We start from the raw sequence: 71,446 nt of genomic DNA, 5'->3' as shown, positions 1-71,446 counted from the left end.
GGAAGCTATTGCAAATATTTTACTAGTAAGTTGCCAATATCTTTCAAACTTTTTCATCATATTCACTGCCATTTTTGAGATTAATGCATCATCGGAATCACACCACTCACGAAGTTCTAAATACAAAGAACAAGCAGTATCAAAATAACGATTAACTGTCACGTATGACGTACCTGAAAAGAGAATGGTGACTTCATAAAAGACCTTCAAGCAGATTGAAAGACTACTTGCATTATTCCAGTCTTCACTCGTTGGAGCAACATTAAGAAAATCAGGTTCAATCTTCCCGAACCGGTTAAATGCTTCCCGAAATAGAAGTGCTGTTTCAAGCATCAGATAGGTAGAATTCCACCTTGTATCAACGTCTTGAATCAACTTTTTATCAGGAGCATTGACTTGCAAGCAAACTTCTTTAAATTTTTGTTGTCTTTGTGGTGAACCTCTAATAAATTTCACTGAATTTCTAATTTTATGTATTTCTTCTTTAATTTGCAGCATCCCATGATCAACAATAATGGCAACTACATGAGCAGAACATCGAACATGGAATAATTCTCCATCCAAAAGTAATCCATTATCTGGTTTTAGCTGAGCAAGAAGTTCACTTACCACGACTTTGTTAGTTGAAGCATTATCCAGCGTAATTGAAGCTATCTTCCTATCTATATTCCACTTGTACAACTGCTCCATCAGTACCTTTGCAATGTTAACTCCTGTGTGTTGCACATCCACAACGTTAAAAGATAAAATTCTCTTCTGAATCTTCCATTCTTCATCAACATAGTGAGCTGTCAAAGCCATATAACCTCTATTCTGAGTGGTACAAGTCCACATATCAGTAGTAAGGCTTATGCGACTCTGTACCTTACTAAAAATATCGTACAAATGCTTCTTTTCCATTTGATAAATCCTTATGCAGTCTGACTTCGTAGTGTTCCGCTTCACAAGTTTAATATTGGGTTGTAATGAAGTCAGCACCCTTCTAAAACCAATGTACTCTACAAATGAGAAAGGGAGTTCATGCAAGATAATCATTCTTGCAATACAATCACGAGTTACTTCTTGGTTAAACTTAAAGTTGTAAGCAACTACTGACCCATCTTGTGTTTCACTAGCTTTCAAGAACATTTGGTTAATTTGCTGTTGTGCTCTTTTGTACGCCATACAACTATTTAGATGTTTCCTCAAACTGCTTGTCCCATTTTTGCTCTCCGCACCAATATTCCTCTTGCAGTGCTTGCATTCTCCATGTGTTTTCCCTTTTATCAATACCTCTTGAAATTCAGCCCAATACTTTGAGGTTCTTTTGCGTTTACGTGTAGGTGACGGAACCACATCTGTTGTTGCCGCTTCTATATGATCAGAATCAGAATCACCAGTATCACTTGACTCACTGGCTACAGTTTCTACTTCTTTCGGCTCTGCTGAGTTTACAACTTTACTCTTCTTTGCAGCCTTCGAAACGGCAGCTTTAGGAGGCGGCATACACGGGGATTTCGAAACGGTAACTTTAGTCTTCTTTACAGGAACACAATGATCACCAACACTACTTCCTGTTTGACTTTTCATGTTGCCTCTGCAAGGAAAACCCAACAAACATCTGTATCAGCCTATCAGGTGTCATAAAGTAATCCATAACAAATTTTCAGAATCATAAAAAATTTCCCATTCACCAGTAATTCAAAATCACTAAAGTAACACCCAATACTGCAAATTAAAAAATTCTTTCCTCTTGAGTAAGAAGAAACGAAAGGGGTAAATTCAAAACATCCATTCACCATTCACAGATTCAATAATAACATAAACAAACAAATTAAAACCTAAAATATCCAATTTCATAGACAAAATGTTACCATAATCATCGTCATAATAATCCATGTTTTCAAAATCCCCAAATTCATGAAACCCTAAAACGAAAACATAACTCATAACAAAGAAACCCTAAAAACAATACAATAATAACCTGAAGAGAGGATCGATGAACCACCAATCAATTAATCAACGTTCTGCATAACATCATCAGTAGTAAACTTGGTACCCTTATCTTTATCAGCAGCAGCTCTACCTTTGGCCTTACGAGTTACGATCCAAGAGCGACTTCCTATCCTTATCAAGTCTGAGCTTAGTAATAACAGTATAACACACTTTGAATCTTTGATGGATTAAGTGATTAACGCCAACATTAACAGTAGATCGGATTCATCGGAACGGGTGGTGAAAGCTCTAACTACTTCTGCAGGCAGAGGCAGGAGAAGAAAGTAGATCGGAATGGGGGCGAGCTTATCATCCTTTCCTTATATATGACCTAATTTCGCTGGGGATTTTACAAAATTAACCTTTATGAAATACCTGAATACCCGCGGGTACCCGACGAGTAGGATCCGGATGGACCCGTTCATAAACGGGTATATATGAGTAATTACCCGCCGGGTCCAAAATGGTTAATGGGTCCAATTTAAGGACCCGGAACCGGACCCGGGTAATGGGTACCCAATGACAGCCCTAATTTTGATCTCCCACACTACATGCATGGGTTCAAATCCCACCCCATAGATTTCCACTAGGGTATATATAATATATACTATATACTTATACTAGTATATATAATATACTAGTATATATAATGTATACTATATATATAATATATACTATATACTATACTAGGTATATATACTATATATATATATACTTATACTAGTATATATACTATATATATATACTTATACTAGTATATATAATATATAATATATACTATATATATATACTTATACTAGTATATATAATATATACTATATACTTATACTAGGTCTTAACCCGTGCCGTAACAGCACGGGCCTATATTGTTACAGAAGGCCAAGGAAATTAAGAAATACTACAATAATCTACTCCCTTTGTTGATAGAAAATAAGCTAGTTTCGTTATTTGGAATTTTGTTTTCATAAATGAAAGTCAAATGTTATGGGTTTACTAATCTACTCATTGATGGACCACTTCTCCCGTTTTTTATTATTTATCTTAACATAAAAAAGGGACCACTTATATATACATTCTTTTTTTCTAATATCAAATGAATGGGACCAAAGACTAATTAGGAAAAATATGAAAAAATGGCTACAATGGTTAGCTTTCTTAATCCTGCGCAATATGAGTTTTACATACTACAACCTAGAATATTCAACCAAAAGCTAATACCATGCACAATAATTTAAAAGTGCTCAAATCATTATATCTATTGAGGATAGTAGTCCCACATAGACCAAACCCCTAGATAGGATCCTCCATATAGTTGTATGTGTCACTCCACTCATTTCTAATTGGTTTTAAATTGGATGCCCATTATTTTATCAGTTATCAGAGTTAGATCATATGTGAGTAAGCCCAACGTCTACCCATACTTTGCCCGCGACGTAGGCCCAAACTCTCCCTACCGTAGAGGGAGTTACCCACATGAATTAGAAGCTCCAAACTCTGCCCTGCCTTGATGGGAGCTACCTGTGCAAAGAGTCAACGTTGTAGAGGCTCCAAACTCAGCCCTACACGTTGAGGGGGCATGGTGAGGATAATCCACATGGACCAAACATCTGTATCAGCCTATCAGGTGTCATAAAGTAATCCATAACAAATTTTCAGAATCATAAAAAATTGCCCATTCACCAGTAATTCAAAATCACTAAAGTAACACCCAATACTGCAAATTAAAAAATTCTTTCCTCTTGAGTAAGAAGAAACGAAAGGGGTAAATTCAAAACATCCATTCACCATTCACAGATTCAATAATAACATAAACAAACAAATTAAAACCTAAAATATCCAATTTCATAGACAAAATGTTACCATAATCATCGTCATAATAATCCATGTTTTCAAAATCCCCAAATTCATGAAACCCTAAAACGAAAACATAACTCATAACAAAGAAACCCTAAAAACAATACAATAATAACCTGAAGAGAGGATCGATGAACCACCAATCAATTAATCAACGTTCTGCATAACATCATCAGTAGTAAACTTGGTACCCTTATCTTTATCAGCAGCAGCTCTACCTTTGGCCTTACGAGTTACGATCCAAGAGCGACTTCCTATCCTTATCAAGTCTGAGCTTAGTAATAACAGTATAACACACTTTGAATCTTTGATGGATTAAGTGATTAACGCCAACATTAACAGTAGATCGGATTCATCGGAACGGGTGGTGAAAGCTCTAACTACTTCTGCAGGCAGAGGCAGGAGAAGAAAGTAGATCGGAATGGGGGCGAGCTTATCATCCTTTCCTTATATATGACCTAATTTCGCTGGGGATTTTACAAAATTAACCTTTATGAAATACCCGAATACCCGCGGGTACCCGACGGGTAGGATCCGGATGGACCCGTTCATAAACGGGTATATATGAGTAATTACCCGCCGGGTCCAAAATGGTTAATGGGTCCAATTTAAGGACCCGGAACCGGACCCGGGTAATGGGTACCCATTGACAGCCCTAATTTTGATCTCCCACACTACATGCATGGGTTCAAATCCCACCCCATAGATTTCCACTAGGGTATATATAATATATACTATATACTTATACTAGTATATATAATATACTAGTATATATAATATATACTATATATATAATATATACTATATACTATACTAGGTATATATACTATATATATATATATACTTATATATAATATATAATATATACTATATATATATACTTATACTAGTATATATAATATATACTATATACTTATACTAGGTCTTAACCCGTGCCGTAACAGCACGGGCCTATATTGTTACAGAAGGCCAAGGAAATTAAGAAATACTACAATAATCTACTCCCTTTGTTGATAGAAAATAAGCTAGTTTCGTTATTTGGAATTTTGTTTTCATAAATGAAAGTCAAATGTTATGGGTTTACTAATCTACTCATTGATGGACCACTTCTCCCGTTTTTTATTATTTATCTTAACATAAAAAGGGACCACTATATACATTCTTTTTTTCTATATCAAATGAATGGGACCAAAGACTAATTAGGAAAATATGAAAAAATGGCTACAATGGTTAGCTTTCTTAATCCTGCGCAATATGAGTTTTACATACTACAACCTAGAATATTCAACCAAAGCTAATACCATGCACAATAATTTAAAAGTGCTCAAATCATTATATCTATTGAGGATAGTAGTCCCACATAGACCAAACCCCTAGATAGGATCCTCCATATAGTTGTATGTGTCACTCCACTCATTTCTAATTGGTTTTAAATTGGATGCCCATTATTTTATCAGTTATCAGAGTTAGATCATATGTGAGTAAGCCCAACGTCTACCCATACTTTGCCCGCGACGTAGGCCCAAACTCTCCCTACCGTAGAGGGAGTTACCCACATGAATTAGAAGCTCCAAACTCTGCCCTGCCTTGATGGGAGCTACCTGTGCAAAGAGTCAACGTTGTAGAGGCTCCAAACTCAGCCCTACACGTTGAGGGGGCATGGTGAGGATAATCCACATGGACCAAACCTTTAGCTAGAATCCTCCATATAGTTATATAGGGCACTCCACCCATTACCAATTGATTTAGAGTTGGATACCCACACTCCTATCGATATCAACCCACTCAATTTTTCAAAACTAAAATAATTGAAGGAGCTAAAAGTAAACTAATAACTTTTTAATGAAACAACAAAATCAAAATTTTGCAATTCTCAAAAATAAAATAATTGAAGGAGCTAAAAATAAACTCGTCACTTTTTTATGAAACAACAGAATCAAAATTGAGTAAAAGATGTAAGGTAACTAAAAATATTCATGTAGAGTATATTAAACCTACATATAAGTACGTGGTTGCAATAACTGTAACGGGGAGATGTTCATTAATTTGATATGTTGGCCGGTCATTTTCATCTTGTCTTGTTAGTTCGAATGCGCCATTTTCAGTGGCGACTTTGAGTCAACCTTGTCGTTGCAGTGGTTGGATTTCATTTCCAGGATTCACGCCTCAGCTCTCCTCCAAGAGTGCTTCATAGCTCTCCCATATCCATAGGAAACTTTGAATTTTAGGAGCCTAATCATAATCCTTTTTATGCACAATCACTTCAAACCTTTGCAGTAAGATCCCAATTGACAAAAATGATCCATATTTTCTTCCCATTTATTTAAAAAGATAAACAAAGGCAGCATTGACTTTTTTTTTTTTTTTGATGATACAGCGACGAGAATTGAACCCCTAACCTATAATTTGGGAGTTCAACCCCTAACCAATTGGGCTAATTCCAATTGGTTAAGGCAGCAATGACTTACCTAGCACGTATTCATATAACACAATACAACTTATGTGATACAACTTACATGTCGATTTAGCTTAACAAAACTAAAAAGGTGCATGACTGGTTGGTACCTAACTTGCAAAATACTTCAGATGTTTCCTTGCCATTTCCGTGACTTTGGAGCGATAATTTGGTGGGAAAAATGCAAGAATCTATACAAAATAAACAATAATCGATCAAAAATATATTTGTCGAGGAGGGTGTGAAATTTAAACAATTTTAAGTACTAAAGAATGCGAATACTTACAAGCATATCCACCTGTGGCCATCCAACGGAACCATTGGCAGCATTGGCACTTCCTATCGCCAGTCATCCCTTGCCAAATATCATAGGATGCAAATTATATATTCAAAACCCAGTCCAAGGAATATCAAATATGCTAACTGACATTAGCAAAACAAACATAACTTACCCAATAAAGCATATGTAGGAATTACCTATAGGTACTATTATGGTGTTCTTAATTAGTGGCAGGTCCACCCACTAAAGCCCAGTAACTGGAGGTCCATAATAAAAAGAAAACAATAAAATTGGACCCAAATTTTTAGTCCCTGGTCCATACACGTGCGGGACCTTTTCTGTGCATTTTTAAAATCACCGAAATACCCCTTCTCTATGAGGTTTATAACCAGTTTCATATTTCTACTCGCTCATTTTTTCAGATCCATTTTTTTCTCTCTTTTTTCTCGATGCAGCTTCAAAATCCCGACATCGTTTTTGAAGATTGTTTGTTCCAGGTATGTTTTCTAATCATCTTATTTGATTCTTTGTTAGTTTTCTTTTTTTTTTTGATTTGTTTTTTTGACCGAATCATGAGAATCAAATCGATTTTCATGATGTTTTATATTTTTTTCCTTTTTGGTAATCGTTATAGATGTATTCCCAACTGATTTTGATGATTTACAGTTTTTTTATTAATTTATTAGTGTTTTAGATCGGCTTTGGTTTTGTTTTACTCATGGATTCATCACTTAATTTGTATGATTCAGCAGTACATATATGTCGTACTGAAAACTGTTGAATCAATTTTGTTATTAGTTATATTTTCATCACTTTTTGGTAATCGTTATAGATGTATTCCCAACTGATTTTGATGATTTACAGTTTTTTATTAATTTATTAGGTTTTAGATCGGCTTTTGATTTTGTTTTACTCATGGATTCATCACTTAAGTTAGATTTACTTATACCACTTCCATTTTGTTGGTTTTAGATGTGTTTCAGTTTGTTTTTGTATATGAAGCAACAGTACGTATATCCCGTACTGACAGAAACTCAATTTATTAAGAAGAAGAAGATGATGATGATGATGATGCATCGTTATGATTTACGACGAGAAGATTTGTTTGTGTTTCCGAGTATGTTTTTTAATCATCTTTTTTGATTATTTTGTTCGTTTTTCTTCATTTGATTTTTTTTCCGATTGTATTATGAAGATCAAATCGATTTTCATGATGTCATTACGTTTTTAGGTTTGATACAGTTTGCTTTTGTGTATGAATTGACAGTACATATACGACGTACTGATACAAAATTCTTATGATTCGGTTATATTCAAAATTTTGCCATTTTTTTTGGTTCGATCTATGAGTACGTATGTGTAGTACTGAAATATGTTCTTTGATTCGGTTATATTCAGAGTTTTTCCATTGTTTTTGGGTTCGATCCATGAGTACGTATGTGTAATACTGAAGTATGTGCTTTGATTCGGTTATATTCAAAAGTTTTCCACTGTTTTTGGGTTCGATCCATGAGTAAGTATGTGTAATACTGAAATATGTGCTTTGATTCGTTTATATTTCTGAGTTTTGCTATTGTTTTTGGGTTTGATCCATGAGTACATATGTGTAATACTGAAGTATGTGCTTTGACTCAGTTATATGCATGGATTCATCACTTCTTCATGACATGCAATTGATTTTTTAGTTCATGAATATGCAGTACATATATGACGTACTGTTACAAACTTCTCTCTTACATCAAATAATTTTGACAGAAGCCATTCTGGTTTTTCCTTTTCATGGCATTCTGGTGCATGTATAATGAACTGGAATACTAAATAAGAAAAAGACTATTCTTGTCTCATATTAGTTATTTAGATAAGAAATTGTTGTATTAGCTTGGATTCAAGATTATGTCCACATAGCCAATCCTTAAGTTAAGGATTTAGTTGCAACAAAGCTAATCATTTCTTATTTCAGGTTCAAAGTGATCATTTTGATGAGTTTTTCGCCCCTGAGTTGGACAAACATGGTTATCAAGCTCTCTACAAGAAGAAGACAACAGAGGTTTGCTTGCGAACATTTTTGATTTAATGGTCATAAACTCCAAATATTCAGTTTTGTGATAATGAATCTGTTCACTGTAGGTTTACTCCGGGACTTATGCTATCGATGGTTGTGCAACATTTTTCCGAAGGGACAGATTTTCACATGTGAAGAAATACGAGGTTTGGAGATGACAGACTTTCTTTTGAATTTATTGTTACTCTGTTGGTTCACATGTTAAACATTTTACTTTTGTATGTAGGTCGAATTCAACAAGGCTGCTCAGTCACTGACAGATGTTGTGGTCCCAATCACTCAGAAGAAAGCTGCTTTGTCTCGACTTCTTAAGGTGATTTTTCTTTTTTGGGAGTCTCTTATGCAGTTAGTTGGTGCTTAGATTCTTTCCCAGAATCTTACTCCCTGTATTATTCTATTTGTCCATTCAATTTTGTATAGGATAATGTTGCGCTAATAGCGGTTCTGGAAGCAAAATTTAGCAACCACGGTGCCGATCCTCCTGGAAAGCGGCAACTTCTTTGTGTGGTAAGAAAATTGAAATGTTGTCTGTTACATTTTCATTTGTGCAAAGCATCCTAATATGTTACTCTAGTTTTCTATGTATCACTCGATCCTTGATAATCACTTTCAGGGTTTGCTGTAGATATTCAGTAGCTTCTTATGGACATTAATTTTTTTGGTTAGTTTTTTAGTGGTTATGTCACCCTGTTCAATCATGCAAAATTGTACCTCTTTTGTATTAAAGAAATACTAGAGATTAATGGTATGATCCTACAATATATGTGATGTAAAACGTATATTGTAGTGCAGCAAATATGTACTCGAATTTGTAAGCATTCATATATATAATCGGATTTGTAAGCAGTACGACAGATATGTATCATTAATTCTAATTTATTTATCATTGATTCTTACAGATTTGTACTCTACTTGGAAGCAGTGCAGCAAATATGTACTCGAATTTGTAAGCATTCAGATATATAATCGGATTTGTAAGCAGTACGACAGATATGTACTCAGACAGATATGTACTCAAATTTGTAAGCAGTGTAGCAAATATGTACTCGAATTTTTAAGCAGTGTACCAGATATGTACTCAAATTTGTAAGCAGTGTAGACACACACGTTTGGTAGTAATGGGCATTATGGACATTTCCATGTTTTAATTAATTTTGGACCTCCGGATAAAAAAAAATTCAGGTAGGACCCTACTATAAATAACTATATGGGCCTAGGACCAAACAAGAAATTTTCCAAAGCATATTTGTCGCGTTCAAACTAACCAACCTGACGCAGCAAAACTATGTACAATAGCTCGAAAACATGTTCCAAGCTTAATTTGCACTAAGGTCTTGAACGTAGATTGGGAAGGGATTTTGTGAATTTCAGTTTTGGGATGATACTTACGATCCACAAAACAAAGCTTCAATTTTGCAAAGAAATGTGATGGTCTGATGCAAACCCAGCGACTTAGTTTCCAACATTAAAAAGAAGAGGGATGATATAAAACCAAGTGCAGCCAATTGTAGACCACCGAAACCAATAATTAATGACTAAATAAATCTGCAGCAAATTATGAGAAACGGCTAAAGCCTAGAATCCACCACCCCACACTCACTTTAATATTGTTGGAATATACGGTGCATTGTAGATCAAGAAGACCAAGTCGGTAACAATACCTTTTAGATTATAGGATCAAGTCAGCTAGTAAATCTTCTAATGTGGATAGATAAGTTTCACCTAGTCAAAGATATGGTTTGTTTCTTTATCTTCTAGGTCCATATCCTATCAACTATAAATAGGATCAATCTTGTAAATGTAAAACATCTCGGAACACTAAGTCTGGAGACCAATCTAATTCATCCTGCGGGTTTCTGTCAGTGGACGTAAGTGTTAGTGCCGAACCACTTTAATTTCTTGTCTTCTATGTTTAGGGCTGCACATGGGCGGGTATGGGCGGGTATAAGCTAAAACCAACCTCGCACCCGCAGACTGCGGGTTTTTTTTCATAACCAACCCCGCACCCACAAACAGCGGGCGGGTTTTGTTACCCGCCCGCTACGGGTTGGGAGGGTATGGGTTTAAAGTTTAAACGGGTTTAAACCCGCTTTATATTCAAGTATTTAGAGTAACTTCTATTCTCCTTGATTAAGTGAGAAAAAAAACAAAACTCCCAAAATATTCATACCTAGGAAGTTCACATATGAAGATTAAGTGTTGAATCTGTTGATTTTTCGATTGTTGTCGATTTCTGGTGAAGATTCGAAGTTGTTGTTGTCGATTTCTGGTGAAGATTTCTGGTAATTGTCGTTCGTAGGTGAAGAAGAAGAACTGAGGAGGAAGAAGAGGAGAGGCCGAACAGAGAGAAGAGTGTAGAAAGTGAACGAGGGTTATCAGTTATCCTATCTACTAGTATTAGGGTTTCATAATGGACGATTAGGATTAGTTTTATCTAATGGTATATAATCTGCGGGTTTTTTGGGTGAGTATGGGCGGGTATTAGCTTAAACCAACCTCGCACCCACAGACAGCGGGTTTTTTTTTTCATAACCAACCCCGCACCCACAACGGGCGGGTATGGATTAAAAACCCACGGATTTGGCGGGTACGGGTGGGTTTGGGTATCGTGGGCCGATCTTGTGCAGCCCTATCTATGTTTGATTGATTTAGTTTTCGTGATCAATGATCCCTCGATACCCATAATTTATTATGGTATCAGAGCGGGAAGATCCGCTCGATTACTTCCACTTTCTACTTTTTCAATTTTAAAAATCTCCGATATTTCGATTTGATATCTCAAAGACAAGTTTGTGTCATCAAACTTTTTGGTCTTTATATAAATCTTTCTCGCATATAAAGAAATCAAGTTTTTGCTCATTGTTGATTTGTTGGAGCGACATACGACAGTTCTCGTATCAACAGGTATCTTTTTACTTCGAGATGTCTTATTTCTTTCCATGTTGTTTACTGCAAGTCTGCATCTTAATCTTCAACGTTCTATGGGGGAGATACGTTCAATCCTCAATCATTTCTCTCACATTAAACAATAATTTTATCAAAGTAATTTGTTGGTGTCAGGATTATTGTCAGACTGATTGATTTCAAATCAGTCATTTTTAATCAAATTCAATCTTTTATTTTAACATCTGTTTTTGTTATTCTTCATAAATTATTTATGCCATGCCGGTCAGCCTCATCATCGCAGCTAAGCTTGTATATGGGAGTGAATCGAACCCTCCTAAGTCCATCTGTAATGGCCCGAGGCCATACTGTGGTATTTCTACCATCATATCAGTTGATCGTACAGACTAGTACCTTTAACAATATGTTTCCATTTTGGAATCAATTATGTTTGAGATTACCTCATCATCAGTTGTCAAACTGATTTGGTTCTAGCACTACAGATATTTTTCATCAAGTTAATATTTTAGTGTTGTCTTATTCACAAATCTACGATTGCATCAATGTATGCTTTCACGTCAATGCAATACTATCTTAATCAATTGATGTTTGTTGGTTGCTATTCCAACAATTGGTTTCCATCAAAGTGATGTGGATGATCAAAAATGCATTCACTGAAATACGTTTATTGAACTCTACGTGTGGTGTTACAAATTATTCATCCGCACATCAATACTGGTTCTCATCTGTAGCCGTCACTAATAGGAATTCATTAAGTCAAAGAGGATATGCACAATCTTTTTGGTTAATTTCTTCAAGATTTCCCCCCCTAAAGTCTTCCTTTTATCAAGATTATTCGGATACAAATTTCAATTCATTCTAAATATATTGTATTTCTTTGCCAAGAAGAATTCAATCCCGAAATATTTGTATGTCGAAATTCTTGCGAAAATCTGGCAATCAATCCTTTATTTATTGCATATTTCCCATCTTTCGAGATATCCTCATTTATTTCTGAATATTTATGAAAAATATAATCCCTTTTCAGATTTGGGATCATTTTGTTACAATGATATTCTCTTTTCTTGTTTTTTGAAAACTAAGTTTCATACAGTACTTGAAACTCATAGCCATCATGTTTTTGGTGTTTCTTCGCAAGAAAACAAAATCAACGCTCGTTCTCACATCGGATGACATACTGTGTGAATATGATGTCATTTTAAATCCTCACTTTTGTGAAGGTATCCATAAACTCTTTATTCTTTTAATGGCAAGTTGCGCACATGAAGAGTATATTGCGCACTTTGTTTGTTATTCTACACAGCGATCTTACCTGTCGAGAAAACAAACCGTTTTATCTATTGAAAACTTTTCGAATATAGTTTTCATTGTTTGAAAACTTCTTAGACGACCATCATTCATCCAAAGTTTTGTTTGTCAATCATGTCTTTCTTGGTTAGTATCAACTTACCAAGCTAATTAAAAGTCATTTCAGTCGGCTAAGCCCTTTGAGCCACTAGGCAGTCGAGACTCCATGATGATTGAGAAGTTTTATTTGCTGCTGCTGTTGTTCATTTTAAATTCTAGTCAGATGAGGAACAGAAAGAAATCAAGTGACCGTGAAATGATGACTCCGAAGGATCTTACTCGTCTAGCACTATTCTAGTGATCCAAGTATGGTGGAGTTTTAATGGCTCAAGTTAAAAAAAAAAAAAAAAAAAAAAAAACAAACTCTGGTGCTGTCAATAGTATCAGAACATGAAGTCTATGCAATAGTATCTAAATCAATTGACTTATTGGTTCTAATCAATTTCCATGACTAATGGGAATTCAGTAACTCATTAAACCAGATGAGTCATACAACCTTTTTGGTTGTTCTTCGAGAAGTCAATTTTTTTTAAACTTTCGTTATGGGTCATCGTTGTTATCAACTATACGACTCTGTCCTGCTCATGTTCCATATTTTTGGGAATATATTCATCACAATCATAATCCATTCTCTATGGATTTTCTCAGAACCTTTCCGAAAATCAGTTTTCATTCAAGAAAACTCTCCTAAACAGTTACAATATATCTCAGTGACTAACTGTTATTTTTTTTGTAATCAAACTCATTATCTGAGTTTCTGGGTATCGAACATAACCTAAGGTTGTTTCGCTTTCTATCAACACCTAATTCAGGGTTTAGTTCCTCCACTGTTCGGAGTTATTAGCAGATGTTTCATGTTTAGCAATAATCATTGAGTGCAAAGCTTGCCAGTACTTGCAATTTCAATTCCGAACTGCTCCAATCATTACTGGTACAAAGCTAAAGTGATGTACGTTGTTGTTGATTGTTCATGTATCAGAACATGAAGTCTTCGTACCTTATAAGTTTGTTGATTGATTAATCAAATCATTAACTCGCAACACCATTTTCGATTGAGAATCCTCCTCTGTCATCTTTGATGATCTCATGTCAATATGACCATATCCCATCTTGCTCCTGTGAGATATTTAATCTATCTTTTGATCTCTATATGATCATTTTATGTCTGTTTTATTCTTCATGTGGTTATAAAAAATATAAATATATATATATTAATCATGTGCATTGGCAGTCATCAACTCTGCATCGTTTCTGTGAAACTAAACTGTTGTTTCCTTTTAATCAAATCTGATTTTTTAATCAAAATCCGTTTTACATCTCATCCAAACTGATTTTATTCCAATAATTGTTTATAATCATCCTTGTTGGTATAATCTCTCATTTCTTTTTTAACTACAATCATAAGTAGTTTCTCATGGTTGATCCCATGATCACAGCAAACCTTATTCAAAAGGAATAAGTTCTCATATCATACGTCTGTTAGTTGACGAAACCATTTTTGGATTTGTTTACATTTGCAGTCAAGCCAACTCAATGACTTACCCTATATCTTTTTCAAGCCCAACCAAGCCATTTAACTGCAAAGATATTTTGAGTGTATTTGTCACTCGAGGAAAATTTCAAAATCAAGTCAAGACCTGTTTCAGCAGTTCGATGCTCGTTTTGCCTCATTATTGTGTGTCTTAATTGAAGATCTAGTTCGTCTCAAGCGTGATCTTCGAAGTCCAAGTACAAGATATGGAGGAAGATATTGAAGAAGAACAATCAAATTGCAGGCTTTAATTACATGAGAAATCCGGCTCATAAAGTTCAACCGCCAAGGTCCGTGAAAGAAGATCATATACCATTATCGAAGTACTTTATACAAAGTTTCTTCACAAGGTTTCTTTTCAAGATGTTGTCCAAGTTGCACACTTCAATTCTCTCCGTGTCCAACTTGTGGGGGGGTGTTGGAATATACGGTGCATTATAGATCAAGAAGACCAAGTCTATAAAAATACCTTCTAGATTATAGGATCAAGTCAGCTAGTAAATCCTCTAATGTAGATAGATAAGTTTCACCTAGTCAAAGATATGGTTTGTTTCTTTATCTTCTAGGTCCATATCCTATCAACTATAAATAGGATCAATCTTGTAAATGTAAAACATCCCAGAACACTAAGTCTGGAGATCAATCTAATTCATACTGCGGGTTTCTGTCAGTGGACGTAGGTGTTAGTGCCGAACCACTTTAATCTCTTGTCTTCTATGTTTGATTGATTTAGTTTTCGTGATCAATGATCTCTCGATACCCATAATTTATTAAATACGTACAACAAAGCAATGACATCTACATATATGTCATAGGACTAGATGAGATTGAGAACGTGATTGATAATAGACAATAGCATATTGGCAGGACCATAAGAAAGCATGAAGCATGTGAGTAAAGTATTCTAAATTTACCATGTTTCCATAAAAAGGTTCAAAACTTAATAATTCCACCTTCCCAATCTTACCATCTCTTTGAGATCGAAACTCGACAACATGGCGTACCTGAGATGAACCTAATAGCTAAGGCTTTTTGGAAAACCACAATTGATTTATTTCCCCCATACACAAATTTGGGCAGCAACTTTACCTCATATCCACGACCTCTGCATCAACAATTACCAACAATTAACACATAACCTGAAACATTACTCATTAAAATGTTAAAACTAACCAAGAAAATAATTAAACTTTAAGCAACTTCTACAACCATGGTCAACCAAAAATCAATAAATAAAACAGGACGTATTCCCTCTCCTAAGCACATGAAACATTAATCAAAGATAATGTAGAGTAATTAAAATTCTTTTTTTTAATCGTTTGTATTAAAAATCCTTACCGGGTGTGGGTGGGTTTCTATCAATCACTGGGTCTTTTCATTGGGGTTAAGTGGCAAAATGCCCCAAAATGAACTCCAAGGTTGTGAAAATGTCCCGGACATTAGTGAAAATATTAAAATGCCCAATTCCGTTAGTTTTGGGACATTTTGATCAAAATTGAGCATCTTGACCGGTCAACGGAGTTTTGAAATTCCATTTTTATCCATCTTAATCAAAACCCCCCAATCTGCCACTACCAACGCCACAGCCAAACGAACAACCACAACCACCGTCGCTGCCACCACTGCCACCACTACCACCACCATCCCTACCACCGCCACCACCACTACCACTAGAACAACCACCACCAACACCACCGCCACCGCTATCGCCATCGCATCCTCCACCACCACCATCACCGCCACCACCACCGCCATTATCACCATCGTTGCCACCACCACCACCTGAATTCTAAATCCTGAATCCCAAACTCTAAACCCTAATCCATGAACCCTGAATTTTAAACACTGAACCCTGAATTATGAACACCCTGAAGGGAAATTTCGACTACCTAACTCTCTCTAACGGAAAATTTAACGAAATAGGACATTTTAATCTTTTCCCTAAAGTTCAGGGCCTTTTCACAACCTTGGGGTCCATTTTGGGACATTTTTCCATTTAACATGGTGCCATATTTGTGTTCATCTTTCATTCTCTGTGATCGTAATCAGAAACTTTTGATGGTAAGATAAAGCGTAAATATTTACTTGAAATGCAGAGATGAGTAGTAATCCTTTGTGGTATTGAAGCACCGATAGATAAAAATAGAAATGATTCAAGTACCCCTTTTTTATTATGAGTCGGGATAATAGTCAGATTTCATGAATCAACCACAACAATGGATTTATCTATTCAATCATATAATTGGGAAGAAAAAACACCTTTCGTGAGATGTTCAAGACTTCATCAGAACATAATTAAATCTAAAGCAGCGTTTGGATATCTATGTGATTGTTATAATTAGATGATGTAGAGCGACAATAAGCCATGAATTTATTTCAAAACTTAAATATCAAAATTTTACAATACTAAAAACCCTAGAATGTTAGAAAGCTTACCAAAAAACATGAAATTTTGCACTTGCACATAGTTGATTAAAACGAATTGGTCAACTATTCAAAGGACTTTAGAAATGAAAACCATGCTTTTTACTGATTCCATTATTTGATTTTGATTACTCTCAGACTTGCGGACTTAAGGTTTGGGTTTGGAAGAAGAGATGAATGAATTTACAATATCGGCAAGGTAGGAGTGACCATTGATTCGGCATTTCGTTTCAGATATGTACATGAGAAGAGAAACTGAACGGTTTTGGACAAACACGATTTTTTGGAATGAGTAACATCTGCAAAATTCACCCTAGATAAGTTAGTCAAACTGTGCAACGATATCAAATATCAAAATCACGGAGAACTTATTTATCTTCCCTAGTAAAGAAATCAAAGATCAAAATCAGGGAAAACATCCCCAAGATTAACAGGAGGACCAAAATACACTCCAAAAAGAAACTTGCATGTTCCATGTGTAACAATGAAAGGCAAGAAAACTAAACGATGGATCATCTATTTTTTTCGCAGCAGCGGTGCTTTTTGGATCTGAGCAGTGGGAGAGAACGATGGGGTGAGACCGTGAGAGAGAACGATGAGATGCACAGTGGGGTGCATTCTTGAATTCTCATTCATATACCTAGAAGCATAGCCACACGTGCGAGTAATAGGGTGTGGTCCGGAAAACATCATTCATTGATTTATCTTTTTGAGGACAAATCTGGACTACCAATAACATAGGCAAACTTAGCCTAGCTTTGTTTTGTACTCATGATTACATTAGTCCGGGAGCGGGGTCTTGAGGTCTTGGGAGGTCTGCTGATCCATAAACTTATTTTTGTCGTTTTTAACTTAGATTTTCAAAACGTATTTTAAGTAATTACTATTATCAATTAATTTTAATTAATTTAGTAATTATATTCTGACCTTTGTCTTTGTAACCGGTGCGAGTATTTTATGTGTGCATTAAAGCCTGATTTATTATAATTAAAAACGTATTGATTATTTTCTGAGTTATAAAAAGACAGTTTTTGGAGAAGATGAAAAAAATAGACTTTGACATCTATTGAGTCCTGAGAAAGTGTTAGAAAGAGTTATAGTTGGTTCGATTTCTCAAAGTGCAGAGAAATCTAACAAGAGAGTATCAGCTGTTTTATCCCATAGGATTTTCGACAAGTTTTGACTGCTAGCACAATCAAGAGGCAGAGTCGCGAAACACCTGAAAGATAGCGACCTAGTCTGCGACTCAGCTGTTTCAGATTCGTTTTGAGTTTTGTATATTGTTTCCGACAATTTAAGGTGTTTTATTTTGCTATGGAGGTTGAAAAGAAGCTCCTTGAGGATACCAACAAGCCTTTCAAATTTGAAGGGCTGCATTTTAGAAGATGGAAGATGAAGATGTTCTTTTATCTCAAACTCATGAAGCTGCATATAATTGTGTCGAGTGTTCATCTTGGAACCCTAGAACCTGTTGCTGATAAGACAAGCACCCCTGCTGATGCTGCTGCTACTGCTACTGATCCACCTCCTACCGGTGGTGCCAAAGAAGCTGTTTCTCAAACTCTTGAGGAGAAACAAAAAGCTATTGACAAGTGGGTTGATGATGACTTTGATGGAAAAAATTACATTCTTAATGCATTATCTAACGATTTATATGAGTATTATTCAACTTTTGAAACTGCTAAAGATGTATGGGATGCATTACAGCAAAAATATGATATTAAGGAAGCTGGTTCAAAGAAGTATGTTGTGAGCCGGTATTTAAGATACCAAATGGTGGATGATAGATCAGTTGTTGCACATGCTCATGAACTTCAAAAAAATTCCCATGAAATTCTGACCGAAGGTATGAAAACTGATAAACAATTGCAAGTTTCTGTAATGATTGACAAGTTACCACCTAGCTAGAAAGATTTTTGTAATTCTTTGCGTCATAAGACTAAAGAATTTTCTCTTGAAAATTTGACTGTTAAGCTCAAGCTTAAGGAAGAAGCTCGGAAACAAGATAAGAAGGAAGAGATCCTCATTGTTTTTAACAATAAGACTCATCCGAGTTTGAAACCTAAGAAAGGGTGATAAACATGGAAATGCTAAAATTTATACCCATATTTATATTAGCTAGGACTCAATATTTTGGCTAATAATACTATTTTAGTGCTTTTGTAGAAAGTACAAGTGAATTCGATCATCCAGCGAATAAACAGCAAAACGTGAGACTTAATGGTGTTTACGACAAAAATGGCAAAATGTGGTTGGCCTGGTATTTCTATATATCAGCAACCACAATGATGAAATGGGGTTGGCCTGGTATTTCTATGTATCAGCAACCATAATGATGAAATAGGTTTGGCCTGGTATTTCCATGTATCAGTAACCACAATGATAAAATGGGTTGGCCTGGTATTTCCATGCATCAGCAACCACAATGACAAAATGTAGCTGGCCTGGTATTTTCTATATATCAGCAGCACATAAACCAGTCACCACCCGATTTAATGGAATAGAGAAATGTGTTTGGTTGCCAAAACATGAGCTACACAAGGTGTTGAAGGAGTGGGACATGTCCAAATGATTACCACAGCTTCTTTTTGTGATTCGTGGTGAATATCAAGGCAGATTAGGAGATGAGATACAAGTAGGTGAAAGAAAGTAAATCCACCAAGAATTAAAAGGAAGAGTACAAGCCAGCTGATGGCAACCTCCTGAAACCATTTATGTGTCAGTTTGACCAAAAGAAGTACATGCAACTTGGATGTACAGAAAGTCTCTTATTATTTCAAGACTTCGACTATGGGGTATATGTATTACCAAAGAATCAACTGGCTGAAATGAGAGCTACAAGTGATGGACTTAGGAGGTTCTTATGTGATCTGAGATGTTGGGATTAAGTGATTTCTCTGTTGAGAAATGAGCACAACAACAAGAGAGAGTTGTTGCAGCCGATGGTCCAAATCAAGGGGATTTTCATGGTTTTATATTCTCAACTGGTGTTAATTTTGATGGTTGTATCATGCTTGCACTACTCATGACAGTGGTGGTCATTCTTGGTCTCTACAACAGCAACTATGAGTTCAATGGACATGGGTTAGATGGTTGAGTTGGTTTTGCCGGTAAAGGAAGGTGATGGATAGAAGTTGAGAAGACATAAAGTGAAGTGAAGACAGGTTGGCTGGATTAATCGTGACTGGCTGTATACGATGAGAAAGATGGGTTGTTCTTGGACTGAATTTCATGCCATATGTGATGGAATTTGGGAGTATTATGTCGTCCAATTTTATGCTCGATGGTTATTATACAGCAGCAACGGAATTGTTGGAGCAGATGCTGATAAGCGGAGATGGTGTTGTAGTTGGGTTTCGAAGAGAGGAATATTGAGTGAGCTGATTGAAATCGACAAAGAAGTAATGCTCCAGCCGAGATGGACAGAAGAAGGACTGTTGTTACTGTGGCTGAAGTTTGATAGACGGAAACAGGCAGTGAACGAAGAAGTTGTTTGGAGAATGGTTGCAGGTGACAAATAGTTGCGTTTTGAGATGGCCATCATTGCAGAAGCTACAGCGAATTGGTGATGATGCTGATGATGTGCCTGCAAACAAAGATGAGGAATGGAGATGATTGAAGTTATTTGTTCATTTTGTCCAAGCTGCTGGTATCAGATGGAGACTCCAGAGATGAACTGCTTGTTGACTGATTCGAATTCGTAGTGGAGGTGCTGTTTTGATTCAAGGCACGGACGTTCAGATGGCAGAAATTAGTTGGCAGACGTGAGATGGAGATTACTCGTGAAAGGATACAGAAGTGATGCTTAGTTTGGCAGCAACAAGTTGAGTGTGCTGTCGAAATGGAGATGCATGTGATGATTGAATAGGTTTTGCTGCAAAAGAGTCAGCGAGAAAAGCAAGTAATAACAGTTGTTGCTGGTGTTGGCTCGAATGTGGAAGAGATTTGGGAAATCTGTGTTGGTGGTGGACTGGATTCTGGTGAATGAATTGGAGGTCCAGTGCGAAGTTGTGCAATCAAGGAACGGGAGACATGAATGAAGACGAGTTTTGCATGTAGCTGGTAGAGCTGTTTGTTCGGTAGGATTGGCAGTGGTAGAAGAGAGCTGGTGTTGTCGCAATCGGCAGAAGGTCAGACAAGATGCTCTGTTCAGTCCAGGGAGGAGTTGGATTCGGATCTTGGTGGGTATTGCATTGGGCCCATTGGGCAGTTTAATTACCAGGTCTTATTTTGGAACTCTTCGCAGCACCTAGGGGGAAGTATAAACTGAACAGAGACGAGCAAAGAAAGGGAGAGGCGCGGCTACAGCCGTTCACAAAGAATATGGTTTTATTGTTTTGATTTCCTTTTCTCCATGATTTGCTAGATTGTTTGTTAGGGTTTAGGTAGAAACCAATTAATTGTGAAAACTCTACATTGATACGTTTAATAATGATTTGATTGATTAATAGTTTTTCTTCATAGCTTGGTATTTAATTGCTCATGTGATTTTCTTGATTATTTATGCTTTTCAATTGATATTTAGTACTTTGGTTAAATCCCTTGACGTGATATGTTTTATGATTGATACATAATGCTTTAGAATCACTACCCACGAAGCGAAGAAAACTATAGCGGAGAAACAATATTTGAAAATACATGAAATATATTTTTAAAGATTAGTAGAGAGTTTGCATAATTAACTGGTGGAAACCAAAAACCCTAATAACCCGTTCTCATTTGTTTATCATTAGAATTATTATTATTTCATTTTGTTCCAAATTTTTGAAAAATCGCTTAAACGTCATCTTGTCGATTAGTTACTTTTGATATTAGTTAGTAGTAGTATTTCACACTCCTCGTGGGAACGACCTGCGTTTGCTATCTATACTACAATTGACCTGTGCGCTTGCGGATATAATTAGGTTTCACTTAATCATTATTTTGGTTATATAAAATCTACATTAAAAGGGATATGAAACCTAACCCGAACCAGAAGAAAGGAGGAAGGCCTACTCAAAACAAGAACCAACACCCATCAAAAAATGGACAGAATTCTAATTCTGAGTTTCTTTGTTATACCTGTGGTAAACCAAACCACATGGATAGGAATTGCAGGTTTAACAAGGCAAAGAATAACGCACAAGCTAATGTTGTGGGTGACGTTATAATTTCCATGGTCTCTGATCCAGAGTTCTACATGGCTGGAGGATCTGATGGGTGGTGGATAGACAATGGTGTTTCGCGTCATTGTTGTTTTGATAGGTCCATGTTTAAGACTTATGCTGAAACCATGGATAAGAAAGTGTTGTTGGAGACTCATAGCACTATGGTGAAAGGTTCTGGTACGGTAGAGTTGAAGTTTACTTATGGGAAGACACTCATACTGAAAGATGTCCTTCACACTCCAGAAATGAGAAAGAACCTTGTTTCTAGCTATTTTCTCAGCAAGGCTGGGCTGTTTCAAACTATTGGGTCTAATATTTATACTATAACTAAGAATAAAAGTTTTGTAGGAAAGGGTTATGCTACTGATGGAATGTTTAAGTTTAATGTTGATGCTATGAATAAAATTGATTCTTCTGCTTATATGGTTTGCAATTTTAATGTTTGGCATGATAGACTTTGTCATGTGGGTAAAAAGTTAGTGAATAACATGAGCAAGTTAGGTGTCCTCCCTAATTTTTCTGAAAATGAATTTGAAAAATGTGAATATTGTAGTCAAGCAAAAATAACTTAGAGTTCACATAAATCTGTTGTAAGAGAATCCAAACCACTAGACTTAATACATTCTGATTTGTGCGAATATGAAGGTATTCTAACTAGAAATGGCAAGAGGTATACCATGACGTTCATTGATGATTATTCTAATTATACTTATGTTTATTTGTTGAGCCATAAGAATGAAGCTATTGAAAAGTTTAAGATTTTTATTGCTGAAATTGAAAATCAATTTGGTAGGAAAATTAAGAGATTTCGTAGTGATAGAGGCACTGAATATGATTCTGCTCCTTTTACTGAAATTTATCAAACTAATAGCATTACACATGAAATAAATGCTTCATATAATCCTCAAATGAATGGGAAAGATGAAAGAAAGAACCGTACACTTACTGAACTTATTGTTGCTTGTTTGCTTAGTTCTGGTGATGCTTATCATTGGTGGGGTGAATGTTTGTTGACTGTTTGCCATGTTTTGAATCGCATTCCCAATAATAAAACTAAGATATCCCCTTATGAACTTTGAAGGAACAGGAAACCTAATGTACCTTATTTTAGAGTATGGGGTTGTTTGGCTTTTGTTAGGAAACCTGATCCTAAAAGACATAAGTTAGAAAGTAGAGCTTATGCATGTGTTTTTATTGGTTATGCTCAAAATAGTAAATCTTATAGGTTTTTTGACATTAATAATAAGGTTATCATTGAATCTATTGATGATGATTTCTTTGAAGAGAGATTTCCTTTTAAATCTAGAAATAGTGGGGGTAATAGTGGGGGTTCTTTACCTAGTGCTGATTCTGAACCTAGATTAGAAGAACCTAAAAGTCCAGAAACTAGGATCACTGAAGTTGAACCTAGACGAAGTAAAAGGGATAGGACTGACACAAGAGATCCTGATTTTGAATTTTATGTCGTAGAGGAAGAACCTTCTAATTTACAAGAGGCGTTTAGTTCAGCAGAGTATAGTTTCTGGCAAGAAGTGTAGATAATGAATGGGATTCTCATATGTCTAATGGAACTTGGTGTATAGTAGATTTACCTTCTGGTTGTAAGACTATAGGTTGTAAATGGGTTTTGAAAAGGAAACTGAAACCTGATGGAACAGTAGATAAGCACAAGGATAGACTGGTTGCTAAAGGATTTAGGCAACGAGAGAACGTATACTTTTTTTCACTTATTCTCATGTTACTAGATTAACATCTATACGTGTTTTGATTGTTGTTGCTGCTGCTCATAATCTTGTTATTTACCAAATGGTTGTTAAAACTGCTTTTTTGAATGGTGAACTAGAAGAGGAAATTCACATGGAACAACCTGAATGTTTTGTAATTCCTGGACAAGAACAGAAAGCATGTAAGCTATAAAAGTCCCTTTACTGTTTGAAACAAGCTCCTAAACAATGTCATGAGAAATTTGATAATTTAATGATTTCAAATAACTTCAGGATAAATGAGGGTGACAAATGCATCTACTATAAATCTGAAAATGACGTGTGTATGATTGTATGCTTGTATGTTGATGATTTGCTGATATTTGGTTCCAATTTATCTGTTGTCAATGAAACTAAAAGCATGCTTAGTTCATTTTGACATGAAATATTTGGGTGAAGCTAGTGTAATCTTGGGAATCAAAATAACTAGAACTAGTAATGGTATTACTTTAGATTAATCTCACTACATTGAAAAAATTATGAAGAAGTATGATTATTTTGATTGTATTCCTGTTTGTACTCCTTTTGGTCCTAGTGTGAAATTGTTTAAGAATACTGTAGAAATTGTTAGACAATCTGAATATGCTAGTATAATTGGAAGTCTACGTTATGCAACTGATTGTACTAGACCAGACATTGCATATGCAGTGGGAGTTTTGTGCAGGTTTACCAGTAATCTTAGTTTGGAACACTGGGATGCTATTGAGAGGTTATGCAGTATCTGAAAAGAACCACAAACCTAGAATTACATTATCATAGGTATCCCGCAGTCCTTGAAGGATTTAGCGATGCTAATTGGAACATTCTTTAAAATGATTCCAAGGCCACCAATGGATATGGTTTTACTATTGCTGGGGGCGGTGTATCTTGGAGATCAAAGAAACAGACAATTATAGCCAAATCTACGATGGAGGCTGAATTGATGGCACTAGCAATAGCTAGTGAAGAGGCAGGATGGCTGAAGAGTCTATTGTCCGACATTCCAGTATGGGAAAAACCGATACCAGTCACTTTGATCCACTGCGATAGTACCGCGACTATCGAAGTAGTAGAGAATTGTTATAATAACAATAAGAATCGGCAGATACGTCAAAAAAACGATACAGTTAGAGAATTTCTCACAACTGGTGTTGTTAGAGTAGATCATGTAAGGTCTGAAGGAAATATAGCTGATACTTTGACGAAAGGATTAGCAAGAGAAAAGGTATGGAATATCTCTAAAAGTATGGGACTTTTGCCCGTGAGAAGTTGAGTCATTTGTAATGGATACCCAACCTAGAAATAGGTTCAAAGGGACTAGAAGAAGTTACAAATGATATGATAGAGTCATGCATTCCCATAGCATGATATCCTGAAATGGGAAACACCTTGAGTGTTTAAACTCTTAATGATGTCTATAGCTCTTAAGTTAGAGTGGGATACACAGGATTATCCTTGATAGACTCACCTATACGAATGTGAAGGTGTGGCCGCCTTCTATGAGAACTTGGGCACTTCTCTATATCATTCGTTAAGAAAGGGATAAGCACATGGCCTGAATGTGCGAACTTAAGGACTTTGCTCTAGATATATTTATGTATGTTAAATAATCTAGTATTAGTTAGAGTTCAAGACGTGAGTCACTCTAGTCACCTGGTACATAGAAAATTTAACACTATGCAGAGGTTCAAGTCGAAAAGCACCTTTGCAGATGCACAACTATACAACACTTGCTCAATGTTTTTGAAATATAAGTGAGGGATTGTTGGGGTATATATTTAAAAACATAATTATGTAATTTTATGCCAAAGTTAGGGAGATAGTGTAGTGGCATTATTTTGATCTCCCACACTATAGGCATGGGTTCAAATTCCACCCCATAAATTCCCACTAGGGTATATATAATGTATATTATATACTTATATTACATTAGTCCGTGAGCGGGTCCTTGGGGTCTTGGGAGGTCTGCTGATCCAGAAACTTATTTTTGCCGTTTTTAACTTAGATTTTCAAACCGTGTTTTAAGTAATTACTATTGTCAATTAATTTAATTAATTCAATAATTATATTCTGACTGTTTTCTTTGTAAATGGTGAGAGGATTTTATGTGTGCATTAAAGCCTGATTTATTCTCATTAAAGACGTATTGATTATTTTCTAAGTTATAAAAATACCGTTTTTGGAGAAGATGAAAAATACAGAGTTTTACATATATTGAGTCTTGAGCAAGTGTTATAAAGAGTTATAGTTGGTTTAATTTCTCAAAGTGCAGAGAAATCTAACAAGAGAGTATCAACTGTTTTATCCCATAGGGTTTTCGAAAAGTTTTGATTGCTAGCACAATCAAGAGGCAGAGTCGCGAAACACCTAAAAGATATTGACCTAGTCCGCGACTCAGCCGTTTGAGATTCGTTTTGATTTTTGAGTATAGTTTCCAATATATAGTGGTACATGTTATTAGGGGAAATTACTTCAGTAGTGGTGATATCCTTCATCAACATATTAAAGCTAAAAACGGCTCATATGCTTGGAATGGTATCACTAAAGGTCTTCATATTGTTCAAAAGAACTTCTTCATGGAAGTAAATAATTGTATTAAAATAAAGGTCTTCATATTGTTCAAAAGAACTTCTTCATGGAAGTTAATAATGGTATTAAAACTAAGATATGGCTGACAAATGGATACCAGGTATGACTGAACCGCCCACTCCAAATAGTGATTTATACAGATGTTTTGAATTTGTCTCTGAATTGCTCATTCCTAGTTCTAATCTCTGGAATGTCAGTCTACTGAATCAATTATTTGATAATGATACTTCTAGTAAGATTCAAAGACTGTACATTGATCTCAATAAGAAAGATGAGATGATCTGGATGCCTGCCAAGAATGAAGTTTTCTATGTTAAGAGCACTTATAATATGCTAACAAGTGTCCAAGTCAAGTTCAAATTAATGGAAATTCTATTAACACTTCAGTATAGAAGAATTTATGGGGCTGTAATGCTTCTCATAGAATAAAACTCTTTGCTTGGAAATGTATAAGAGAGCTTAATTCTATTAGGAATAAGCTTGCTTATTATAATGACAATATTGATTCTATATGTGGTATTCGTGGACACAGTGAAGAAACAATGAAACACCTAATTTTTGAGTGCTCTCATGCTAGATCAGTCTGGAGGGGTGTTAAAATTGATATTGAATTTGTTAAAAGAAACTGTAACAGTGTCTCATAATGGGTGTTAAGTTGGTTTTTGAATAAGGACTATGTCAATGATGAAAATGACTTTACACTCTTATGATAGGAATCTGGGTATTGTGGAAGGATCGATGTGACAAAATTTTGCACGGAGTTTCTCTTAACCATTTCTTTTCTGTACATAAAATTAATTATCATCTTGCTTCTCACATGCATAGTACAGGAATATCACCTACCATACCTTATGATAATTGCATTTCTAGATGGACTCCACAGATAGTAGGAGTTTCGAAGTTTAATGCTGATGCCTCATATGATCAGTACACTAATCAACTTGGAACTGATGTTTTTTACGTGACCATACAGGTCAATGTGTCAAAGGAGAATACACAAATGGAGTTCTAAGTGTAGAGATGGGAAAATACATGGCAATTCAGGAAGTTTTAAGCTGGGCTAAGAGAGTACAATGCTCAAGGATTCATGTGGAGGCTGATGCAAAGCATGTCATCGGTTCAATAAATGAAATCTCATTCAATGGGAAAACAAAAACCTAAATAAAGAAATTAAACTTATCACATCTCTAAAACAGTTAGATCAACAATTAGATTTAAGTTTTTCTCATTGTATTTTTTCATTCATTAGTCGTGATAATAATCAAGTAGCTTATCACATCTCTAAAATTACTAGAGCAATAACTTTTGAGTTAAAATCAGTAGATAATTTTTCAACTGCCATTTGTGACCTTCTGGCGAAACATGGACAAAATATTTTCGCTTGAAAACAATAAATTTCTTACACTCGTACATTTACGGTTCCGTACGTTCCCCGAATTCCGAATAGCCAACTAGGAACCAGCACGCTATTGCTATTAGATCGTCAAATTTTCGAATAATTTGGGTGAACGACCAGTTGGACTAGCAGCGTCAGCTCCTTAGTCAAACTTACTTGACTACCAAGGTGGAAAATCTCAGCCGTCCATCACCGAAATCCCTACTTAAAAACCCACCAATAAAATTCCCCATTCCGCATTTTCTCAAAACCCTTCCCTTCTTCTCTCAGACTCTCTCTCTCAGTAGAAGCAAATGGTTGGAGGCGTCGAAGAAACAACCAAAGCGGTCTCCGAGCTCACCATGGATCCATCATCAACCACTCCTGAAGCTTCTTCTGAATCTACAAGCAAAAAGTAAACCCTAATTCTCTGTAATCTTGTTATCATCTCCAATTCTAGGGTTTTTCGTTTACTGAATTTCTGATTTGTTTTTGTGATGATGATGTTGACAGTGCTTTGAAGAAGGCGCAAAAGATGAAACAGAAAGAGGAGGAGAAGAGGTTAAAGGAGGAAGAAAAGAAAAAGAAGGTAAACAAATTTAAAAAAAAACCCTAGAAATTTTTGGAGAGAATTTGGTTCTTAGGGTTTCTGTACTTTCGACTTCTATTTTGAATGTATAATGTTTAATAGATTCTAAGAGATTTTTGGTTTGGTTTGGTTTGGTTCTCTGTAGGCTGAGGCCATGGCAAGCTCCAAGGCGGCTAGTAATCCTAATCCTGATGATGAAGATATGGATCCCACTGTATGTATTTTTATTTGGTTATCTATTTTGTTAATGTTTTATATGGTGGCTTTTTCTTATTTTTTTTTTGTTTTTAATTGATTTTTTGTTTGTTTGTTTTTGGTAGCAATACTTTGAAAATAGGGAGAAATGGCTTGCGTCCCAGAAGGCTTCAGGAAGCAATCCTTATCCTCACAAGTTCTTTGTCACAATGACTCTTACCAAATACATTAAAAAGTACGAAACATTGGCTGATGGTGAACATCTCGAAGATGTCGAAGTTTCATTGGGTGGTAAGTAAACTCTTGTGGCCAGGAATTTTACTGTAGGAGTTGTTTATGAACAAATGTAAATGATGTATGTTTTTCTTTGTTTAGGTAGGATTATGCACAAGAGAACTTCATCTTCGAAGTTGTTCTTTTATGATTTGCATGATGAGGGCTTAAAGGTTCAGCTCATGGTTGACGCAAGGTATATAACTGTGATTTTTGTGGGTCTTCTCTTTGTTGCTGTCATGTGTTTCACATTGTTCATAATGAGACTAGTTTTATGAAAACTTGGCAGGTTTTTATGTTGGATTGATATAGCTTTTTATGTTGGATTGATATATTTGTTAGACCCTGTAATTCCTCTATTTGAGTTATCGAATTCATGGATATGCATTTACGAAATTTGAACTAATAAGCATTATGAGGTGGCTTTTATGTTGATGCCGAATGACACTCTCTGTACCCAATGCTATTGTAAAGTTGGTTTTATGCAATGATTAGTTGTCTTCTAGCTCTTTCAATTGTCCACAGAACAACAAACTCTTAGAAATGCCATCAGATATTCTCGAAGATGGTATAGCCTATTGACTCCCTGTCTGAGGTTTTAAAGGACAAAGATCTTTGAGAATATCTGACAGCATTTCTAAGAGTTTGTTTTTCTTTGGAACTTGAGATGGCATGGAAACTGTAATAAAATATACCAGGCGGCCTGTGCATTATCATGTTAATGAAAATTTTATATCATCTATGCATTACTACATTTTTTTAGATCTTTATATGGAGAGCTGCAAGGGGATCTGTAATTAACATATTTAGAGAGTGGTGGCAAAGACTATTAGATATTATCTGTTGAATCACTATTACTAATTTATTTTCCTTTCTGTTGCGCTTGTGAACTTATATGTATTTTTTTTAATGGATCATCTGCATCTGCTTGTAGCTTTACCAAATATAAATTTATGAAAATTATTTCGGTGTAGGAAATCTGACATGGACGAAGCTGAATTTACACGCTTCCATTCTGGTGTCAAACGTGGTGACATTGTTGGTGTTACTGGATTTCCAGGTATTGGACTTGCAATGTTATTGCTGCTTTCAAAGAGCTTCCCTTGCACAGTGAAAATTTTGTGCAATATATCATTGGTTTGAACTACTGATTAGTTCCAGCTGTCCCGCTTGAGATTAACTGAGTTATTGATATTTGAGTGTATGAAGCATTTTCTTACTAATATCTGCTCTGGTTTCAAAATGAACTAGTGCTACCACATTTGAAATTGTATCTGCAGTTATAAAAAGTTTAATGGTCAACATTCGCTATTGTTGTTTATTTTGCCATATCTGCTCTGGTTCCAAAGTGAACTTTGCTCTCATGTATGGCAATATTTGTAATATTACTGAGCAGGAAAAAGCAAAAGAGGAGAACTAAGTCTTTTCCCCAAATCTTTCGTTGTTGTATCTCACTGTCTTCATATGATGCCAAGAAATAAAGCTGGTCCTGGCGGTGATAATGCAAATGCCAAGGTAAAAATAAATTCCCTGTGAATGTACCTTTTCAACAAAACGATGTGTTTTTAATTGGCTACATGATTGATGATTTGATGATGTTTTGTTCTATTGCAGAAAACTGATCTATGGGTACCCGGAAGTACAAGAAATCCCGAATCATACACATTGAAGGATCAGGTCTGTAAAATTCCTGTACGCATCTGACAGTAATTAACTCCTTGTTCTTAACTTATAACTTGACTGATTTCTCTCTTACAGGAAACAAGATACCGTCAGCGTTACTTGGACTTGATGTTGAATATGGAGGTGCGGCAAATATTTAAAACTCGAGCTAAGGTTGTTTCATACATTAGGAAATTCCTTGACGATCTCGATTTCCTGGAGGTTTGTACTGGTTCTTGCTATTTTTGGTTTTCTATTAATTTTATGATGCTATCAGCTCTTTTGAATCATGTATGCTGACTTAGTTCATACTTCACTCATCATCATCATTAGGTAGAAACCCCCATGATGAACATGATTGCTGGTGGAGCAGCAGCCAAGCCATTTGTTACGCATCATAATGACCTGAACATGAGGCTGTTCATGCGTATTGCCCCTGAGCTTTTCCTTAAGCAGCTGATTGTTGGTGGATTGAACCGTGTGTACGAGATAGGAAAACAATTCAGAAATGAAGGGATTGATTTGACACACAATCCAGAGTTCACCACGTGTGAGTTTTATATGGCTTTTGCAGATTACAATGACTTGATGGATCTCACGGAGAAGATGTTGAGTGGTAAGAAGTGCATAAGACTTGCTTCTTTATTAAGCCTTCGTTATTGTCCGCTTGTGGATGTTAACAGTGTTATTCAATTGAAACAGGTATGGTCAAGGAACTAACTGGTGGTTATAAAATTAAGTATCATGCAAATGGATTGGACAAGGAACCAATAGAGATTGACTTCACTCCTCCCTTCAGGTGTTTGTTTATGCAATTTTTTTTCATTCTTTATTCAAATTACTTGAGTCATCCCAACATTTTTACTTTGTTATTCTGTTGAAAGCTAATGGAACAGCTCGGCCTTTTGGAATATTGCAGAAGGATTGAAATGATAGGAGAGTTGGAGAAGATGGCTGGCCTTGAGATACCCAAGGATCTATCAAGCGACTTAACCACCAAGTATTTGCTGGATGCTTGCACCAAGTTTGATGTCAAGTGCCCTCCTCCTCAAACAACAACGCGGCTGTTGGATAAGGTATAATCTATTCTGAATGGTGGTCCTATTAGGAGTAATATCTATCTTAAGCCATTTTTCATGTATTCTTTGAAATCAAGGATCTGTCCTTGTCTTCAGAACCTAGTTGACATTCAAAGGGTCTGTTTGATCCAGGACAAGGAGTGCTGTGCATTCACATTGGTTTATGATAGCTATTTTTTTTAATGCTTTATTGCGAAAGAACATCACTGATTCTTTTTGTTCGTTTTTGTTCTGATGACAGCTTGTTGGACACTTCTTGGAGGAGACATGTGTTAATCCAACCTTCATCATTAACCATCCTCAGATAATGAGCCCCTTGGCGAAGTGGCATAGATCAAAGCCAGGCTTGACAGAACGTTTTGAATTGTTCATCAACAAGCATGAAGTATGTTGATATAGTTTCTCCATGCTATCATGGGATATTTTCTTTTTGTTAATCCATATCAATTCATCTTCTAACAAATTTGAGGTGATCAGCTTTGCAATGCATATACAGAGTTGAATGATCCTGCGGTACAACGTGAAAGATTTGCCGAACAATTAAAGGTGTGTATTCTCATCATCTTTATCATTTTTTTTTATAATTTTTACACTCTGTTTTATCTAATAAATGGGAATGTGATTTCAGGACCGACAATCTGGTGATGATGAAGCAATGGCACTAGACGAAACATTTTGCACGGCTTTGGAGTATGGATTGCCCCCCACCGCTGGTTGGGGTTTGGGAATTGACCGGCTCACTATGCTGCTTACTGATTCACAGAATATCAAGGTGCTCTTCGAACTGGGTTGTTTTGAAATTTCTGTATCGCATCACATACAAATGCATATTGCTGCTAATCTCGTAATTTTGATTTTTAGTCTTGCATTTATGACATGCTGTTTTGCCTTGGATGGCGGCTAATTCTACTTATCTGTGTGTTATGGTGCAGGAGGTTCTTCTGTTCCCTGCTATGAAGCCTCAGGACGAACCTGCTGCTCCCAAAGGTAAAAATATTTTGTGTAACCCAGCAATGTTTTAGTCAATATTGTAGTTAATTCGACTCCAAACATGATATGCATATATATAAGATTTGCTTAAGCTGCGGATTGTTTAACTTTTGATACTCGTTAATACTGAGTTGGTGCCGATTAAAAAAATGTAAAAAAAATAGTTGATTAGTGACTCTGCTTTATCCTTGTGGTGATTAGTAAAGCAAGAGCAAAATAAGTCAAATTGTCAGCTTCTAATTCTCGTTTTTTTCCTTCTTTTACAGCAACTTAGGCCAGTTGTGGAGGATTTTTGACACGGAACTCTTGTTAACATTGAAGAGTTTCAGCATTAATTTTAGCTCAGCCCAGAGAGTTTGCTTTTTGCTGGATAAAGTTGGAGAGATTCAACTGATTTTTTCTTGGCCTAAAGTTTGTTTTTACTGGTTTCGTTCTTGGATCACAATTCACTACTTGGGTCTCTATACTACGTAAAATCTCTAATTGTTGTCCTCTCAATTAGCGAGTCTTTTACTTTTTCATACTAGATGTGTGCACTGAGATCGTGAAATTTTAGCTTTTAAATTCAAAATTTTTGTGTAATTTTATTGAACTACATACATCACATGTGAAATACGAAACCTGTTATTCTTTTCCTTATTTTGATCTTTTGCTGCATGTGCCGCTTCATGACCAATTATAAAGGTTTCATTTCTCGACAAAATTAAGAAAATTATTAGCTCCAGGCATTATGTGTCTGCATGATCCTTTCACATGACCAACAAAAAGTATTGAATCCTAACCTCCCAAGAATGTCAAGTAACTAACTTCCATCATCAACTAACAAATTTGGAAATGCTAGATTGATCGTGGATGTTGTCATCAACTAACAAATTTGAAACTTATATAGTGGATGTTATCATCAACTAACAACATTTGAAGCCGCTAGATTTCAAACTTTCAATCAAGCAAATAGATAGTGGAGGTTGTCCCCCGGCATCATACTCAAATATTTGTCTTTTTTGACCATGTGCAACAATAGGTTGTGTTTTCATGGGATTTTGCTCAAGAGAAATCCTAAAGACATTCACATGATGAGAGATGTAGTGCTGTTACACTAGCAACTATAAAAGGACTCCCATCCCCTTACACTTTCCACCACAATCATAGTTCTCCCTCTCTCTTTATACAGTTCACAAACTTCACCGAGAAAACATTCACCGATGATGAAAATGGCAGATTCTTCATCTAATATGAAGTGTTTGTTATTGGTCTGTTTTTTCTCTGTGATCGGGATGGCAATGGGTATTGCACCAAAGATGGCAGTGAGTGTGCCGTTCGGGAGAAACTATGACCCTACATGGTCATTTGATCACATCAAGTATTTCGATGGTGGTAATGAGATTGAGCTCCACCTCGACAACTACACTGGTGTGTGCCAGAGTTTATTCCATCTTCTGTATTTTACAGATTCACATGTTCTAATGTTTATCTGCCTGGTTTTGATGTTTTTTTGTGTACTTGGTTTATCAACTGTAGGTACTGGATTTCACTCAAAGGGATCTTATTTGTATGGACACTTCCACATGCACATAAAGATGGTTGCAGGAGACTCAGCTGGAACTGTAACTGCTTTCTATGTAAGATAATTGCTACTAATACACCATTAATCTTGCTAATCCTGTAATCCACAACTCCCCGAGGTGTTGGTAGCTTCTTAAGAAACCTCCTCTGACCCTGAGGGGATTCGGCAGGGAACAGGCTGCTAGCTCTATCAGATTATATGAGTATGCAATCTGATTCACTATACTTAATGAATGAATGCAGTTATCTTCCAATGGGAATGAGCATGATGAGGTAGACTTTGAGTTCTTAGGAAACAGGACAGGGGAGCCCTACATTTTACAGACAAATGTCTTCACAGGTGGTGAAGGTAAAAGAGAGCAGCGGATCTACCTCTGGTTCGATCCAACAGCGGCTTACCACACCTATTCTATCCTCTGGAACTCCTACCACATCACGTAAGTGTCTTACAACTCGTCAATAAATCCCCACCAAGTATCCATTAATTTTCGGAAAACTAATGAAATGGAAAAATGCAGATTCTTTGTTGATGATATCCCAATCAGGATATTCAAGAATAGTCAAAAGCTTGGACTGAAATTCCCATTCGAAAAACCCATGAAGTTGTACTCAAGTTTGTGGAACGCAGATGACTGGGCAACTAGGGGAGGGCTTGAGAAGACTGATTGGTCCAAGGCACCCTTTGTAGCCAAGTACAAGGGATTCCACATTGATGCTTGTCAGACATCAGTGAACGCCAGATTCTGTGAAACACAAGGAAAGAGGTGGTGGGATCAGAAGGAATACCAAGACCTTGATGCTGCCCAGTACAGGAGGCTCAAGTGGGTGCGTAGGAAATTTACAATCTACAACTACTGCCAAGATAAAGCCAGGTTCCCCACAATGCCTCTCGAGTGCAAAATAGACAGGGATGCTTAATCAAGCAATTTAATACTATATTTTTACAAGGAAACTATCAATGGCAGTTGCTTTAATTCTTGAGATTCTGCCTAGGTACTACATTGGAAGGGACTGTCATGTGCTTTTCTTTTCTCTAAATTGGTGATTCCCATTTAATTATTCATTTATTGATTCCACAATTATCGTTATCGTCAGAGTGGAATGCTGAACCTGTAATGTGTCTATTGTTTTTCTATTCGGCTGTTTTCTACCCACACATGAATTATCATATTCTATCGTTTGAAACTTATCCTGTTATACTAATTCTCTATTCTCAGTTCCTTCATGAATGGATAACCGTAATAAGAAATAGGATCATTTAAATAACATTATCACTAACCATTGTATATGCTCTTAGTAATTCGGGAAGTGTTATCTTCCCAGAATTATTGGTGTCAATCTTGTCAAACTGGTTGCAGATCTGCAATATATCTCTGTCGTTAATCTTTCCCATCTTTTTGAGCTTGTGAATCACATAGTCGGATTTACTGAAAAGCATAAAAGTAAATAAATGATTTCGTACTTCAGAACATTGCCCTTGAACAAATAACTTGAAAACATGCTTTACTCAAACAAATTATGGGTTAAATCTACAAAGTGGAATAGCTAGAGTATAAGAAAACAGAAAATGAGAGTAAAATTCCAAACCTGAGGAAGCCATTGCAATTGATATCAGCTGCAAACAAATCTCTAACTGTGATTTCTTTGTGCAGAATCTTCTTCACCATGATTCTATGCCTTTTATCAATCCTTAACTCCGCCAGATACAAAAATGCTCTAGCAACCGCCAAAGTTGACAACAAAAGCCATAACAAAGCAAAACATCTCCCCTGTAACGTGTTAAAAGCTTTATCGCCATATCCCACTGTGGTAACAGACATAACTGATAGATATATTGAATCAACCACATCTAACTTCTCAACAAAGTGTAAAACCGCAGCACCCATCCCAATACACAATATGACAACACAAATTGCTAATCCGACCTTCATTCTTATCCTCATTCTTCCTTTTTCTACATCGAAAATATAATTTCTGATGACCGAAAAACGACGACCGTCGTTAGTATTAGTCGCCAGCCTTGTACCCAGATTCACATGACTAGTTACCACAAACAAAGATTCTTGCAAATCTAATGCATAATTTACTAAGCCACTTAACAATATGTCCATAAACCCAAAACCTACTAATACAAAAACACAAGCAAAAACTTTGGTGGCGTGTGTTAGTGGTGTAATATCCCCATACCCAATAGTACTCATAGTAACAACACAGAAATAAAGAGCATCAACAACAGGATGAGTTTCAATAACGGAGAATTTCTCTCTGTTGAATGAATATATTGTAACACCAAAAATTAGATATATAATCAGTAAAATTAATGCTTGCCTAACCATAGAATTTGAATCCTGTTTAGTTTTTCCTTCAAAGGTTTGATCATCATTAAGTTTCAATAAGTCTCGCATGATAGGCAGAGCAGGAGCAGTTCTTGATCTTGTAAGACCAGAATTTCTTCTCTCAAGTAATCTAAATTCATCATCAGCAGACTGGATTTCTTCATCTTGAAAAACATACGACCCTAACAGTGGTTCACTTTCCATGGTAAAAAAAGCCGAGAAAATAATGATATTCAGAGAATTTTCGTTTAGCCCAAAGACACAGAGAGAGAAGGATGCGTGGGTGTTGAGACCAGAAAGAAGAAGACAAAAACAATCACCAACCACAGAGAGTTTTAATTGATTAGCAAATAAAATGAGTTTGTATTATTGAAGTTGGTGGTGGCCTACGTCAATTTTTGACGAAGGATCCTATTTACACAGTGAGTGAATATTTTAAACTTCTCTGAGACTATTCAGAGGAACACAATTATTGCAGGCTCTAAGCATATTTTCTTATCAGAGACTGAGCAGTTTAAACAATCAATAAATTCTTTAGGCAATAGTAAAAGAAATGATGAAGGCTGAAAAGATATTATATTGATATTTGTGATCAAAATACACAAAAAATTTCAGATTACTACCAATGCTCCATCAAAAAGAACAAAAGAATATAAATTTCTTTTCAATAGAAGGCAATATAAGCCAGAATTTTAGAAGACTTGATTTGGAATTCCAACTTACAACTGCAAAAGAAGTCCACCCTCATAATCCGTCCACTGTCACAGCACTTGGTCTTACACCAGGCTACATGCATTGTGGATGATCTAATATGACAATTAATCCCTGTAATGATATAAACAAGAAAGTTTTAAAATGTAACTTTGCCAAGCCATCCAGTCAGCTAATTAAAGAAAACAGGTGTATAAGTATATTAAATAAATAAAATGGAACAAAGAACTAACTGTACGAGTGCGACAGAATCATAAAAGAATTTTGTCACAGGAAAAAATACAAAAACAAATGATGCATCCCCGGTGTTTTCCTAATTCATCAGCTTAAGTAAGAAAAGTTATTTTCTTTGCTTTTTTGAAAAGGGGAAGGTGTCAGTAACACAAGGAAAGCTCACTAAAAGTATAGGTAAATCATTTATTCTGCCTCCTTGGCAAGATTCAACAATCAATATTCAATAAGGGTGGAAAATTATATCAGCCTAGACGCTTCATGCGTGGAAAATCTCTAAGAAACAATGTACCTTTAAGCAGGGTGAACATGCTTTTTGGTTCCGCAAATGCACTCTGGAAGTGGATTCTCGTAGAAAGATTCTTCAGTTCTAAACCTAGCTCGACCTTTGATCCCTGGCATCGAACCTCTTCTCTTCCTTGGACCTCCTTGCCTGTAAAGCCCGACTTTGGTCATATTACTCAACTGTTTTAATCAATACCAATCTTTATTCTGATATATTGGACTATAAAGAACAGAAGACACCAGACAAACCTGTTATTGTGCATCCCAATTATGACCGATGATAATGAAACTCCTTCTTCCAACTCTCCCGTTTCCATCTTTTCAAAAACTTCAACAAGTCCTTTCCTGAAAAGGAAATTGGTATACGTCCACTCACTTTTTTGAATAAAGAAAATAGCCAATCATGTAACAATGTATGCTAACAACAGACTCTTTAATCTATCACCCCTTCACCATTCATTATGACCACTTTTAGGGTGTGAATTTGTAAAATTGTGGAGAAAAATCTGACAAACGCACAACAGGTTTTAACACTATACTCAGTCTCAAAGTAACTTAAATAATTATGGTACAAGTAAAGGTTCCACATTTAAAGTTGAAAGTCATATTTGTAATGACTTAAACATTAAAAACAATAGGAAATGAACAAAGAATTTGACTCTTTCTTACGTCTTATCTTAAATATGTACTAGAAGTACTGTTCATGTTCAATTAAACAGTTACCCCAACACCACTGAAGGACAAATATGGGCAACGATCGGTTAATTCTGGAGTCTATACCGCTTTCAGATGCCAACATTCTCTTTTGTGTACATTTAATCAATAAATAGCAGAGCATACCTATCTGGAGAAACTGTTTTTCGGTGACCCGAGAATCTCCGGTGTCCCTCAACAGCTCTTGCCATGTTGCCTGGATATGATGGAACAAAGACGTCGCTCTCTATGCACATAATATAATCCAGAGCTGCTGTTTGAGATGCATGATCTGCAAATGCTTCCAATTCTTTCGAAGTTGCCACTGTTTCCTGCATATTTAATGAGTCAAGTGCTTGAGTCTAAAAAGTGGTTAACAGGTAACTGATTCACCCATGAAGTGCATTATAAAGAAACAGAAAGTGAAAAAACAAGAGAAATGAAAATAATTAAAGAAAAAACACCTTGAAAACAAGATTCGGAAAGCGGGATCTAAACTCAGAGAGGTAAGCATCACCACCATAAATTTCTCCAGCAGCAATGTAAATCATTGTAGATGGAGGGTAACCAAGAGCTTGAAGGAAAATGCCAACCTCCTTTGGAGTTAAGGGACACAGCCCTCCGATTCTCTGCTCTGTTGAGTTAATCTTCTTTACCTTCCAGTGGCTCGTGTTTTCCCTGTTGACAACGAAGTAGAAAAATGACTAACACATCTAGAAACCTAAATTGCAACTTTACCTACGATTTCCTGTTGGAAGTGGTAGAAGATTTTACCTTAAAATTCTCAGTTCTTTGGCTTCGACTTCAGTCAGTCCATCTGTACAACCAGTGAAAGCCAGCATATCTTTCTCATATCGCAGATGAAGAGCAATATATTTCCCACCATTTGATCTCAGTCGCTCCACCAGCTTCTGTGGTTTAACCGTCATGTATGCTCAGAACCTAATTAAGCAGGATACCCCATAGGAGAGACCTCTTAAATGCATTAATTTTCCCAAGTTTTCCTAATTCAGCTTAGCCTGTAATATAAGAGTTGTATATACAACAAAGATCAGACCTTTGCCAGATTCTCAATTGAAGGAGAGAAGCGGAGAGCATTGTACAAAGCACGGCATCGCAACCTCTGGATGTCAAGAGGGAGGTCATTGTTTGCTAGTCGGGAATCAGATTTTGCAACGTGAAGCACCTGCCATAAATATCATTTCAGAATCCTACCTTATTTTCAAAGAAACACCAATTTATTAAGACCTTATTATAATAATTTGGGCCATATGAGACAGTGGCGATCTCCTCTATAATGGAAATAATCATCCAAAATCTAAAACTTTCTAAGGTTCTAAAGATGTGATGATATGCCATGCCTGGAATCACGCTGAATTCTCGAATGTAGAAAAACATACCTGATAATCCTTCCATAATCCTGTCATCTCTTCATAATAGCCCATACTCCCCCATGAAGTGAAGTGTTTCCGAGCTCGAGGAACTAATTCCAATTCCTTGGGAAGCTCTCTGACAATCTGTACATCTTCTTGCAGGATTGCAATGAAGTGACGCTCATCAAATATATCTGAGAATGTACTGCGTGGTAAAGATTATAATGGAAGGTATAAGTCTTAGATAGTTAGAACTGATAATGGGAATATGTGCATGCAGATAATAATGATTCATAGGAAACCTTGAATCTTGCCAAAAAGACTTTCTGTCCAATTGAGGAATCACCATTGTTGCATTCATTATTCGTGCTACAGCGACCATATCAGCAATCTGTGAGTAGGAGAAGTTATTAAATAGTTTTCTACAGATTTTTTTTTATAATGATATAAACTAAAACATCATACCAAATAGATAAGATATTTAGTAACCATTTTCATCTATTCTGCTTATCTGAAACCTTACAAACATATAGCTCGAGAATGACGGGAATCACAGAGGGAAATTAGACAGAAGGAGGGAAAAAGAGAGGCAATGAGCTTACACCCGTGCGCATTTGATTGAGCCCTCCATTGCTTTTGACAGTTATGTAGCGATTCCATTCCTCAGGTGCTGATAATTTAGGAACATCTCAGGGTTATGCTAACAAAATAAACATTTGTCAACAAGGAAGATAAAAACACATCAATCCTACAGATACATGAATTTTTATAATACGATTGCAAATTTCCAAGTTTCCAACAAACTAATTTTTTGAAGCTTAATTTCGAAAAGCCAGGATTTTCACCTGGTAACACAATAAGGAAGATAAGATCTGAGACGAACCTTTATATCGAGGAGTAGGTTTGATACATGGGTGGAAACCATAACTATGAGGAGCTTCCCACAGTCGATCACTTCGTGTCTGCAAAATCAAACAGCTTAGTAATTGTACCGTATACTCCAATTTCCAGTGAATTATGACCATGCACTATCCAGCCACTGAAATTAGGTGGTTTACGGAAAAAGAAATGGAGGTCCACATGCATGTCAAGCGAATCTGAGTTCTAGAGGCAGTTCTACAATACTGGAACTTCATGGTTAGGCTTAGGAACATCACATAGGCAATTCAATATGTACAACATGGTGATGATCTTTTGTGCTTACTATGAATAGGTGCATTAGCAGTGCAAATAGCTTAACAGACTTACAGCGACGCACTGGTTCGAACACAGCATTGATAAATGTAACATGAATAAGGGTTAAGCAGTCTTGCACTAGTCGAACTCTCAAGACTGTAACTCACAATTAGATGACAACTCCCATGGCTATTACAATGAAATTTTCCCAAAGTTCAACCCTCATGTCCCGTCACATATTCACACTGCCTAGTCTAAACACACATCTGCCCATAGGCCATACCCTATACTACTGTCCCAGGGAAGTAAAAGAATCAATCTTCTAAACTCCAAATTGAAAACAAACAAATCAAAACAAAATGAGAACAAAAACCCCTTTGATCAAAACATGCTTAAAAACAAAACCCACTTCTCAAATTCCAAACATTTTCTCTCAAATTCAACAATTAATCACACTCTCCAACAAAAACAAGAAACAAAAAGGAAAATACCTGTTGTTTTAGAGACTCCTCCTCAACTGGTAAGAAAGATTTGGAGGGTTCATCATTATACCTTGAAGTACAGATGAAGAAGAAAACAGTAATGATGAAGAAACCAAGAACTACATAAGTGATTGATGAATTAAGAGATGCTGATGGTTTTAAGATATTTTTATATCTTGCAGAGTTTCTAGAAGAAGAACCAATCCTTCCCTTTACCATCTCATGAGATTTTGGTTTTCCTTCAGAACTTTTAATCAGATCTAATCTACGATGATCATTCTATTTCAATTTTGAAGAAGAACAAAAACAAAGAAATCGGAACAAAAAATACTGATCTGGGATTCTGGGTTCACACTCCCACTTTCTGGAATCTTTAAAACCAGAAAAAATAATAATACCGGTTCTGGTTCAATTCCGGTTCTTAAAAAAAGAAAAAAACTCTAGCCTCTGTTCTGGTTCCAAAAAACAAATATATACTGTAAATAATAAAATAAAAAATCATAACTTTCTGACTATTAATATAACATGAAGATTTTATAATTATTCTATCCTAAATAACTTCTACTACAAAATCAAAAGCAAAAACAAAAGCAAAAGCAAAGGCAATAGAGAATCTGGATCGAATTGATCGTCTTCATCTGTTTGAGTCCTGGCTTTCCCTCCTGCCTCTGTAGAAGTTGGTGGCGTGGCTAGAGTCGAAGTTGCTGCCCCTCCTGTCGACAAATTTGAATCAACTTTAATCTCAACATTGTCTCTAGCTGAAAAAGTGGAATTAGATGGCATAGTTGGAATCGAAGTTGCTGCCACTGTCGATGAATTTGAATTAGCTTCAACCTCAACACCGTTTTCAGTTGAAGAAGTGGAATCACATGACATGTATTCAGCCGTGTTTGAAGTTGCTTCAGTAGGTGTATCTTCAAATTTGGATACGTTGACATAACCATTGGCGCCATATGTTGGGCCGGACCGCCAAAACCTAACAACTGATGAATTTGACACCGGAATATCAAGCTTCATGCCGTGGTTTCAGTCAACAGGATTACTAGAGATGAAATACTGGTGTGCTTCCTTAGTTAGTGGAATCGTATCGTTACCGGTGTTGTAGGTGGCGAGTGGAGATGTTGGATTACATGATTTGAAATCACAATAACTCACTTCTAGAACATCAGTGATGTTGGGATCATAGACGAAACGGAGACTGTCACCAACTAGAAAGGATGGTCTAGCCCACCGAGTGTAATTAAGATGAGTCTGTGGAGACCAACCAGCAGCATTACCAACAGTCCACACAAAACATCATGGAGAGCAAAAAGTTGGTTTTAAAACCCATGACGAAGAAAAAAAGTTAAACTAAAAGAAAAGAGATGAGGTATATAATATAGAGCTTGGTTTTGGGATGATTTGTTGTATTCTAAACGGATTCTGACTTCCAGTTCTACCATGAATCTGAAAGGAGGGTTCTGTTTATACTTTTTGTTATTATACTCTAACTCGGATTCACAATTCTAGTTTAGTGTTCGCTTAGACCGCTGTGAGCCTGCCATGGTTAGCCCCCTAGGAGTACGTGAGTTTGTCCACAAAAAGATTTGCAGAAAATTCTCTAATGTAACAAATTACCATCAAATGATATTAATCAGTGAAAACAATCAAAATGAACAAATAAAGGTAACATAGGAGAAAATTCAAGTGATACTTAAACAAATGAACACACATCGTTGTTGCTAACACAGCAAAACTGCAATACAAAATAAAGGTACGTAGGAGCAAAGTTCATGTAGACATCCTCGTACATACAAATACAACAAAAATTATTCAAAATTTTAAACACACAAAAAATAAAAAACCATAAGGAAATATACGTTTGTTCCATAGATAATAACAAAGAAGTAAAGATAATTCATCGATTTAACTAGTTATGCCTCTTCTCTGCTTTGAAGATCATGGCGATATCGTTTGCAACTTTTTGTGCATCAGCCGAAACTCCAGCTAAACCTCTTCGAGATAAACCAGTACAGTAAACTGCGTTTGTTCCTTTCCAGTGACTTGGGAACTTGTTTTTCGGCATTCCATCTTTGCCAAGTATGTAGTTGAAGTCCTGCATCAAAATCATTAGCATTAGCGCATTTTGATCATACACAATATATACAACGCACTTGCCAAATACACGTATAGATATAACTAACGAGTCCCATATGTGCAACAAAAGGCATGTATACCTTTAGCCAGTTGTTCGCGGTGCTTTGATACCCGGTGGCAAAAACAAGGGCGTCAAACTGCTCAGTGTCACCATTGTTAAACTGGATGCTGTCCTTCTCAATCTTCATGATTTCGGGAAAAACCTATATAGATAGACACAGACACATATTTGTGTGTTAGATGGAATCCATATTTATATTCTTTACATATAAAAACTTGCATTTGATACATATTCAGTTATTACCTTGATTATTCCTTGTTTGATCTTCGCAACTGTACCAACATCAATCACAGGAGATCGTCCTAGTTTTACTTTGAGTTCAAATGGCCCTCCGCTAGGCCTATGGATCCCGTACTTGTCTAAATTTCCATAAGCTAGCCTTGCAAGGGCTAGAGTTATGGAATCTACTAACCAAAGAGGCAAGTAGTTGAGCAGGTTCATGCCCAACCATATCATCTCTTTGGTTACTATGTGGAACTACACATAAAAGGAACAAAGGTTAGAACGGATCCAACGATATTATGGATACAACGGTGGTGATAACATCTCAACAAGAATTCTCCAAGTGGGTGGGAGTCATAAATTTTTGGGTCCCACTAATTTTAGGGCAAAAAAGTTACTATAATTAAGTCAAAGTCGTTGTTCTTACACGTGGCATTCACTGTAGCAGCAGGTGAAAAATGTTTGGCTGTGGTCAGACTTTACCAACTTTTTGGCATGCAGATACAAGGCAGTTAATTAAAAACCAAGAGTATTAAATGAAATTAGCTAATTTTAGCTGGTCATTAAGGAAAAGTTAATCATGATTTCTGAATATTAGACTTTGCACTAATTAAATTTGTTATTTCAACAAACTGAATAAGACAATTAATACTCATAATCTTTTGGAAAATAATCACTAACATTTTCTTAAAAGAGTTAAATGCTAGATTCAACATATAAATGGTATTAAACCGGAAATCTATTAATGGTATTGGACCCTGGATCTAACAAATATGATTCTAAATAGTCTTTTAGATTCATTTCATAAGATGATTGATTGATTTTACAAAAAAAAAAAAAATCTCCTAAGAATTGGGTGATAAAGTATAGTATTATTCTCATAAATTAAGGTTAACACTATAAATTGGGTGCACACTTCGATTGAAAAATTATGTGATAAAGTATAGTATTATTCTAAGACTGTTCTAATTAGAATATATAAAATTAAAAAATGTACTGGAGTAAAAAAATAAGCTATTCATGCAAACAAATAAATAAATAATTCAAGAGAAAGTGATAACAAATACTTACAGGGCTTCTAATGACGATAGATGTCGAAGCACCATGGTTGGAGAGGTCATAAGCTATCTCCATACCAGAATTTCCACAGCCAACAACTAAAACTTTCTTCCCATTATATTCCTTGCCAGATTTGAACTCACTAGAGTGCAAGATATCCCCTGCGAAACTCTCTATTCCAGGGATTTTTGGAATAAACCCTTTGCTATTTTCACCTGTTGCGACCACTAAGAATGTTGCAACATAATGTTCCGGTTCACCGGTAACAAGATTCTTAACTTCTATTTTCCATTTGGCTTCGTGATCGTCGTAAACAGCAGACTCGACAGATCGGTTACACTTAGGGTTTATATCGAATTTTTCGACGTAGCTATCGATGTATTCGACAAACTTGGCTCTAGGGACAAAAGTAGGAGTATTTGGTGGGTAAGGCATATGAGGTAGGCTGCAAAATTGTTTAGCTAAATGAAGCTTTAATCTATCATAAGCTCTTTTCTTCCACAGAGAAGCATGACAATCTTCGCGTTCTAAAATAATGCTTGGGATATTAAGTTGCTTTAGACAAGCGAATGTTGCTAAACCTGATGGACCAGCACCTACAATCACCACTACTTCCTCCATTGAAAACCCTAGTATGAAATGCAGAATAAGCAAATGAAGGACACGATACAACGATAAGATCGATACTTTGTCTGTAGAGACCATATTGAAGTTTGGTGTTCTTATAGATGAAGATGGGATCAAAAACACCCAAATGACATTAATGAGAGAAATCCTACACTTCTTTTAATTGATCATGATAATTAAATAGAGCTATTTTTAGCAAATTGTATTTATTATGCTTCATGCATATAACACCAAATGAACATAAGGAAAGACATAAACTTGAATACTTCAGTATCATCGAAAATGAGAATGATTTGGAAAGTAAGTTAGGTAGATATGCATGTAGATTGAACATTAGTCGTTCGATTAGGAATGCCTTAATCTGTCTTAATGACGGCGATAAGGATTTTGATGATGCTTACCATAAGATGAAATACGAATGTGCATTATCGTTTTTCTCTACATGCAAAGATGCTACTCTTATCTATCTTACCTAACTTCAGATATCCAAGTGTTTAATGACTTCTCACCGGACTCTTACAAGGAAACACGTACATTCACTGCTAATATACCCGGAAACAAGGTGCAGTATGTGTTAACAATAGCTAATTTGCTAAGTAAATGAAAATGCAGAAATATAGAATAGAAGGGACACGAAATATATATATTTGGTGAGACTGATGATATATAAGCGTCAGTATAGACTAACTCTTACCAGAATGTTACACTGACGAAATGCACCTTACTAACAAAATGTGTGACGCTTAAATTGATTCATTACCTTCAATAATAAAAAACAATGGCGCATTGATCCGCTAGCTATATGAAAAGATACTAACTCCTTAACTGCGCATGTGATTCATTGTGAACCTGGAGAAAAAACAACTTTCCTAGAAGGTATATGCAGCAAGTGAACTTGATTAGCTAACCATGAGAGAATGCAATAGATTTCATATGCAATATGCGTGTATATATATATGCTTCCTTGTAGCATGGTGTATATCATGTTTATCGCCACAGATACATAGATTTGTCAATAATAGCACACCTAAAATTTTCAGGATCACTGAAAAGAAGTGTAGAAGATCTCTATACATTAACTCCAGGGAAGCATGCACATGAATCTAGTCATATCCTAACAGATGATAAGTGATACTTTCGAGCAAGGATCGATGTTGGAACGTCAATCCTTAAAAGGACTCAGACGATATCTTAAGCCGAGACACAACAGTTTTATTTTGTGCTTGGACGTTTTGGCTCAACTGTCGACCAGTCATGAAGTTCAGCCAGACGTCCAAGTAAGAAGCGAAGTTAATTTTACCGGTGAACCCGAACACTATGTTGCAAAATTCTTAGTAGTCGCAACAGTCAGTTAATTACTAGAATTGGGTATAGTGGACCACTAATTCCTAGTAAACGACCATACGTTAGACATGGGTGAAATGTAGGCTGAAGCACTTTCCACATAGTTAAGAAGAAGATATATGGTTAGGCATGAACCTTCTCAGCTACTTGCCCCTTTGGTTAGTGGATTCCATAACACTAGCCCTTGCAAGGCTAGCTTATGGAAACTTAGACAAACATGGGATACATAGGCCTATAGGAGGACCTTTTGAACTCAAGGTTAAACTAGGACGATCGATCTCCTGTGATAGATGTAGGTACAGTCGGGAGGATCAAACAAGGAAAAATCAAGGTAATAAATTCCATCTATGCATAAATATGTGTCTGTGCCTATATAGTTTTTTCCTGAAATGACGAAGATTGAAAAGAACAGCGTCGGATTCAACAATGGTGACATTCAGCAATTTCATCCCCTTGTCTGTCTCTGCAACCGGCTACCAAAGCACGGCAAACAACCGGCTACATACAAAAATAAAAGATTCTGTACGAAAGTAGGAAAAATCTTAACTTTTTGGTGATTATTAGGCCCAAATTTGGATACTTGTCTTCTCATCGGGCCCATATGCTTCACTGTGGGTGCGGATAGGGATAATAGTGGTGGTTGCATAACAAATCAACCATAGCCATTAGTATTGTGATAAAATATGATACTATGTAATTTTTTTTATGAAATTGATGCTATTTAAAATTTTAAAAATTATATGAATGATAACCGTTTAGCACAAATTCTTACCTCCATTTCAACTCTTTTCTGCAATTTCATGCTCATGGTAGCCTTTCTCTGTCAACCATAGCCATTAGTGTTGTGATAAAAAATGATGCTATGTAATTTTTTTTTATGAAATTGATGCTATATAAAATTTTAAAAATTAATATGAATGATGTTAACCGTTTAGCACAAATTCTTACCTCCATTTCAACTCTTTTCTGTAATTTCATGCTCATGGTAACCTTTCTCTGTTAATCTGCCAGTGTCTTGTCGATCAGAAAATCAAATTGCTAAATTTATCAGACGAATGGTTTAGAAATTTTGGTTTTCCTATCAAGTTTTCCATATGAGAAATGAAATCAACTATCGTTGTTAAATACTATGAATTAGACGACAAAACATTTAATTACATCTATTTTTAGGAAAATGTTATCAATGTATTGTTGCAGAAATCAGTTTTTCCGGAGAATCCAAATACGGAGTCTCTTCTGACAGCGATATTTACAAGAATCTACGAAGAAATCCATCTACGTTACATATTTTAATGACCCTAAAATTAGTAAAACACAATAACTACGAATCTTATTGGTTTATGTCTCTCAATTTTTACATGTTCATTTACCGTGATAATTTATTACTTTTTACTACTTCGACTAGAAAGAATTTTTTATATAGAAAAGGAAAAATGTACAAAATCTAACAATAAGAAAAAAATATTAATAAATTACCGACCGATGGATGAATAAAGAAATTCTAAAATTTTGTTCTCTTCAAGGTAGTTTAAATGACACTCAACATTATTTTCGTTCTGATAATTTTTCAGTAACTTTTTTTTAGTTATTCTTAAAAAGTAAAATATCCAGATTAATTAATAAATTATTATTTTATTTACTATATAATATTACTATAATTTAACAAATTATGTCGCTTATGAAACAATTATTTATAGGTAATGTTGTATTGTTCATCTTAATTTTATTGTTCTTATAAAATTATGTGTATTTCATATCCAGTTGAATCGGCCAGGACCAACCAGCCCACTTTGAATATAATTTTGGCATGTAAGTTTTTTCTTTCTTTCTCAAAACATGTTTGCGACCTAGTAAGAGCGTGATTCAGGAGGGAAGGGTGCAACTTTACCAAGCTCAAGATTTTTAAGAATTTGGGCTCATTTTTGTTTTATTGCAGCCTTGGCAAGACTTTGTTTCACCTTAATTTGGACTGAACTTTATTTTCCTTTTCCGTTAATATGTATTGACCTAGTTTGAGCGGGGATTAGGGCCTGAGCTAATTGAAAGCATGGGTGTAAAGCTTCATAGATACCCAGCTTAACTGATCACCAAGCCTAAAATTTATGTTAGAGCATTGCTCGGTTGAACCTGCCAAGCGTTGGCACGTCAATATTGGTTGTCATATTTCAGTACCAAACTCACAATCGCTTGATTAGAGTACTAGAGTCAACTTTGTTAGGTTAGACTAGGAAATCTGGAAATGTTGAGACATACAAGAATTGCTTTGAAGACCTGAAGTCGTATGGACATCAAATAATACATCATCCTTCTACTTGAGGTTAGCAATACATGTTATTTGATTTTCGGTACTCAGGTTTTGACCAAAACCTGGGTTCGGTCTAATATTTGTCCATCCCTTGTGTTTGGTACTTGGACCAGACGTTGACTAGTTATATGGTGACGTGCCTAACTGTTTGGCATGGTTTATGTTTTTGTGGCCCTCGAATTATAAATCCTCTAATATATGGATCTAATGATTATGGGAATTCACAGTGAGATCGTGGGATTGATGATTATGAAATCGAGACGTACAATGAACAAGAAGTTGTTATAGTAGTCTCTGTTGTGGAATCGATAGTGGATCTGTTGAATTGAGTCAATGGAGAAAATATGGATGATCGCGATGAACTAGGGAACGTCAGACAATAAAATTGGCTTGAAGAGGATGAGTTGTTTCTTAAGAACCAAATGAAAAATATTGATGGCAATATTGGGTTTCTGTCGCTTTTAACGGAGAAATTGAATCTTAAAGATTGTTTTGAAGAAATGCTGGTTTTGAGTTTTGAGATGAGAAAAAGAACAGATGATATAAATGATGTTAGAGCACTGCTTGCTCGAACTTGAAAGCATTGTTATCTCAATTTTGTTTGTCAATTTTAGTGATCAAAAACCATAAGTCTTGATTTCTAGTCTACTTATAGTAATGTCTCGTACTAGGATAGATTGCGTAGTTGAGATTTATACTTCACGGCGTTCATTGATTGAAGACGAAAAACTACTAAGGAGAGCTTGTGGAACTTCATCAACAAAAGGTATGTGGAGACTGAAACTCATCTATCACTCAGAAAGTATATTTCTACTCTATCTCCCTTCTTGAAACAAAAGTGGTATTACTATATAGTATTCGGGTATACACATTTGATATTTCGAGTTGGGTTCGCTTACATATTTTTCGAAATATGTGTTGGTAAGCTTTCGCTTCAACCAAATTGATCTTATATTCTTGACTAAAGTCAAAAGATGATCATGTGAAAATCGCCAGGTAACATCTTACATGATTTGTGTGAGACAATCATTTGATGTAGACTCAGAATATTTCGTATTGATTACTTCAATAACTTGAAAATCTCTTTGATGCTAATAGTTAGTGAAAGCAACTATTGTCATCCTCTAAGAAAGTTTCAATGATTGAAACAGAGTTTAGAACACTTAACCATAATTGGATTATAGACATAGTATGCATACTTGCATATATGTTGATTTAAGACCGGTATAGTATGCATACCCGTATGCATACTGGGAAGGTTAGGTAAAGTCTGAGATCCTTGGTATGTGTACCCGTACGCGTACTGGCGAACTCAGTTGAAGTACGGGAACTATTGTATGCGTACCCTTATGCGTACTAATTCGACAGTTGTTTTGGATGTGTGATAGTATGCGTACCCGTTCGCATACTGTCAGACACAATCCAAATCCGGCTGCTTAAGTATGCGTACCCGTTTGCATACTTGAGTGGGTTAAGTTCTAGAATCGGTTTGTTCATGAACTAATACATTTATATAATAAGGAATGCAATCTTTTGCAAACTGTGGCTATAATGTTCATGACTTGATTCGAGTGAATCAAAATCGATTTTGCTTCACTTGTGTCTTGCATACTTCTATGAGAATATAAACAATTGAACAACTCTATAACTGGTTTCATTTGAGTCATTTGAACTAGTTGTTGATAAGATGAATAAGGTTGATATGAAAGTGTTCATACGGCTAACTTTGATTAACTATTGTTGAGCCAACAAGGTGTACACGTTTAGGTACAGTTACTCATATATAAATGAAGGTACATTTCATTTGTATATAACAAGCTCAGTTCGATCTAACAGTTAAAAGATATTAGCTTGAGTCTAATCAGGTTTTCATATAACGGTGAATATTGAATGATTTATTACCAAGGGAACTTAGATTGAAACCCTGATTTGAAAACTATATAAATGGAAACTCTAACAACTGGGAAACCTAATCCCCATACCTCCTGTGTGATACTAGTTGCGACTAGAGTCGATTCTCCTTTAACCTTAGGTTTTTCACGAAATCCTGTAGGTTAACGACTTAAAGACTTCATTGGGATTGTGAAGCCAGACCCAACTATTTTCTTTGTAGTTGCGTATTCTGATCTTGTTGTTTTCTATCGTGATTGGGTACTATCTTGTCTAAGATTTTCTCGAGATTTAATGTCCGATAGGCAAGATAAAAGGTAGTCATAAACATCTTCGTCTTATCGTTTGTGATTCCACAATATCTTCTTTCGATACCATACGATTAAGATTATTGTGAGGTGATTGATATTTTAGGCTGTTATTCGGGAATATAAGTCTGGTATATCAATTGGTTCTTGTTCATTTTGATTTATCAAAAGACGGAACAAAACTCTTATTTGTGGGAGACAGATTTATCTATTCAATAGACTCCTCTATGTGAGACAGATTGGTTTATCAAGTCTTCGAATTTGGGTCGTGGAAAATATTAGTTATGGGTGAGATCAGTTAAGGGAATCAAGTCCGCAGAGTCCTGCTGGGATTCAGAGGCATAAGTAGCACGACTGTACCTTGATTAGTGTAACATTGGTTAGGCTCAACTATATTCCATCCGAAGTTAACTTGGTGTAGGCTAGTGTATATATCAGCTTAATACAGTGTGGTGTTCAAATCTGGACTAGGTCCATGGGTTTATCTGCATTTGCGGTTTACTCGTTAACAAAACTTCTGGTGTTTTTGTTATTTTTTTTCCGCATTATATTTGTTTATATAATAGAAATATCACAGGTTGTGCGTAGTTCAATCAATTAGGTAATCCAACCTTTGGTTGTTGATATAAATTATTTAACGCTTGAACATTGGTCTTTGGTACCGTTCAAGTTGTTTCTCTTATTAATCTGGCTCACATATTACTATCTGTTCGATTGCAGATTGATTTGAGAAACTGAGACACTACTCTTGGATATATTTCCATTGATTGAGTCTAACTGTCTAGTTGATTCTCATGGAATTATATTAGAATTTGTCCATACATATTGCTATGCAAAATATTGGGTGTGGTTGTTAGATCCCCGCCTTTTCAATTGGTATCAGAGCAGATAAACACTTTAAAGACCTTAGAAGTCCGTGTTTATAGCGATCTGACTCTATGGATAAAGTCTCAATAAACGCTTCACCAGGATTTAACTCTGATCTTAGAGAAAGTTATGGAGAGCTGGTTATTCTCCAGAAGAAGTTGGATGAACAAATTCGGATCAACTCTGGTCTTATTGGAGAAATTGCAAAGTACAAGGATTTGAAGTCTGTCAAAGTTTCTTCAATGGATATGAATAACTCCTTTAATTCTTCTCTGAAGAATTATCGCAAGTCAGGGAATAAGCGAGGTTTAGGCTTCGTGAAACCTGGTGGGATTCAGAACCACTCAGATGAGTTTAAAGATGTTGGTTCATGTATGTTCTGTGATTATCACAATCATTTTCAACATACATGTACATTTTTCAGGAAAAGTTTAAAGGTTGCGAGTAATCTTCATAAGAAAGCTGAACAACTGTGTACTTCTCTAAAAAGATATACAAATCTAACAAGAAATCCCAAACCGGATACTAGTGTTAGTATGTGAGTTTTTGCTCTAAAATCAACATCACCCTTTGAATGGTTTCTTGATAGTGGATGTATCCGACATATGACTGGAGATATTTTGTGGTTTGTGAATTCGAGCGACTTTGAAGGAGGTCCTGTAACATTCAAAGATGTGAGTTGTTTCTACATAAGCAAGAAGGGGACGATCAAACTTCCCGGCGTTCCTGAAATCCATGATGTAGTATACGTTAAAGGTATGACTGTCAATCTTCTTTCTGTTAGTCAAATTTGTGACAAAGGCCATAAAGTTGTCTTCAATGCAAATGGACGTGACATTGTAGACAAATATGGAAAAGTAATTTTTCCGGGAACTCGTGGCAAGAGTAACTGTTATCTTCTTGACACTTAGTTTAGTAATTGTTGCAATTTGACTAAGGTGGAATCTACACATCTTTGGCATGAGCGTTTTGGTCATATCAATTATCGTTTCCTAACTAAGATCATTAACAAAGAGATTGTTGATGGTGTCTGTGGCGCCTGTCAAAAGGGTAAACAAAAGGAAGTTCCACACCAATCATCTCGAGACATTATCACTAAATCTCCACTTTTTTTAATTCATATGGATCTCGTCGTTCCTATTCAACAACTTACGGTTGATGGGAAGAATTATGCTTTAGTTATGGTAGATGATTACACCAGATTTACTTGGATTGCATTTTAGATCATAATAATGAAACCCTTGGTGAATTCAAGATTATTATTAATAAATTCCAGAGTGAACAAGTTCGCAAGCTAAAGAAAATTAGAAGTGACTGTGGAACTGAATTAAAGAGCACTAAGGTGTTTGAATTTTGTGACAAACTGTGGATTATTCAACAATATTCACCACCCGTTACTCCTCAAGCTAATGGAGTTGCAGAAAAAAAGAATATGAACATTCAGGAAATGGCCAGGGTAACGCTCCTCAATAAAAACCCAACGTTAAGTTTTTGGGGAGAAGCCGTGTTCATAGCATATTATTTAATCAACTGTGTTTACCTACAATCCAAAACCCTAAAAACTCCGTATGAGTTTTGGTACGGTAGGAAGCCCAAATTACATTATCTTAGAGTGTTTGGAAGTAAGTGCTATATTCTGAAAGATCGAGAACAGAAAGGGAAATTTGATTCTAAAAGCGATGAAGGCATATTTCTTGGCTATGCATGATAGTCGTGGTTTTCGATTATTCAATTTCAGAACCCAAGTTAAGATGGAATTTGCAAATGTCATCATTGATGATCTTAGTAATTTTCGTCATGATTGAATTGCCTCCAACCGAGACAATTGAGAATGTCAAGGAAATCCCAGAATCAATTGAAGTTGTTCTAACAGTCGTTGATCCTGATATTTCCAGCGACGAGGAGAAGAGCACTAATCAGGCTATTCATGTTGAATACGAACGTGTTCCTCCAAGACACATCTGGGTAAAAAGAAATCATTATACTAACAGTATTATTGAAGAAAGAGATTCTACTGCTAAGACAAGAGGGCAACTTCAAAATATTTGTAATTTTGGTTGTTATCTTTCACAGGTAGAACCTAAAAATATTGATGAAGTTGTTAGCAATCCCTTTGGGGTGAATGCAATGCATGAAGAATTAAATCAATTTCAAAGACAAGATGTATGGGAGCTCGTACCTTGTCCCTCCAATATCAATATTGTTGGTACAAAATGGATATTCAAGAACAAATTTGATGAATTTGGTACCATTGTCAGAAACAAAGCAAACTTGTCGCTCAAGGATATTCACAGATTGAAGGTATCGACTTGGAAGAAACCTTTGCTCTTGTGGCACGCCTTGAGTCCATTTGGTTACTATTAGCTCATGCTTGTTTTTTTAAGGTTATGCTATTTCAAATGGACATAAAATCTGCATTCCTAAACGAAAATATAAAGGAAGAGGTCTATGTTGCTCAACCAAAGGGATTTGAAAATCCTGACTTCCCAGATCATGCCCTTAAACTCAAAAAGGCATTATATGGGTTAAAACAAGCACCTCGTGCCTGGTTTGAAAAACTAACTACTTCCTTTCTCAGGAAAGGTTTTTCTAGAGGTGGAGCTGATAAAACCTTGTTTACTAAGTTGGTTGGGAAAGATGTTATCATTGCTCAAGTTTATGTGGATGATATCATTTATGAATCGACTTCTGAGAAACTTGCAAAAGATTTTCAAGTCTCTCTTGGAAAGTAGTTTGAAATAAGCAATGTTGGTGAATTAAAATTCTTTTTAGGATTATATATTCAACAAAATACAGATGGAATCTACTTATCTCAAGAAAAATATGCTAAGGATCTTGTGACAAGATTCGGTCTTGATAAATCAGGTCCAAAACTGACACCTATTCCCGCTACTTGTAAACTATATCGAGATGAGAAAGGCGTAAATGTGGATCAAAAGCTTTATCGGTATATCATTGGAGCACTTTTACATCTTACATCTACTAGACCTGATTTTTTTTTAGTGTTGGTTGTGGTGCCAGATTTCATGTTAATCCAAAGGAATCTCATCTTGCAGATGCGAAGAGGATCATGCGAGATATATCCAACACACTGCCAGGTATGGTCTATTCTATACTTTTGATACTAACACTGATCTTACTGCCTATTCATATGCAGATTGGGCAGGATGTGTGGAAGACAAAAAGAGTACTTCAGGGGAATCTTACTATGTTGGGTTGAATCTTATGGCATGGCATAGCAAGAAACAAAACTCACAATCTCTTTCTACATGCGAAGCAGAATACATTGCTGCAGGTTCATGTTGTACTCAACTTCTACGGATGAAACAAATGCTTGCTGATTATGGATTTGACACTGGTGTTATGAAGATATTTTGTGATAAATTAAGTGTGATCACATCACTGAGAATCCTGTTGAGCACTCAAGAAATAAGCACATTGACATAAGGTATCATTTTATTAGAGATATTTATGGAAATGGTATCATCAATATGGAATTTGCGCCTTCTGAATAACAATTGGCTGATATTCTCACCAAACCTTTAGATACTGCTACGTTTCAACACTTATGGCAGTCAATTGGTGTTGTTTTGGTTCATTATATTTCTAGCCTTTTGCCCCTGGACTCATTCATATCTTTTGAGAAATCAAGGCTTATAACGTCAGTGTAGTGTTGTTTCAATTTCATATTTATTTCTAAGTAGATAGCAGTTTTGTTAGGTATCAAAGTTTTCTTGTGGATCCTTATTTTCTTGTAAAATTAAGGTCGCTCTTGTTGTTCCTTCGGGGATGACATTTTATGGGGGAGATTTCTTTTTGAACGTGTGCTTAATTGCCAAATCTTTGTGGGGAGTGCGGCTGTGGAATTTTGTAGGATTTGTCTTGTATCTTTATTAACTCCTTGATGAATACACTAGTTTCGACTACGTGAAATCATCCAAAGAATATACTTTCTCTTTTGTTCATGAAGTATATCTATGGAAATTTTATTAGGATCCCACTAGTTTATGTACCTTTGCCAATTTATATTGACAAATAGTGAGAGAATTAATGTGTAGTTCACACTACAAATACATATGGTTTACAGATCATTATGTAAGGGGGAGCGGTTTTCATGTGAGATGAAGTATTGACTAAGGTGGAGTGATACATGAAAATGCGGGGGTCTAACAACCTCACCCAATATTTCGATTAGAAATCTGTATGGACTAACTCCAATATACTTTCTAGAGAATCAACTAGACAGTCAGACTCAATCTAGAGTAAAGTATATCAAAGAGTACAATATCTCTATCTCTCGATTTAATTTTTACTCAAGCAAATCTGCGAGTTTTGATTAAATACAAGAGAGATAACTTGGATGGTACCAAAAATCAATACCCAAGTGTCAATTAATGTAAATCAACAACCAAAGGTTGGATACTCTAATTGATTGATCTTACGCACAACCTGTGATATTTCAATTACATAACAAAATATAATGCGGAATAGAAATAACAAAGACACTAGAGTTTTGTTAATGAGGAAACCGAAAATGCAGAAAAACCCCGGGACCTAGTCCAGATTGAACACCACACTGTATTAAGACGCTACAGACACTAGCCTACTACAAACTAACTTCGGTCTGGACTGTACTTGAACCCTAATCAATCTCATACTGATTCAAGGTACAGTTGTGCTCCTTGCGTCTCTGATCCCAGCAGGATGCTACGCACTTGATTATTTTAGATGATCTCACCTACAACCAAGAGTTGTTACGACCCAAAGTCGAAGACTTTAATAAAAAATTATGTATCAGACAGAAAAGTCTACGATAATAGATAAATCTGTATCCCATAGATAAACCTACGAATTTGTTCCGTCTTTTGATAGAAATCAACCATAACCCGGACTTATATTCCCGAAAAACAACCTAGAATTATCAATCACCTCACAATAATATTAATCGTATGGTAGCGAAACAAGATATTGTGGAATCACAAACGATGAGACGAAGATGTTTGTGATTTCTTTTTATCTTACCTATCGGAGATATAAAATCTCAATCCAATCTTATGATTATACTATTACGATAGAAACGGAAAGATCAGATCACTAAACTACAAGAGAAGTAGTTCAGTCTGGCTACACAATCTCAATGAAGTCTTTCGTTAACCTACAGGGTCTCGAGAAGAAACCTAAGGTTAAAGGAGAATCGACTCTAGCTAAACCAACTAGTATTACACGGAAGGTATGGGGATTAGTTTTTCCAGCTGCTAGAGTTCTTCTTTATATAGTTTTGCAATCAATGTTATCTTAGTAACAAAGCATTCAATATTCAACGTTAGATGAAAACCTGATTAGATTCAAGCTAATATCTTTCAACCGTTAGATCGAAACTTAGCTTGTTATACACAAATGAAATGTATTTCACTTAGGTTTGAGTAACCGTACCTAAACGCGTACACTTAGTTGGTTCAACAATAGTTAACTAATGGTTAGCCATATGAGCACTTTCATATTAACCGTATTCATCTTTCTCATAACTAGTTCCAATAACTTCAAAAGAACTGAAGATTTTTTTCAATTTCTTAGGTCTTTATTCATAGACACAATTGAAACAAAAACGGTTTGATTCATTTTAATCAATTCATGAAAAATATAGCCACGGTTTGAAAAGATTGCATTCCTTAGAATTTATTAGTTTGAGTTCATGAACTAACGATTTGAGAAAATAACCAACTTAAGTATGCGCACGGGTATGCGTACTTAAGTAACCGAATGAGTTGGCTTTAGTTTCCAAACTCAGCAGAATTTTTCGGGTGAAAAACTTCCTCCAGTATGCGTACGGGTACGCATACTTTAGGGGACTAGTTAACAAAGTGACTACAAACTCAGCAGAAATTCACGGACGTGAACTTCCGCCAGTATGCGTACGGGTACTCGTAGTTAACCAGTCTCCTTCACCAATTCTGTATGCACACATATGCACACACTTGGTTCCCGGTTTATGTATTTATACACTAATGTGCGAACAATCTATATATGCTTATACCCAAGATGGTTACGTAATCTCAACTCTCCATTTCAATCATTGAAACATTCTTAGAGGATGTTATATAGTTGTTATTCACAAACTATCTTTCATCAAAGCAATTTTCAAGATCAAAATGTCATCATGACTTTTGTCACGGATAAAGATGAAAATGGTTAAAGCGAAAGCTTACCAACACATATTTCGAAAAATAGATAGGCGAGTTAAATTCGGCTCGAAATAGAAAATGTGAATAAATGAAAACTATCATACTTATATAACTTTGTCTCAAGAGTAGGAGATAGAGTGGATAGACTTTTGAGTGATAGATAAATTCAAGTCTCCACATACCTTTTAGTCGGATGAATTTCCACTGATTCCTTGAGTAGTCCTTCGTATTTGTAAGATGATCGTCGTGGAGTCTGGAGCTCAACTACACTTAACTATCCTAGTCCAGACTTAGCTATAAGTAGACTAGAAATTAAGACGTATAGTTTTGGAAACTAAATTTGACAAACAAGCTTGAGATAGCAACGCTTGTGAGTTCGACCGAGCAGTACTCTAACAATCTCCACCTTTGTCAATTTTAGTGACAAAACTATCAATACATATGGATTACAAAATAAATAAAACTTTGTAGCTTCTCGTCCACATGCTTGATATCCTTGGTTCTTCAACATTACTCGAAAATTTCGTTCTTTCCAAATACTCCCATGATTCCATAGATGTTCAATTCAGTATTATAATTGTTGAAGATCCGTAGCCATAATAATGAGAAAAAAAAAGCTCTCGATCATTGTTATACTGTGTCATAGTATTATTACATAGTATCAAAGTTCAAGTATCACAACTTCTACAACAATGCTATGGTAATATGTATCACTCCCCCTTAGCTTCTCAACCAATGTTCATGCATTTCCATCTTAAGCATGTTTGTCAAGTTTAGTTGTCAAAACTATATGTCGTGATTTCTAGACTACTTATAGCTAAGTCTCGGACTACGACAGTTAAGTGTAATTGAGATCCAAACTCCACGAAGATCATCTTACAAAGACGAAGACTACTCAAGGAACTAGTGGAACTTCATCCGACTAAAAGGTATGTGGAGACTTGAACTTATCTATCACCCAAAAGTCTACTTCTCTATGGATATAAGCACTTTTCATCTTAACCCGTGACGGAAGTCATGATGACGTTTAAATATTGAAAATATGTGGGAGTGGTTTTGATGTTGAGATAAAAGTATTGACTAAGGGGGAGTGATGAATATCACCATAGTATTGTTGTCGAAGTTGTGATATAAGAACTTTGATACTGTGTGATAATACTATGACACTGTATAACAATGATCGAGAGCTTTTGTTTTCTCATTGTTATGGCTACGGATCTTTAACAACTATGATGTTGAATTGAACATCTATGGAATCACGAGAGTACTTGGAAAAAACGAATTTTTCGAGTAATGTTGAAGCACCAAGGAGATCAATCATGTGGACGAGAAGCTACAAAGTTTTATTTATTTTGTAATCCATATGTATTGATAGTTTTACCACTAAAATTGACAAAGGGGGAGATTGTTAGAGCATTGTTTGACCGAACTCGCATGCGTTGCTATCTCAAGCATGTTTGTCAAGTTTAATTGTCAAAACTATATGTCTTGATTTCTAGACTACTTATAGCTAAGTCTCGAACTATGCAGTTAAGTGTAGTTGAGCTCTAGACTCCACGACAAGTATCTTACAAATACGACGAGCTACTCAAGGAACCAGTGGAACTTCATCCGACTAAAAGGTATGTGAATACTTGAACTTATCTGTCACTCAAAATTCTACCTCTCTGTCTCTTACTATTGAGACAAATTCGTATAAGTATGATACTTTTCATAGATATACATTTGCTATTTCGAGTCGAGTTTACTCGCCTATCTTTTTGTCTAAATATGTGTTGGTAAGCTTTCTCTTTAACCACTTTTCATCTTAACCCGTGAGTAAAGTCATGATTACATTTCAATCTTGAAAATAGCTTTGATGACGATAGTTGTGAATAACGATTGTTATAACATTATAGAACAATGTTTCAATGATTGAAATGTAGAGTTGAGATTACGTAACCAACTATGGATATAAGCATATATAGTGTGTTCGCACATTAGTGTATAAATCCATGTGCCGGAAACCAAGTATGTGCATACGGTATTGGTGAAGGAGACAGGTTGGGTACGCATACCCGTACACGTACCAGTGGAAGTTTTCAACCCAAAGTTTCTGCTGAATTTGTAAGTTTTCAAACTGTTAAACCAGTCACCTTAGGTACGCGTACCCACAGAAGTTTTCGAACCGAAAATTTCTGCTGAGTTTCTAAACTCAAATCCGGTAGCTATGGTACACGTACCCGTACACGTACGCAAGCTGTTTATATTTCTTAAATCGGAAGTTCATGAACTTAAACAATAAATCAATAAGGAATGCAATGTTTTCAAACCGTGGCTATATGGTTCATGAATTGATTCAAGTGAATCAATCCGATTTTGTTTCAATTGTGTCTATTCATAAAGACCTAAGCAATTGAACAACTCTTCAACTAGTTCTTTTGAAGTCATTTGAACTAGTTGTGAAGAAGATAAATACAGTTAATATGAAAGTGCTCATATGGCTAACCATTGGTTAACTATTTTTGAACCAACTCGTTTAGGTACGGTTACTCAAACCTAAATGAAATACATTTCATTTGTTTGTGACAAGCTAAGTTTCAATCTAAAAGTTGAAACATATTAGCTTGGTTAAATCAGGTTTTTCATCGAACAATGAATATTGAATGCTTTGTTACCAAGGTAACTTAGATTGCAAACCCTGATTTGAAAACTATATAAAGGAGACATCTAGCAACTGGAAAAACTAATCCCCACACCTCTTGTGTGATACTAATTGGTTTTGCTAGAGTCGTTCTCCTTTAACCTTAGGTTTCTTCTTGAGACCTTGTAGGTTAACGACTGAAAGATTTCATTGGGATTGTGAATCCAGACGAAACTACTTCTCTTGTAGTTGAGCGATCTGATCTTACCATTTTCTATCGTACGAGTTCAATTGAATAATTGGCTTGAGATTATATCTCCGATAGGGAAAGATAAAAACAAATCACAAACATCTTCGTCTCATCGTTTGTGATTCCGCAATATCTAGTTTTGCTACCATACAATTTAAATTATCGTGAGGTGATTGATAATTCTAGGCTGTTCTTCGGGAATATAAGTCCGGGTTATCGATTGGTTCCTGTTCACCTTTATTTTATCAAAATACGGAACAAAACTCTTAGGTTTATCTGTGGGAAAAAGATTTATCTATATCGTAGACTTTTCTGTGTGATACAGATTTGTCTATTAAAGTCTTCGAATTTGGGTCGTAGCAACTTTTGGTTGTGGGTGAGATCAGATAAGGGAATCAAGTGCGTAGCATCCTGCTGGGATCAGAGACGTAAGGAACGCAACTGTACCTTGAATCAGTGTGAGATTTATTGGGGTTCAACTACAGTCCAGTCCGAAGTTAGTTTGTTGTGCTGCGGTGAACAACAATCTGTCCACCATGACTCTTTTGGATGAAATTCATGGAACCCTGCCTTTCTGAGTGTTTAGACCATACTTTCTTCTCTAATGGTCTAGATCGAAAACTATTTTCTTCCAGAAAGATAAGATCTTACATACCTAAGTTTTTTTTCCAGTGCGAGTTTAAGCTTGGTAGCTAGACGATCTGCTCTTCGTTGAAGCTTGTTGACATATCTCATCTTGTGTTTGTACTTGAAACACTTCGAAAGCTCATGACCCTTGAGAACAATAAGATCATGTCAAAGCATAAGATGATTCAGGTTTCTGTGATATGCAAGCTTCTTGGCACATAGTAGATCCTAAAACATTAAACATAGAATTTCCAAAAGACGAGTCAATTGATTTTTTCATCTTGATTGGGTTATCTTCTTAAAGATTATCAAGATTGATGTATGTATTTCTACAATTATCAAAATTAATATTTTCACATAGAAGACCAACACTTGATTTTTTGTCTTCATCAGAATCATAATTGTCAGACATCTCATCAAGCATTGCAGCAAGACCTTTGTTCCCAATGTATTTTCTGCGATTTGGACACTCGTTTGCAAAATGACCAAAACATTTACACTTAAAGCACTGAGGCATATCCTCGTCTTCAGTTTCATCAGTGTCCCTGTTTTTAGGAGGTATACGATTATGAGGTTTGATTGATGCTTTTAACTTATCTTTGGAGAACCATTTACTTCTCTTAAACAGAAGATCTCTAAACTGTCTTGTGATCGTAAAGACTGATTTTTCAAGATCTTCATCTGATGAATCAGTCTCAAAGTGATCATCTTCATAGATACACACATTTTTACTTTTGTCAAGTAATTTTGTGTTTTTTAGTGATTTGAACGCAACATCATTGGTTTTGGATGTATGTTCATGATCAAATATCTTTAGCTTCCCAACCAACATATTTCTGGAGAGAGCATCAAGGTTATTTCCTTCAACGATGGCATGCTTCTTAGAATCGTATCTAGCAGCGATCTGAGAATTTTCATCATAATATCCTTTTCAGGAATATTCTTACCCAATGAAAAATATGTATTAACAATTTAAGACGCTTTGTGATTAAACTCATCAAATTAATTTTCATCTGCCATTCGAAGGTTTTCCCAATCGGAATTTAGGTTTTGAAGCCTAGCTTCCTTTTCGCTGGGGTTTCCCTCAAATACGGTTTTTAAGATATCCCACGCATCTTGAGACCTAGTGCAATTTGAAACATGGTGCTGAAGATTTGGGGTAATGGCATGTATGATGGCATTCAAACCGCCAGAGTTTTGCTTTGCGGCAAGTATCTCAGCAGCGTCGTATGTACCAATATCCTTTGGAACGTTAACTTTTCCTACTGCCACAACGAGAGAATCATAGCTATTAACTACATATACCTATGATTGAAAATCACGCGATTGAAGAAACGCTCGCATGGAAATTTTCCACCATAAGTAATTTGATCCATCGAAGACTGGTGGTACGTTTATGGAGATAACACCTCTGTCCATAGATTCAGATCGCTACAATCATAGAATTTAAGGTCTTGAACGTGTTTGCCTGCTCTGATAACATTTGAAAATGCGGCGGTCTAACAACCTCACCCAATCTTTCGATTAACAATCTGTATGGACTAACTCCAATATACTTTCTAGAGAATCAACTAGACAGTCAGACTCAATCTAGAGTAAAGTATATCAAAGAGTACAATATCTCTATCTCTCGATTTAGTTCTTACTCAAGCAAATCTGCGAGTTTTGAATAAATACAAGAGAGATAACTTGGATGGTACCAAAGACCAATACCCAAGTGTCAATCAATATAAATCAACAACCAAAGGTTGGATATTCTAGTTGATTGATCTTACGCCCAACCTGTGAAATTTCAATTATGTAAAAAAATATAATGCGGAATAGAAATAACACAGACACCAGAATTTTGTTAAGAGGAAACCGCAAATGAAGAAAAACCCCGGGACCTAGTCCAGATTGAACATCATAATGTATTAAGCCGCTACAGACACTAGCCTACTACAAACTAACTTCGGTATGGAGTGTAGTTGAACCCTAATCAATCTCACACTGATTCAAGGTACAGTTGCGCTCCTTACGCCTCTGATCCCAGTAGGATCCTACGCACTTGATTCCTTTAGTTGATCTCACCCATAACCAAGATTTTCTACGAACCAAAGTCGAAGACTTTAATAAACAAATCTGTATCACACAGAAAAGTCTACGACAATAGATAAATTTGTCTCCCAAAGATAAATCTATGAGTTTGTTACGTCTTTTGATAGAAATCAAGGTGAACAGGAACCAATCGATAACCCAGATTTATATTCCCGAAGAACAGCCTAGAATTATCAATCACCTCACAATAATCTTAATTGTATGGCAGCGATACAAGATATTGCAGAATCACAAACGATGAGACGAAGATGTTTGTGATTTCTTTTTATCTTGCCCATCGGAGATATAAAATCTCAAGCCAATCTTACAATTGTACTCTTACGATAGAAACGACAAGATCAGATCACTAAACTACAAGAAAAGTAGTTATGTTTGCCTTCACAATATCAATGAAGTCTTTAAGTCGTTAACCTACAAGGTCTCGATAAGAAACCTAGAGTTAAAGAAGAATCTACTCTAGCTAAACCAACTAGTTTCACATGGACTGTGTGGGGATTAGTTTTTCCGGTTGCTAGAGTTCTCCTTTATATAGTTTTCAAATCAGGGTTTGTAATCAATGTTCGCTTAAGCATTCAATATTCACCTTTAGATGAAAACCTGATTAGATTCAAGCTAATATCTTTCAACTGTTAGATCGAAACTTAGCTTGTTACACACAAATGGAATATATTTCATTTAGGTTTGAGTAACCGTACCTAAACGTGTACACTTAGTTGGTTCAATAATAGATAACCAATGGTTAGCCATATGAGCACTTTCATATCAACCGTATTCATCTTTCTCATAACTAGTTCCAATGACTTCAAAAGAACTAGTTGAAGAGTTTTTAAATTGCTTAGGTATTTATTTATAGACACAATAGAAAAAAAATCGGTTTGATTCATTTGAATCAATTCATGAAAAATATAGCCACGGTTTGCAAAGATTGCATTCCTTAGAATTTATTTGTTTAAGTTCATGAACTACCGATTTGAGAAAATAACCAACTTAAGTATGCGTATGGGTCTGCATACTTAAGTAACCGAATGAGTTGGCTTTAGTTTCCAAACTCAGCAGAATTTTTCAAGTGAAAAACTTCCGCCAATATGCGTACGGGTACGTTTAGTTTAGGAGACTGGTTAACAAAGTTTGCAAACTACAAACTCAGCAGAAATTCACGGACGTGAACTTCCGCCAGTATGCGTACGGGTACGCGTACTTAACCTGTCTCCTTCACCAATTCCGTATGCACATATATGCACATACTTGGTTCCCGGTTTATGGATTTATACACTAATGTGCGAACACACTATATATGCTTATACGCAAGATGGTTACGTAATCTCAACTCTCTATTTAAATCATTGAAACATTCTTAGAGGATGTTATATAGTTGTTATTCACAAACTATCTTTCATCAAAGCAATTTTTAAGATCGAAATGTCATCATGACTTTCGTCACGGATAAAGATGAAAATGGTTAAAGCGAAAGCTTACCAACACATATTTCGAGAAATAGATAGGAGAGTTAAACTCGACTCGAAATAGAAAATGTGCATAAATGAAAACTATCATACTTATACGACTTTGTCTTAAGAGTAGGAGATAGAGTAGATAGACTTTTGAGTGATATATCAGTTCAAGTCTCCACATACCTTTTAGTCGGATGAAGTTCCATTGGTTCCTTGAGTAGTCCTTCGTCTTTGTAAGATGATCGTCGTGGAGTCTGGAGCTCAACTACACTTAACTATCCTAGTCCGAGACTTAGATGTAAGTAGACTAGAAATTAAAACGTATAATTTTGACAAACAAGCTTGAGATAACAACACTTGCGAGTTCGACCGAGCAATGCTCTAACAATACATATCACCATAGTATTGTTGTCAAAGTTGTGGTACAATTGAACTTTGATGCTGTGTAATAATACTATGACATTGTATAACAATAATTGAGAGCAAATGTTTTCTCATTTTTATATCTACAGATCTTCAACAACTATGATGTTGAGTTGAACACCTTTATAATCATGGATTACTTGGAAGTGACGAAGATTTCGAGTAATGTTGAAGAACCAAGGAGATCAAGCATTTGGATGAGAAGCTACAAAGTTTTATTTATTTTGTAATCCATAACCAAGGAGATCAAGCATTGCAAACCCTGATTTGAAAACTATATAAAGGAGAACTCTAGCAACTGGGAAACCTAATCCCCACACCTCCTGTGTGATTCTAGTTCCGAGTAGATTCAATTCTCCTTTAACCTTAGGTTTTTGACGAAACCCTGTAGGTTAACGACTTGAAGACTTCATTGGGATTGTGAATCCATACCCAACTATTTTCTCTGTAGTTGCGTGTTCTGATCTTGTTGTTTTCTATCATGATTGAGTACTATTTTCTCTAAGATTTTCTCGAGATTTAATCTCCGATAGGCAAGATAAAAAGTAGTCATAAACATCTTCGTCTCAACGTTTGTGATTCCACAATATCTTGTTTCCTTACCATACGATTAAGATTATTGTGAGGTGATTGATATTTCTAGGATGTTCTTTGGGAATATAAGTACGGTATATCAATTGGTTCATGTTCACCTTGATTTATCAAAAGACAGAACAAAACTTATAGGTTTATCTGTGGGAGACAGATTTTTCTATTCAATAGACTCTTCTGTTTGAGACAAATTGGTTTATCAAGTCTTCGAATTTGGGTCATAGCAACTCTTAGTTGTGGGTGAGATCTGCTAAGTAAATAAAGTGCACAAATTCATGCTGGGATTCAGAGGCGTAAGGAACACGAATGTCTGTAGCGGCTTAATACAGTCTGGTGTTCAAATCTGGACTAGGTCCCGGGGTTTTTCTGCATTTGCAGTTTCCTCGTAAATAAAACTTCTGGTGTCTGTGTGTTGATGGTGGTTTTTAGATTAGGGTTAAAATCGTAAAACCACACATCTGACATGACGTCACTATGACCATTAGCACATTTATTGAATCGATCAGCATGCCTACGTAAGAATTACCAGGGAACCTTTTTTTTATGTGTCATGTTCCACGGCAGAACCCTTAACATTGACCAACATCATCTATGCCAAACCATAGTTCTCATGTTATTGTGCCAAGGCATGCCAACCGCACCACTTTGACAATGTCAAACCATGCCAGCCACATCTCCGCGCTAAGGCATGCAACCCATGCCAGCCGCACCACTGTGCCAATGGCAAACCATGCCAGCCACATCTCCGCGCCAAGGCATTCCAACCATGCCAGCCGCACCACTGTGCCAATGGCAAACCATGCCAGCCACATCTCCGCGCCAAGGCATGCCAACCATGCCAGCCGCACCACTGTGCCAATGACAAACCATGCCATCCACATCTCCGCGCCAAGGTATGCCAACCATGCCAGACGCACCGCTGTGCCAATGGAAATTCATGCCAGCCACATCTCCGCGCCAAGGCATGCCAACATGCCAGCCGCACCACTGTGCCAATGACAAACCATGCCAGCCACATCTCCGTGCCAAGGCATTCAGCCGCACAACTATGCCAATGGCAAATCATGCCAGCCACATCTCCGCTTCAAAGCATGCCAACCATGCCAGCCGCACCACTGTGCCAATGGAAAACCATGCCAACCACATCTCCGCTCCAAGGCATGCCAACCATGCATGCCGCACCACTGTGTCAATGGCAAACCATGCTAGACGTACCATGCGCCAATGACATGCCAAACCCTTGGCCCCACCATGCCAAGCCAACCGCACCTTACCTTTGCCCCAACCATGCTAGCCGCACCATGCGCCAATGGAATGCCAAACCCTTGGCCCCACCATGTCAAGCTAACCGCACCTTTCCTTGGCCCCATCATTCCAAGCCGTCCGTGCTAAACCCTTGGACCCATTATGCCAAGCCATCCGCGCTATTAGCCTTGGCCCCATCACGCTGGCCTTCCCTATGCGGCAACCAGAACGAAGGCGTGCGACGATCAACGACCACCCTTCCATCCTAGATGAAAATCCTAGCCGTCCAAGGTCGCCAAACAACGCATGGTAACCTTTGGCCCAAAACCCTAGTTTTGGCCAGGCCAAACCGCGCCAAGGCATGCCATGCCACATGTTCCAATGGCATACCAACCACCTTGCCGCGCCATACCATGCCGACCTTCCCTACGCAGCTACAAATACAAAGGCGTGGGATGATCAACGACCACCCTTCCATCCTAGATGCAAAGCCTAACTGTCCAAGGTCGCCAAACCACGCATGGTAACCTTTGGCCCAAAACTCTAGTTTTGGCCACGCCAAACCGCGCCAAGGCATGCCATGCCACATGTTCCAATGGCATGCCAACCACCTTGCCGCGCCATATCATGCCGGCCTTCCCTATGCGGCTATCAAAACAAAGGTGTGCGACGATCAACGACCACCCTTCCATCCTAGATTCAAATCCTAGCCGTCCAAGGTCGCCAAACAACGCATGGTAACCTTTTTCCCAAAACCCTAGTTTTGGACACGCCAAACCGCGCCAAGGCATGCCATGCCACATGTGCCAATGGCATGCCAACCACCTTGTCGCGCCATACCATGATGGCCTTCCCTACGCGGCTACCAAAACGAAGGCGTGCGACGATCAACGGCAACCCTTCCATCCTAGATGCAAATCCTAGCCGTCCAAGGTCGCCAAATCACGCATGGTAACCTTTGACCCAAAACTCTAGTTTTTTCCACGCCAAACCGCGCCAAGGCATGCCATGCCACATGTGCCAATGGCATGCCAGCCACCTTGCCGCGCCATACCATGCCGGCCTTCCCTATGCGGCTACCAAAACGAAGGCTTGGACGATCAACGGCCACCCTTCCATCATATATGCGAATCCTAGCCGTCCAAGGTTGCCAAACAACGCATGGTAACCTTTGGTCCAAAACCCTAATTTTGGCCACGCCATACCGGCCTTTCCTATGCGGCTACCAAAACGAAGGCCTGCAATAATCAACGACCACTTTTTCATCTAAGGTGCAGATCTTAGCCGTCCAAGGTTACCATCTAACGCATGACAACCTTTGGCTCTAGTTTGTCGCGCCTAAACAAAGCCAAAACCCTAACTTTTGGCCGCGCCTAAACCAGGCCATATTATATCCATACTGATCATGCTTTCATGCCACTGGCTACCAAACGAAGGGTTGCAATAATCAACGGATACCTTTCCTCTTAAGATGAAAAATCTCGACCGTCGAAGGTCACTACCGAGCCGGTAAGTCTCCCAAGATCAACTTTCCAGACAACAACAACGTGCTACATGTTTTCCACGAAAACACTCGAGACGTCAACGCATGTCACAAACTGGGGGATGCTCATTGGGTATTGGTTTGGCGGTTTACAGCGTGCGGCGTACACTACGCCCGTTATAAGAAAGTGTCATAAGGATGAGGCGGTTAGTAAATACAGTGAGTAATGGTGAAACTCTTTCTTTTATGGAACATCAATTTCAAGCGTTACCGGTTACCACCTCCTCCCATTTACTCACCCATTTTCCATTTCTTAATGAGACCAGAGTACGTTTCACTTCGACTTGTATAAATAGGCATTAGCTATTTCCACCGAAAACAAGTTTTGATCAGGCGCATATGATGAGTGCCAAATATTGTATATATTTATCCCTTTTTGTTGGCATTTAACTCATCTTTTGTGCAGTAATTCTACATTTTATCCCATATTCTGTATTTTCATTGTTTTCAAGAATAAATATTTTTATTAATTAATTTTGCATTTTTAGGTAATAAATAAAGTCTGGATGACTTGCGGAGCAAAAAGAGCAGAAAAGTAGTGAAAAGCCGGGAGAAATCACGCAAGGAAGCCGCGCAGAATGGTGCGCACAACCTCATTTTCTACACACAAAAACGCCTCCGTTCTCAGCCATCAGATCAGTTCTCAGAAGCATCCGACGGTCGCTCCCTTGCTGTGCATCGAAGTTTGATATCTCCGCCTTACACTACAGCACCTAACTCCATCTTGAGCCGTCAGTTTCGTTGTATTTTTGCATCCAACGGTCGCTCATGATCTGTCTCAATTTCTCCGTTAGATCCGTTTCAGAAGTTATCATCCCACGGTTTTGCTTTGCGATACATCAAACTTCGATGATCCCGCTCAACACTCAAACACCTAAGTTTATATCCCACAAACCAAACAACCCCTAGCCAAAACCTAATCGAGCTCACCCCATCTTCTTCCCCATTCTCTCTGCAAAAACCATGTCCGCCACCAACTCCGCCTGCCTCTGCCTCAACCACCACCACGCCTCTTCCAAAGCCATCATGGCTACTTGTAATCATAACCCATCATTACCCTACCTCTCTAGACACATATTCTATCGATTTCAACCCCTTTTCTTCACAGAAACCCTAGGTTTGAAATTGGTAGAATAGGTGAAGTTGGAGAAGAAATCAGAGCATGGGTAGATGTGATTGGATCAACAGAAGCATGTGGGGAATATTTAGAGTTGTTATCAGTGTATTAGGTAAGTCAATTTCACCTTTTTGTGAAACCCTAATTTCTGACATTTGGGTATTTTGGGGGAATTGTAACTGACTATAAATTGGGGTCATGGGTTGTGAAATTGACATCTCTGGGCTAGCCAGTGAACACATGTTTAAGTTTCCATTTTACTTCATATATCAGTGACATATCCAGTGAATTTGAAAGTGAAATTGTGTACTGTTATAATGTGGAGCATGTTTATATCTGTTAACATCATGATTACAAGCATGTCCATGTTCTAATTCATTTGCTAGGGCTTAGAGGAAGCTCTTGATCATATGCTAGGATAGTAAATGTATATGTATTGTCTTGGATTGATTTAACTGCCTTAGGATTGATGAATTGCCACTTGGGTTACCTCACTTGTGATCAGCTGTGCTGTTAGAAGACAGCTGATGCTAGGAGTGCAGCTAGGTCAGTTTATAAGAATTTAATCCATTAGAGAGACTGCCTTAAGCTCAGTTAACTAGTTGAGCTAAATACTTGTGATCAGTTGTGCTGTTGAAAGACAGCTGATGCTAGGGGTCATTTAGCTAGGTTAGTTACTCTATTCTTCATTGTAGTCTTTCATGAAAGAACAAGACATACATTGCATCATAATTTCCTTAGCCTAGGGTCAAGTAGTGGAATCAAAAGCCTTAGTACCCTCCCTTGAACTCAGATAACCTTAGAAACTCCCCAAAGAAAACTTTAGCAAATCCTCCAAGTCCCTGTGGACAAACCCTTATTTACTCTTTCTTGCTTCAACTTCCCTGTGCACTTGCAGGCTAGTTTAGGTAGTTCTTTTCCTTTTACACCAAGTTTTTGGCGCCGCTGCCGGGGACTCGGTAGCGGTTTGCTTGTTTTCTGTTTCTTTCCTGTTTTCTGTTTGTTCCTGCAACTTATTCATAACATACCTGCTACTTGTTCCTGTCTTGTTTTTGCTTCACTAAGTGCACTGCCTTGCACTACCTTGCACTGCTGCTGTGCTGCTGCAAGTGTTGCTGAAGCTGCTGCTGTGCTGCTGCAAGTGTTGCTGAAGCTG

General features: G+C 36.6%; 5 protein-coding genes and 1 long non-coding RNA gene across 8 annotated transcripts; 3 read left to right on the top strand and 3 right to left on the bottom strand.

Moving 5' to 3' along the window:
- The first annotated feature begins 8,695 nt into the window (after window positions 1-8,695).
- Window positions 8,696-9,124, top strand: LOC113286594. The gene is made up of 3 exons (XR_003329367.1): window positions 8,696-8,771; window positions 8,852-8,938; window positions 9,046-9,124. It is a non-coding gene; the product is annotated as an uncharacterized LOC113286594 (long non-coding RNA).
- An 18,823-nt stretch (window positions 9,125-27,947) lies between these two features.
- On the top strand, window positions 27,948-33,111 carry LOC113288380 (lysine--tRNA ligase, cytoplasmic-like). Its single transcript, XM_026537403.1, has 17 exons — window positions 27,948-28,099; window positions 28,198-28,273; window positions 28,419-28,487; window positions 28,594-28,759; window positions 28,844-28,937; window positions 29,716-29,801; window positions 30,138-30,256; window positions 30,356-30,418; window positions 30,500-30,625; window positions 30,737-31,019; window positions 31,106-31,202; window positions 31,323-31,479; window positions 31,724-31,867; window positions 31,960-32,028; window positions 32,111-32,254; window positions 32,415-32,469; window positions 32,739-33,111. The coding sequence occupies exons 1-17, from the start codon at window positions 27,999-28,001 to the stop codon at window positions 32,744-32,746; spliced, it is 1,857 nt and encodes a 618-aa protein (XP_026393188.1). The 5' UTR covers window positions 27,948-27,998; the 3' UTR covers window positions 32,747-33,111.
- A 466-nt stretch (window positions 33,112-33,577) lies between these two features.
- LOC113288379 (probable xyloglucan endotransglucosylase/hydrolase protein 5) lies at window positions 33,578-35,259 on the top strand. Its single transcript, XM_026537402.1, has 4 exons — window positions 33,578-33,882; window positions 33,991-34,091; window positions 34,279-34,472; window positions 34,554-35,259. Exons 1-4 carry the CDS (start codon window positions 33,675-33,677, stop codon window positions 34,951-34,953), a joined length of 903 nt encoding a protein of 300 aa, XP_026393187.1. The 5' UTR covers window positions 33,578-33,674; the 3' UTR covers window positions 34,954-35,259.
- Window positions 34,653-36,650, bottom strand: LOC113288378 (two-pore potassium channel 5-like). The gene is made up of 3 exons (XM_026537401.1): window positions 35,623-36,650; window positions 35,315-35,462; window positions 34,653-34,778 (listed from the first exon to the last, which is right to left on the bottom strand). The coding sequence occupies exons 1-3, from the start codon at window positions 36,573-36,575 to the stop codon at window positions 34,755-34,757; spliced, it is 1,125 nt and encodes a 374-aa protein (XP_026393186.1). The 5' UTR covers window positions 36,576-36,650; the 3' UTR covers window positions 34,653-34,754.
- Window positions 36,651-36,928: 278 nt separating this feature from the next.
- Window positions 36,929-41,654, bottom strand: LOC113288376 (O-fucosyltransferase 38-like). Of its 2 annotated transcripts, none has more exons than XM_026537399.1 (12): window positions 41,332-41,654; window positions 40,548-40,626; window positions 40,267-40,334; window positions 39,967-40,055; window positions 39,692-39,869; window positions 39,349-39,477; window positions 39,066-39,202; window positions 38,756-38,969; window positions 38,439-38,623; window positions 37,848-37,943; window positions 37,606-37,746; window positions 36,929-37,196 (listed from the first exon to the last, which is right to left on the bottom strand). In XM_026537399.1, the coding sequence occupies exons 1-11, from the start codon at window positions 41,539-41,541 to the stop codon at window positions 37,608-37,610; spliced, it is 1,524 nt and encodes a 507-aa protein (XP_026393184.1). In that variant the 5' UTR covers window positions 41,542-41,654; the 3' UTR covers window positions 36,929-37,196; window positions 37,606-37,607. The 2 variants fall into 2 exon arrangements, with proteins under 2 accessions (XP_026393184.1, XP_026393185.1); XM_026537400.1 differs by having other exon boundaries at window positions 40,267-40,364; window positions 41,332-41,369.
- A 1,320-nt stretch (window positions 41,655-42,974) lies between these two features.
- Window positions 42,975-47,861, bottom strand: LOC113285863 (probable indole-3-pyruvate monooxygenase YUCCA10). 2 transcript variants are annotated; one of them, XM_026534607.1, is made up of 7 exons: window positions 47,720-47,861; window positions 47,544-47,591; window positions 46,188-47,380; window positions 44,813-45,429; window positions 43,763-43,996; window positions 43,539-43,661; window positions 42,975-43,417 (listed from the first exon to the last, which is right to left on the bottom strand). In XM_026534607.1, exons 4-7 carry the CDS (start codon window positions 45,419-45,421, stop codon window positions 43,232-43,234), a joined length of 1,152 nt encoding a protein of 383 aa, XP_026390392.1. In that variant the 5' UTR covers window positions 45,422-45,429; window positions 46,188-47,380; window positions 47,544-47,591; window positions 47,720-47,861; the 3' UTR covers window positions 42,975-43,231. The 2 variants fall into 2 exon arrangements, with proteins under 2 accessions (XP_026390392.1, XP_026390391.1); XM_026534606.1 differs by having other exon boundaries at window positions 44,813-47,380.
- Between the last annotated feature and the right edge of the window lie 23,585 nt (window positions 47,862-71,446).

Source organism: Papaver somniferum, chromosome 6 (genome assembly GCF_003573695.1).
Source record: "Papaver somniferum cultivar HN1 chromosome 6, ASM357369v1, whole genome shotgun sequence".
NCBI lineage: Eukaryota > Viridiplantae > Streptophyta > Magnoliopsida > Ranunculales > Papaveraceae > Papaver > Papaver somniferum.
The sequence above is the reverse complement of the archived record's forward strand: the minus strand, read 5'-3'. Positions and strand labels throughout refer to the sequence as shown.

Excerpts from the sequence above, each read along its gene's own strand:
- LOC113288376 (XM_026537399.1), bottom strand. The coding sequence starts at position 41,541 with ATGGTAAAGGGAAGGATTGGTTCTTCTTCTAGAAACTCTGCAAGATAT. Across the intron at positions 39,870-39,966 it reads TCTTTTTGGCAAGATTCAAG|TACATTCTCAGATATATTTG; the intron begins GTTTCCTATGAA and ends TTTACCACGCAG. Across the intron at positions 37,747-37,847 it reads ATTGGGATGCACAATAACAG|GCAAGGAGGTCCAAGGAAGA; the intron begins GTTTGTCTGGTG and ends CGGGCTTTACAG.
- LOC113288378 (XM_026537401.1), bottom strand. The coding sequence starts at position 36,575 with ATGGAAAGTGAACCACTGTTAGGGTCGTATGTTTTTCAAGATGAAGAA. Across the intron at positions 35,463-35,622 it reads AATTGCAATGGCTTCCTCAG|TAAATCCGACTATGTGATTC; the intron begins GTTTGGAATTTT and ends TATGCTTTTCAG. Across the intron at positions 34,779-35,314 it reads TACTAAGAGCATATACAATG|AATCTGGCGTTCACTGATGT; the intron begins GTTAGTGATAAT and ends TGTGTTTCACAG.
- LOC113288379 (XM_026537402.1), top strand. The coding sequence starts at position 33,675 with ATGATGAAAATGGCAGATTCTTCATCTAATATGAAGTGTTTGTTATTG. Across the intron at positions 34,092-34,278 it reads GAACTGTAACTGCTTTCTAT|TTATCTTCCAATGGGAATGA; the intron begins GTAAGATAATTG and ends GAATGAATGCAG. Across the intron at positions 34,473-34,553 it reads TGGAACTCCTACCACATCAC|ATTCTTTGTTGATGATATCC; the intron begins GTAAGTGTCTTA and ends GGAAAAATGCAG.
- LOC113285863 (XM_026534606.1), bottom strand. The coding sequence starts at position 45,505 with ATGGTCTCTACAGACAAAGTATCGATCTTATCGTTGTATCGTGTCCTT. Across the intron at positions 43,997-44,812 it reads CTATCGTCATTAGAAGCCCT|TTCCACATAGTAACCAAAGA; the intron begins GTAAGTATTTGT and ends TTTTATGTGTAG. Across the intron at positions 43,662-43,762 it reads TCAAACAAGGAATAATCAAG|GTTTTTCCCGAAATCATGAA; the intron begins GTAATAACTGAA and ends CTATCTATATAG.
- LOC113288380 (XM_026537403.1), top strand. The coding sequence starts at position 27,999 with ATGGTTGGAGGCGTCGAAGAAACAACCAAAGCGGTCTCCGAGCTCACC. Across the intron at positions 28,274-28,418 it reads AGGAAGAAAAGAAAAAGAAG|GCTGAGGCCATGGCAAGCTC; the intron begins GTAAACAAATTT and ends GGTTCTCTGTAG. Across the intron at positions 31,480-31,723 it reads CAACGCGGCTGTTGGATAAG|CTTGTTGGACACTTCTTGGA; the intron begins GTATAATCTATT and ends TTCTGATGACAG.